The sequence below is a fragment of the Gossypium arboreum genome, chromosome 2 (assembly GCF_025698485.1).
Source record: "Gossypium arboreum isolate Shixiya-1 chromosome 2, ASM2569848v2, whole genome shotgun sequence".
NCBI lineage: Eukaryota > Viridiplantae > Streptophyta > Magnoliopsida > Malvales > Malvaceae > Gossypium > Gossypium arboreum.
The window spans coordinates 24154153-24226241 of NC_069071.1; the positions used below are offsets into that span (position 1 = coordinate 24154153).

At 36.7% G+C, this 72089-nt stretch overlaps 1 non-coding gene across 1 annotated transcript; it reads right to left on the reverse strand.

Annotated features, from left to right (window-relative positions):
* Nucleotides 1-22366: 22366 nt before the first annotated feature.
* Nucleotides 22367-22472, reverse strand: LOC128289749 (small nucleolar RNA R71). The gene has a single exon (XR_008279393.1). It is a non-coding gene; the product is annotated as a small nucleolar RNA R71 (small nucleolar RNA).
* Between the last annotated feature and the right edge of the window lie 49617 nt (nucleotides 22473-72089).

Genomic DNA, 72089 nt, shown 5'->3' on the forward strand with positions numbered 1-72089 from the left:
ATTCCTTTTATGCAATGGTGGGTTCTTCTTTCCTTGTTCATTGTAAACTCAAAATTGTTGTGCTTCCTTTGTGTGGGGTTCATACACAAAAAAACTTGGAACATCAAAATAAAACAAATATATAAAAATAAACTATTATTCCTACTCTTAAAAATAATAAAATTTATCCTAAAGTAATTACAATCCTCAAAATATGGATATTAGTAATTTTTTTAGAGAAAAAATAATTAAAAAGAGCTGCCTTGTTCATCTTCCTTCTGTAGTCCCCGTTTCTTATTTCTTCTCTTTGCTTTCTACAGAGTATTGTAAATTTTTTTTATACTCTGTCTCTTAATAGTTTCTTTGGAGGATTCATCTCTCTTTTTGTTGGGTCCATACGTACTCCTACTTCTTTACACAATGCTGTTATTAAATGTCCTTTTGATTGACCACGCACGCATTGAAGCATACTTTGATAAATCAATGTCCTGATGCATATATGTTTTTGTGTAAAATTGTGTATACTAGAATAACATGTAATGGACTGATGTTGGAGATATCTGCTATGGGCCAAATTCTTGTAAAGATGAACTTGATCGAGATTTTTGCTATTAGAGTCATTAGTGCTGGATTGAATGTTATTGGGAATTTGGTGCCTGGTTGATAGGTCCTATTCTTCTTTTCCTTCTGTTAAGAATTTTAAAATTTTCTCCATGTTTGTTTTTTTGAATTTTTTAAGATCTATTCTAAACAGGTAGTCATGATAATAATATGGAGCATCATAAAATTAATAAATATTATCTTCAGTTACTAAAACATTGACCTATCTAACTTTAACATGAGTGCACATCTCATAATATGGTCTTGTTGCTTCTTTTTCATTCAATGCAAGACAGAACTCTTGCACCACTGGTATGATTGTTGGTTCCTCGAGTGTTAAACAGAATGTAGTCCATTCACGTTTGGTTGTAGTTTCCCATGCTCTTTTGTAGTTCCTAATTAAGGGATCAAATTCTCTGTTCTTGAACGAATATATTGGGGTGCAATTTTTATAGATATTTGCCTATGTTGTCTGCTTGGACTTCAATAGATGTATTCATGATTCAAACAAGATTGATAATAGAATCTAACTTGAGCATGATGTAACTTCTTTTATTTTTGCTGATGCCTAAAAAGTTGCTACAAATTTTGGTTGTGATACCTGCAATTTCCACAAGTTTGGAAGAGGAGAAAGAATTTCTTTGTGGTTAACAAAATCCTAAAAAAGGATAATGATGAGGGTTAAGGATTAAAGTTGAGTTAAAGGTTTTATTTAAAAAAGAATACTAATTAATTAGTCCTAATTTAACTAAAACTCTACTACAACACGTCTTAAGTTAGTTAATCTAGAATAACAAGTTACGTATGGGTGAATTTGGATTTGGATCGATGTTGCGACATATATGTGTTACGACAGTGAAAAATTCCTTTTTTTAGATACATTTTCACCTCTTAATGCAAAATTTCCCCCATTGGTTCTTAACTCATCATCTATTTCCAGGTCCATTTCTGTTGTTTTTCCTTCTCCATGTTGAGTCCAAATAACTTTACATTATAACATCTATTTTTCAACTATTTCCTTGGTCGTCCCTCCAAAATAGTTTTTTACCCTTTGTTTTTATACATTTTCTATGGAAGGCAAACTTGTAACACCCCGAATTTGGGCCTAGAAGTATTGGGCCTTGAGTGTGGGTCCGTAAGGAGGTTTTATATAGGTATTTAATTGTGCAATGAAATGACACAATTAAATGTTTGCTTTAGTGGTTAATGGCTTTGAGAAGTGTTAGAGAAATCTTGGGTTCAAACTTGGGCTTTAGCAAAAATTTTGGTATTAAGTGAAAAAAACCTGGATGCTTGGATGAGGGTTTTTAAATTATTGTGTTAAATAAATGACACAAGGAAGCTTGTAGTCTAGTGGTTGTGGTGTCATTAAGGTTGTATGGGAGCTGGGTTCAAGCCTTGGCTCTTGCAATTTATTTTGTTTTTTTAAAGGAACCCGGACTTTGGCCTTTAGACCTTATAATTAATTGGGGATAAAATATGACACAAAAAGCCTTGTGGCTTAGTGGCAAGTAGCGTGTGGAGCATTTAAGGGAGGCATAGGTTGAATCCCATGGCAAGCAAAGAGCATTTATTTTGCTAACAGGGCGGCAAGAGTTGGTGTTGAATTTAAACTCGATGTTGGAGGGATCCCACATCGAAGCTAACATAAGAGTGGATACAAAGTGGCTTTAAATAGAGGAACCATGAGGAGAGTAAAGGCACCTTTCTTGGTGATCCCTTTCATTGTATGGCGTGCTCGTTTGGGTTGGGCGTCGGCTAAGAGTGCTCGGAGTGTGGATTAACTCCATCTCGTGTCGTGTGTATTTATCACTACTCTTGTTGTTGGATGGCTACTTGGTAGCGATGGGCGAAAGGGGCCATGTGGGCCCAATGGGCCTACGGGCCCAATTGGATAAGTTGTTTGATTGTGTAGTAAATATTGGACTAGGCTAGGTGAATCGCATATCTGTGGCTAGGTTTGGGCTAAAAGGGCCACACGAGCGTGTGGGCCCATTTGGGCCGAGAATAGGCTTTAGGCCCATTAGTATTGTTATCCATGTTTAGAATACTTTAGTTTACTAAAATTACCGAAATACCCTTAGTTTGTAAAAATACTGAAATACCCTCGATTTGTAAAATTACTGAAATACTTTCGACTTGTAAAATTACCAAAGTACCGATTTACGTAATTATCGTTTTACCCTCGATTTATATAATTACCGTTTTACCCTCGATTTACATAATTATCGTTTTACCTCGACTTACGTAATTACCGCTTTTACCCTCGATTTACGTAATTACTGCTTTACCTCGATTTATAGAATTACTATTTTACCCTTAATTTACGTAATTCTTGTTTTACCTCGATTTACAAAATTACTAAAATACCCTTAGTTTGTAAAATTACCAAAATACCCCTAGTTTTTTAAAATTACCAAAATACCCTTGGTTTGTGAAATTACCGAAATACCCTCAATTTGTAAAATTACCAAAATACCCCTGATTTACAAAGTTACAGAAATACCCTTAACTTTCTAAACATTATAGAAATACCATTGGTTTATAAAATTACTGAAATACCCTTAGTTTGTAGATTTACCAAAACACCCTTGTAGGATGAAATGACTAAAATACCCCTATTAGGTAAAAAGACCGTAAAGTCCCTGTAGGGTAAAGTGACCGTAATACCCCTGTATAGTAAAATGACGAATATGCCCTTATGTTCCGTATGACTGATGTGCTTAGGATTTACATATATTGATATTGGAATAGTTGAGTTTGAGTGACAGGTGGTGGTTATCGTAGGTGATTGATTATGGAAACGTTTCAACTTCAACCCGTAATGTGTATACTAACCTCTAAATAGCTTAGATTAATATTTTCAAAAGTCAAAGCTTCATATTTTAGTGATTCGGAATTAATATTTATATCTATTTTCTACGCACGTTTAAGTTGGATTCACAACGGATATGGGGGTAGGAAGGTATTTGGAACGTTCTTCAATGAGTAGATCTCTTGGTAAGTATTCGAACCTTCTTTCCATTTGTATCTTGTGGTTTAAGAAAAGCTAAAAACCCCTCTCTGTCGACTAAGGCTAAAAGGGTTTTTGGTGTTATTTGGTTTGTTGGTGCTAGTGAGGATTAAAGGCTACCGATCGAGGAGTGTGTGAAAAGCTTGGATCATCAGAGTGACTAAATCTAGTCATCAACTTCGGCAAAGGTATGAACCCAAGGGCCATTGTGGATGGTGGCCGAATGTGTAAGTGATGATAATAGGTAGTTTTCGATTTGGTTTAATAATAACATGGTCTAATCTATAAGTGGTTGATTATAGGAGAAATCGCATAGGAGATCTCGTCAAGGAATATCGCAAATCAGGTGTGTAACGAACCCTTTTCATAGCTTAAAGCGATAAATGCCGAAAAGCCGAAATGCCAAACTTTTGGCATTTCGAGGACTTGTGAGCAAGCGAACGCTCACTAGTTAGTTAGAATCGATGAGATGATGATCGGGAATAATGGAAACGGTAAGAACATGATTTTTTGCATTCACGGTAAGTTGGGCCTCGAGGGGCTGCAATAGGGCCCAACAGGCTTTCGGGCCCATTTGGGTAAAATTGGTAGAATATGAAAACTAGTTAAATTGCACATCGAGACTGATAAAAACATTATGGAATATAGGCTAAATGGGCCTAGATGACGAAATTGGCTAAGTAGGGCCCATTAGGGGTTTTTGGCCCAATAACTCGATTTCGCTAAAAACGGGCCAGAATCACTGTTTGCACCCATGAATTGTTTATAAATGTTAATGAACATGGAAACCCTAATTTTTTGTAAAATTACAAGATTACCCTTATAATATGAAAATGATCGTTTTGCCCTTAGGTAAAAATAACCATTATACCCCTAGGGTTTATATATGAACTTAATGCATGGGATTTTGATAAACATGATATGTATGATATGCACATGACATGTATGATATGCACATGATATGTATGATATGCACACGAGATGTTCATAAATGCATTGGGTTGGGTTTTTTATATGAATGGAGGAAGTGAAAAAGGGCTTATGCCCTAGTTATTAAAGGGCTTATGCCCCAGTTATTAAAGGGCTTATGCCCTAGTTATGATAAAGGGCTTATGCCCTAGTTATGATGAAGGGCTTATGCCCCAGTTGTGATGAAGGGCTTATGCCCCAGTTACTAAAAGAGGTTAAGCCTCCAGTTATATGATAAAGCAGCTATGCTGCCAGTGGAGAGTTATGGCGGGGTGGTCGAGTTAATCCCCACATGGTGTGTTGGTTGGTACGGGTGGAGAGTAGCGGATGGTGGGTTGAGTAGTCTCCCCAATTGGGCTTGTATTCTTTCATTGACATTATATGTGATATTGAAATGGGCCTATGGGCCATCTGTTTCTGATAAAGGCTTGACCCGAGAATATGAAATTTGAAAAGGCTTCAGCCCAGTGTTATGAAATATGAAATATGAAAAGGGCTATGGCCCAGTACATGTTTGAGATTGGATTTGGGCTTAGACCCAACAGGCTATCATTATTTTTGGCTCTGAAAAGGGCTTGTTGCACACTGAGTTTCCAAACTCACCCCCTTTCCTTAACCTTGCAGGTGAGCCTTGATGTGGGGACTTAGGCCGGAGGGGATTCAGAGTAGCCACGGTGATCGTCTTTTGGCTTTTAAACAAGTGTTGGTTTTCATTAAATTTCCTTTAATTATTATTTATTTTTGGGTTGTAATAAGGCCATTTTCACTTTGCTTTTATTTCTTTTCGGGATTATTTTAATTTTAATAACTTCAAACCTGGTTGATAATTATTCAAATGGGCTAGACTTAGGACGTGTTTTCAAAATGATACTTGTTTTCAAAAGAGTTCAACACCACGATTAATCGATTTATCAAAGTCGTTCACTTAAACAAATTTAAACTCGATATAACAAAGTGTGGCTATGGTTGTGAGCATGTCTAGGATTGGATCCAATCAAAGAGCTTGGTACTTAAGTAGCCTTCATAGCTCACCTCCTCTGTCTCGGATACCTACCTGGTGCCCAGCTTCTATACACTTTGTTAACTCAACAAAATATATGGTTTTAAAACACTAAAACGGAACGTGGGTTTTCAACTCCAATGTGGCACGTCAGATTCGGCCATAACGTCTAGGCTGGGTTTGGGGTGTTACAAAACTTATGGAAAGAACGCAGTATTGAGATCTCCTTGCTTCAACAAATTTGCTCGCGCTCTTTGTTCCAAAAACAAAATTCTTCCTTGTCAGCTTCTAAGTTTATAGCCAATCTAACATCCATAATTTCTACCAGAACATCTTCAGAAGGGAAAACATTATTTGTAACACCCTATACCCGATTCAGTTACCGGGTTTGAATACCAGGTGTCACAATTAACTTGGATAACCTAAAAAATCAATAACCTGTTACTTACAGATTTAATTTTATTTATCACTGTTAACAATCAACTCTTAATCAGTTCCATGGTTAATGATAGATTTAAAAAAAAATCATTTTTAATTAGATTCCACCCCTTACAGTACCAAGCATTTACAACCATTCGTTACTATTAACACAGATAATTATTTACAAATTTTAACTTAAGTCTTTACCATGACTACACTATATTAGTCCCAAGGTGTGGCCTTTAAGGGTGTCCCTTTATATACATGAAACAACTACCATGCCTAACACTTCCACTCAATCCCTGAGTCAACATTATCCTATATACAAGGCAGTAAATTTATAAGTTCAGATGAAGTAAATTTATAAGTTCAGATGAACTTAGAGAGATCTTGTACATTGGTATTCATAAAAGACTCTTTAATTAGGGAAAATGAGATTTTAGGCACATAATTAAAACTCCTCGTGTTTTGTAGGAGAATTTGTAGTTTCACTGGCGTAGCCAATGCCTAGTTTTCTCTAAGCTAACTATCAGCAGACATAACCACTAGTCTGGCCATAACTGTGTTATATCAAACAATAATTTATTATGGGTCTTGACCCTATTTATCCTCATTCTAGAGTTTCCTTATACCCTTCATGATATGACTTATCACTAATACTTGTATTCACAACACGGATTGACAACTACTATTGGCAGTTAACCGAGATTTAACTATAACTGCGGATCCTTACCTTGATCCCTTTAATCCATGCTAAACTCCATATGTATTTAACGTACTATTTCAAGGATTATCTGTTTTTTGACTTAGCCTATGGTTGATCCCTTTCCTGAATAAATACTCTTTCTAATATCCTCATTCGTGGACTTGAATATGATACTTGACTAACTGAATAAACACCCCTTTTTCCTGGAGGACTCGAACTCGTAATGTAGCCCCAAAGTACATTTTTACCTTAGTCTAATCTTCTAAGATACTCCAATTAATAGATAGTTCCTAGCAGACTATCCCTTACTTAGGTTTGTCTTGGCGGTTTCTACATTTTGTAGTTCCACGTGGTCTTTCCCACGCTATATAGTTCTGATGGACTTCTATTTCTTCCACTATTTTTTCAGTGGACTTTCCACCCAAGGTAGCCCTTGTCAGACTTCATCATTTGGTAGACCTTATGGACTTTCCTACACTACATTGCCCTTGGTGCACTTTACCGATCAAACCATTTGGGTAAACATCCCCTTAAAGTGATCCTTGGTGGGCTCCCACTTTTCTAGCAACCTCTTTATCAATTTCACTAGAAATTCAAATTCGATGAACCATTATGTACTCTTAGCCAATGATGATTTTGCAACAACTATGGCGAATGCTTGTTCACAAGTATCCCCGAAGGAATTACCCCTTCCTTCCACACATGTCACATTTAAGATGCTTTAATAAATTCTTTTATTTAATGTGCTTATCCTCACTTTCAAATGCACCCCGATAATTTTTTCAACCTACTTGCCACGCGAGTCATATAAAAATCTCCCATTTTTATACCTAGACAGGTTTCTTATTCGCCACCATGACGGACTCCGTTGTTGCCATGAGTTATATCTGTTTGCTAGTGGATCACACCATGGCTTAGCCATGGACTTTTAATATCGAAGAATTGATAAACCCCTTTTAAGGTGTTGCATCAAAAGACCTGTATGCCATTTGCACGGTGTTACACTGTACGACTTATATACCATTTACACGGTTTCAACCCAAATGACCTATATGCCATTTACACGGCATCACCTCGAAGGGCCAGTCGACAACTGTCGTCATGGTACCGCTCTATTGAGTCGATATACCAACGTGACAGTGTCACTCTAACAAGTGATATTCGAATTGTCCAAGTATACATGTTAAATCAAGTAATAAAGTGATAAGTGAGATCGTCTCTATAGGGATTAGAATGGTATAATTTGGTTGAATTATTATAATGAAATATGATTAATGTTATGAAGAAAATAATGATAAGAATGTAGTGGTAATTTGAAGGAATAATGATGTGTGCAATATGTGCAACTGATAAATAATGAAAATGCTATGAAAAGACAAGAGTAAGAATGCAATGGCAATTTTGAGAATAATTACGTGAATATTATGCAAACGAACAAGTAAACAACTAAAAATGTTATGGCGAAGATACTATGACAAAGGATAGAGGGTCTACGATGTTGATTTGGAAGGTTGGGATTACTAAGAATCTGCTCTTACTGACAGTAATGCCTTGGCAAAACCATACTCAATCTACTTCTTAGAAGAGCTCTAAAATTTTTGCTTTTTTTTTTTGAGAAGAAGACCTCAAGTTACATTGCCTTAAGCGATATAATTCTATAAGCCTTTAGCACGGTATCATGCACTATTTTTTTCTTTCCGTATGAATGTTGCTGCTACAAGTATTCGGTTGAACACTTGCTCATATCATTCAATTTCATCTCATTAACCTAACCTTGTTAATATTAGATTAATTTAATGAACATGTTGTACATCCATCTATATCTAGAGTTTGCAAACATGTATTTTGTAAAAACCATTGAATAAAACAATATATTAAAGCACATCTATGCTTCAGTTATTAAAGAAAATAAGAGTTTCATCAAGTAATCCCAACCTGATGAGATTTAACTCATGGGTTCATGGGTTGGCAATTAAAATTCAAATTCAAAATATCATTCAACATCATTTTCATCAAATTAATTTATGAAGAGAAATTAATAAATAATGGAAGAACTTCAGGAGGATAGCTTCCTCTTATCCAACCCACACTCTAGCGATACAGTGTGCTGTGGTGGCTGAGAGGGACTGCCCCTGTCTTCCTCTTCCCGAGTATGCTCAACCGCTACCCTCTATTTTTTTTGCCTAAGGATCTCCCTTATTTTTTTTTATTTTCCCCCTTAGGGTTTCCTCATTTGGCTTTTCATAATCTTTTTCCCTAGGGTAAATCCAACAACCCATGATCTTCTTCCCTCTTTTTTAGGCAGATTTTTCTAGTACAAGTACAATTGGGCTAAAACTGGTATGCGTTTAGTGTTGACTTGTCTTCTTCCTCGAATTGCCACGACATTTGAGTTGACAAACTGTCTAACCTCGTGCCACGAAAAACCTTCAATTCTCTACGCCCTTTTCCATATCCTATACCTGCCAATCATTACCAAACAAATCCTTCCTGCAGAAAATTAAAAGTAATAAATAATAAGTAATAAATAAGTAATAAATAATAAATTAAAATTAAAATCATTATGCAACGTTCTAAAAATGCTAAAATAATATCCTAAAATGCAACTAAGTTCACTGAAGTACAAACAATTGACCCAGTCTAAAGGCATGAATTATAACTCTTTTCAAGAGTTATCACACCTCCAAACCTGTCTTATTGCTTGTCCTTAAGCATGATATTCATGGAGGTATGAACATAAGAATTGCTATAGCAACATAATCACATTTGTATTGTTAGACCATTAAGAGATCATTCTGTACTCCAGTTCTCAACAATGTACTATATCTAAAAATTGGATCAAGTTTCATAAGCTTATTTAACAAAGGCAGTGCAAAACATATTGCCCTAAAAGAAAGAAAAATCCTAAGTATTCATGCAATTTTCATTATAGCAAGTATCTCCTAATTAACTTAGTTCATCTTTTAACTAACTTAATTTTCCTTTTTTTTTTTCATCTGGCTTTATACATACTCAAATATAGACATATCCATTTATTATGCTTATTTTTTTACTAGGGGATTCAACTCATCACATGATTCTTTGACTTGACAATTATAATAAAACATACACTAAATTTTCGAATACTCAATCATGTCACGATTTGAATACTCACTCATTAAGCTAAAACTTTTGACTAAAATGATGGATGTAGCGAACAACTACCTCCTTAACTAGTCAGCCTATTACTACAGTGTAGTGCCCCTAAATTACTATTTTTGTTTTTTAAACACACTTTTACTCAAACCTACTTTTCTAATCAGTAACACAATGGAGCAAACAAAATGTTGCTGACCTACTCAATTGTTCCAAGCATTGGAGTATTTGATGGCATTTTTTTCTTGAATTTTCTTAAACATTGCCACTTTATTCATTATTGAGTATTTCCATTGCACTGAGGTTAGCTTCAAGAGTCTCTAAGTTTATCAAAAGAAACTTACTATAGATCAATTGTAATTGGAATTAGGACATCCTAATTTTAGGAATCAATTTACAAGCAAACCATCATAAGCTAAAATCACCTAATTCACTGTCACAACTTTCTAAGTTTATGAAAGAATTAAACTCCTCATTGAGCATCACAGACAAAAACACACTCATCACAGTCTAAATAATTCCTCGCAGTCATGTGTGCCATGGCAAAATCAATGAAAAATGAACAAAAAAAATACTAAAACAACACGCTCAACTAAATATCTAATGCAGTCTAGTTGTACAATACACCCCCAAACCTAAAGGATGCATTGTCCTCAATGCATGTGCAGATATGAATCATGAATACAAGAACATGTATATATATAAAATGAAGTATTAAAGAAAGAAGAACTTATTGGGCTTGGAGCTGAAATTTTGGTACTTTATATGTGGTAGGTGGACTTCCGTGCACTATGCTTATAGCTAATTGGCCTCTTCAATAAATTGAGTGGTGCATCCTCCTCTTCAGTAAATACCTAAGTATTTGCGAAATAAATCAGGTGGGCCAATGGGCAGTGCCTGATTTATTTTGCAAATACTTAGGTATTTACTGTCATCAAGATGTTACAAAAAAAAACCTACAATACAAAAGAAATAAAGTTTATTAAACAAAGGAGATGAAATACTAAAAAAAAATTTTAACCAAAAAAATGAAATAAAAATAAAAATAATTATTAAGATGTTAAAGTTAAACATCTCAAAGATCAATGGATTGCTTGTCTCAAGTCACATGAGCACCCCAGTAATGCTTCAAGCATTGTCTATTGAATTTAAATGTAATCTCAGTCTTTTATATCTTTGACATCAACAACTCCATGAGGATATAGTGGGCTACTTCAAAAGGACCAGATATGTAACAACCTATTTTTAGTCAAATCAAAATAATGGTTTTTGGATCACAAATCCGAGATCGTAAAATTATTTTAATATTATTTTAAGTGTTTACTGCATGATAGTATGTATGTGTGAAAGTTTCGTGAAGAAATTTTATCGTTTGGATAATTAGTTTGGAAAGTTAATTTGATAAAAAGGACTAAATCGAGTAAATTGCAAAAATGTTGTTCTATTAGCTAAAGGTGTTTATTAGCTATGGTTTATTAAAGTTAAGGTTCTTATGTTGTAATTAGACTAATATTAGTATGAGTGGACTTATATGGACACATTATTAGGTGTTTAAATGGTTTATTAGTAAGGTCAATTTGGTAATTTGGTTATTATCATAATAATAAATAAATTAAAACCAAATTAATGGTGGATATCATCTTCTCCACCGAGTTTTGGAAGAGAATAAACACCATTTTAGGGCTACCATTCGGTAAGGCATTTTTGCTCATTAAGGTACGATATTTGTCCCGTTTTTAGTTATTTCTATGTTTTTGAGATCATTGCATCAAGTACTAACTAGCCCAGGGACTAATTTGCAAAACTGTTAAAAATTTTGAATGATACCATTGATGAATACATGAGTATTTTGATGTTTGATGATAGATTATGAATATTTGATGTTAGATAAACAAGTTTTGTAAAGTGATTTTTAGTTAAAATGTAAAATAGGGATTAAATTGAGAAATGCGCAAAGCTAGTGGGTAAAATGTGAAATAAATGAAAATTATGGGCTACTAGGGGCATTATGGTAATTCTATAGTATGGGTATAATTATAATTTCATTAATTTGTGATTTTATGTAATAAGGACTAAATTGTAAAAAAATGTGAAAGTTTAGGGGCAATTGTGTAAAATATCCCTAATGTATATTTTGGATTGAATTGAATAAATAGTTGATTAAATGAGTTAATTTTGAATATATTTAGATGAAGAAAAATGGAATTCGGATCAAGATCAGGAAAAAACAAAATTTATCGACTAATCGACTCGATTCGCCGTATTAATATCTAAGATAAGTTCGTATGTGATAAGCATTGTTACAATTATGCTTTAAATGCTTTGATATTGCATAGATTGTGTATATGAGATTATAGTCATGTTTAACGACGATTCGAATATATATATGGCACTTAGGGTTCGATTCGAGATAGCTTCGGCTATATGTGGCACTTAGTGTGTGATTCGGAATAGCTTCAGCTATATATGACACTTAGTGTGCGAGACCGAGATAGCTTCGGCTATGTAAGGCACTTAGTGTGCGAGATTATAATAGCTTCGACTATGTATTGGCACTTAGTGTGCAAGATATCGAGTATTTGACAGTATTCCGAAAAGGTATGAGTTCGTTATGAAATTGTACAGGTTTGTACATGTAAAGTATGAGATTTAAATAGAAGAAGTTATGAACTTGCATATAAGCATATGATTAAGCATATGGAAGGTTTGTTGTTATCATGAATTATATGTCATATAGTTCAAATTGATGATTTGTGTATTATGATTTGTTGAGTATATTTTATACAAGCTTACTAAGCTTTATAGCTTACTTTGTTTATTTTTCTCGTGCTTTGTAATGATTTCAAAGCTAGCTCAAATTCAGGGATCGTCGAAGACTATGTCACACTATCCAACCATTACTATGGTACTTTTGATCTCATGGTTTGGTCATATGACATGTATATGGCTATTAAGCATTTTGAGCTCAGGTTTGGCATGGCTAGCACACGACCTGGCACATGGGCGTGTGTGTCCTGGTTCAAATTGCCTTGAAAGAATTCTGTTATCATGCCAACACTTGGTCTTCTCCTTGTGCAGTCTAGCATTTTCATATGCTTGTGCCCGAAATTCTTCCATCTCATTTAGTTCTAACAACCTTTCATGGCCAGTAATGACCCAATCCATATTCAACTTCTTAATAGCCCAAAATGCTTTGTGCTCGAGCTCAAGAAGTAGGTGACATGACTTTCCATAAACAAGCTTAAAAGGTGACATCGCCAATTGTGTTTTAAAGATAGTCCGATAGGCCCACAAAGCTTCATCCAGACTGATGGACCAATCCTTACGAGTTGGATTCACCACTTTTTCTAAAATCTTTTTAATTTTTTTATTAGAAATATCAACTTGTCCATTTGTTTGGGGATGATATGCTGTGGCAATCTTATGTTTCATCCAATACTAATGCAAGGCATTGCCTACTAATTTGTAATCAAAATAAGATCCCTCGTCACTAATAATGGCTCTAGGTGTACCAAATCTTGTAAAAATGTTCTTGAACAAAAAACTTCAACACTAACTTGGCATAAAAACACTTCAACACTAACTTGGCATCATTAGTTGTGAGGGCTACAGCTTCAGACTGCTTAGAAACATAATCCACTACCAAAAGTATGTACAATTTGCCCACTGAAAGTGGAAATAGACCCACAAAGTCTATTCCGCATACATCAAATAACTCAATCTCCGGAATATTTTGCAACGATATATCATGTCTAGTTTATCCATTTTCTATAATTTTATAAAATTTTTTATCATTTATTTTCTTAAATTAAGTATTGATTTTGCTCCAAAAATGTCTCATTAGCACCTCTCATTCGCCCTATCCATTGGCACAAGTGAGATGCGTTACATTTAATGGTATCAGAGCTTAAATTTAACAGATTCTATGGTTGAATTGAGACATTGCATAGAATCTAAAAGTACATGTCACTTAGGAAAATTAAATGATATATTGTGATCTTGACCTAACCTAGTTTAAATGTGATTTTAGCATGTCTGTTGACTCTAGAGAACTGGTCAATGAAGAAGAAGCACAAAGTAATGCTCTAAACTTGGAGTAAGGGAGGAATAAACCACCTTAGGCATAAGAAGTGGCACTTTCAATTGAGAGACTCCAGAGAGAAGCCTTTTTCTAAATGATGAACAAATGGTATCATTAGTTCATCAGGCCTATTCCTCTAGCTCCTTCCTCTACCTAACTGGCATATTGATCTCTGTATGTGAAGCTCTGTAAGCATGGAGCTAAAGAGTTTAAAGGTGCTAAAGATGATTACCCCTTTCTAGTTGTGTATTGGCTAGAACACATTCAAAGAGTTCTTGAAGAACTGCAATGCACATTCGGTGATAGTTTGAGTTGTGCAATCTCCTTGCTCAAGGTGAAGGCATGTCGATGGTGGGTCATAGTGACTATAGTAACTCCTAAGGACCGAGTGGATTGGAATTCCTTTTTGATTGAGTTCAAGAAGAAGTACATTAGCCGCCTATACTTTGAGAAGAAAAAAAGAGTTTATTCAATTGAACCAAGGAGATTCTGTACGGTTGAGCAAGTATGCTACTAAACTAATAGCCACTGAAAAATACATGTGTATGGGCTCATCAAACTAGATTGTGGAACTCCAAGGAGATGCATAAGCTCAAACCCTATACATGTCATATCAAATATTAGTGTCTATATTAAAGAACAAGTTTAGTGTACCAAACTTACATAAAGGAAGTGGTTGCAGTCGGATTGTACACAAGTTTAGCTGGTGTGCAAAATCTAATCGATTTAACAAGTTTGCTCACTTAGCCATGCGCTTGCTAAAATTAATCATTAGTATGCGGTGTTCCTTAAGTTCAAAAGGATTTTTTTTCTTTCACATATAGACACGATTGATTGTCTAGCCTAAACCACTTTATATATGCCACTGACGTTTGGAAATTGTTATTTTGGATAAAGTCGCCATCAATGACATGTTGGTTATGATTGTACTAATAGACATTATACTTGTAATATCACTCACATGTCTCGACATATGACACCAAAGGGAGATGCTATTAGAGTATGTATAGAAAAAAAACCTCAGAGTTATTTAAAAATTTTGAACCTTAAACCATTTTTATAAAATCATAAAATTTAGTTTGGAACCATTTGAAGGAATAAGAAACATATTAAAACTATTTAGAATCATTTTATAGAGATTGGATATAGCTCCCTTTACACATCCCAATATACGGTATGAGTGAGAGTTTCTACCGAAGCATTTTCATACTTAAATCAAAATTTTTCTTTTAAAAAAATAAATTTACAACTTTATAAAATTCCTTAAAAAATCACAATATGTAAGAAATAATCAAACATGATTTGGAATCATTGTAGGTAATTAAATAGTTATGAGGGAACATCCAAATCAGAAAACAATTGTTGAATCTCATGAACTTAAAATGGGATGCTGGGAGAAGAAAAAATAGAAGTTTTATCAAGAGTTAAATCTTCAAACAATTTAAATAAACTGATAAAAATAATATTTAAAAAACAATTTTGTAGGTTTTTAAAATTAGCTTTAAACCATTTAGAAACATTTTTCTGGTGATCGAAAGTGCTTGGGGTTAAGTATGAGCCTTAGAGGGCTCAAAACAGCCAGAAAAATGGAGTGGCCTTGTCTAGGGGCCTATGTATCTGTACCTAGGGTCTAGGAATAATTACCTAGGTCCCTGTACTATATATTTTGGAATTCTACCAAGTTAAGGCGCAGTACCTTTGGCAGCGTATTGGACCTTGGGTCCATTAAACTGAAAATTAGTCCGGAAACACTTAAAATCATGCCTAAACATGTCCATAGATTTTTCGCATATTCCAATACATTAAAGTCAAATTCAAAAACTTATTTAAATAAAATAACAAAATAAAGCTTGAATAGTTACGTTAGAATGACTTGAATTTCAAATAAAAAAATTCAAATACCATATTCAAGTTAAGCCCCTCATGCACATGCTAGAGTCCTTATCCAATAAAACTAATATAAATATATTACAACCTCAATTGAAATGTGATGAAAAACTCCTAAGCTCGAACCTTAATCTTCTTGTTGAATCCATTACCTATGCATTTTGTAGCACTAACGCGTGAGCTTACAATGCTCAGTAAGTACTCAAGGATAACCCTACATATCCCATCATAATATACATGTTAATCCTCTTAGAACGCATTACTCAAAGTCTATTTTCATCATACTTAGCCATTGTCAACAAAATTAAATTCAATTACCAAATTTTGGAGCCGATTTCGTCAACCTATCAAACATAATCCAAACAACTTCTTTCTTCTTCGGAGTCAGAGGTAACCCCAATGCGAAATCCATCATAACTCTATCCCATTTCCACTCGGGTATAGTCACAGGTTGAAGTAAACCTGAAGGCACTTGATGTTCGACTTTCACTTGTTTACAAATCAAACATCTCGTTACAAACTTTGAAATATCTCGTTTCATGCCTAACTACCAATACAATTCCTTCAAATCATTATACATCTTTGTACTTCTAGGATGAACAGATAGACAACCATTATGTGCCTTATAAATAATTTTCTGAATCAGTTCATTATTTCTCAGTACACAAATCCTACCTCAAAACCTCAAACAATCATCTGATCCTAACTGATATTCTGAATCACTATTCGATTTGCACTAAACTCTTTTAGCTTTCAACTCATTATCACCTTACTGAGCTTCGTAAACTTAATGAAGAAATACCGGTCTAGCTTTCAACTAGGCCAAAAATCAATCCATCATCGGATAAGGTTAGCCGCATATTCATTGCTCTCAAAGTAAACAAGGACTTTCTATTTAAAGCATCCACGACTACGTTCGCTTTTCCTGGGTGATAGTCGATCACTAACTCATAATCTTTCAATAACTTGAGCCATCTTTGTTGTCACAAATTTAAATCTTTCTGGGTCATCAAATTCTTTAAACTCTTGTGATCAATAAAGATGTGACACTTCTCACCGAATAAATGGTGTCTCTAAATTTTTAAAGCGAACATAATAACAACCAATTCCAAGTCGTGCGTCAGATAATTCTTTTCATGTTGTTTCAACTGTCTCGAGGCATAAGCTATCACTTTACCATCTTGCATCAACACACAACCAAGACTATTTAATGACCTGTCGCTAAAAATCACAAACTCTTTTCCTGACTCAAGTTGCACTAACACCGGTGCCTCAGTCAACAATGCTTTCAACTGCTCAAAAATCTGTTGACATTTCTCAGACCACTCGAATTTCACATCTTTTTGTAACAATTCAGTCATAGGTGTAGCAATCATCAAGAATCCTTTAACAAAACACCAATAGTAACCAGCCAAACCCAAAAAACTTCTAACTTTGGATACATTTCTCTGTGATTTCCAATTGACAATTGCCGAAATCTTATTTGGATCAACCTGTATGCCTTTCGCTGAAATAATGTGTCCCAAAAATCTGACTTCTCGGAGCCAAAACTCATTGTTTCTGAATTTGGAAAACAATTTCTTATCTCTCAAAGTCTATAATACAATTCTTAAATGTTTGGCATGCTTAGACTCATTTTGGGAATAAATCAAAATGTCATCAATAAAAACAACCACAAATTAATCTATATACGGTCGGAAGATTCGATTCATCAAGTCCATAAAAACTAAAAAAGCATTTGTTAATCCAAAAGGCATAACAAGAAATTCATAATGCCCATACCTCATTCTGAACGCGGTTTTTGGCATATCTGAATCCTTAACTCTCAGCTGATAATAGCCTGATCTCAAGTCTAGCTTCGAGAACACTGTTGCCCCTTTCAATTGATCAAATAAATCATCAATTCTTGGTAAAGGATACTTGTTCTTTATCGTAACCTTGTTAAGCTAATGATAATTAACTAAATTCTCATGGATCCGTCTTTCTTCTTGACGAATAACACTTGTGCACTTCAGGGTAAAAAACTCAGTCTGGCAAAACCCCTATCTGTCAACTCTTGTAACTAAGACTTCAATTCTTTTAACTTGGTCGAAGCCATTCTATACGGAGCTATCGATATCGATGAAGTTCCCAGTACTAAATCAATAGTAAACTCAACCTTTTTGATAGGTGGTAATCCAGGCAACTCTTCTGGAAACACATCTAGGTATTCACAAACTATCCCTACGAATTCGATTTTCAATTCAGACACTTTCATATTTAGTACATACGTAAGATAAGCTTTACAACCTTGTTTTACATACCTTTGAGCCGTTATCAACGAAATCACAATAGGCAACTCACTTAACTCATCCGGTTCAATCCGAAGAATTTCATTATTTTGACATTTCAATTCAATAATCTTTCGTCTACAATTCACTACGACATCATGTAGAGTCAACCAATCTATTCCAAGAATTACATCAAATTCATCAAACAGTAAAAGCATTAAGTCAACCAAAAAACAATGACCTGAATCATTAAAGGATGACTCTTGTAAACTTTATCAACTAAAACATATTTGCCTAAGAGGTTCGACACTTTAATCACATACTCAGTAGACTCAACAGGTAAATTTTTACTAGATACCAAATTCATGCAAATATAAGAATGGGTCGATCCAGGATCAATCAATGCAACTATATTAGTATCATGGAGAGAAGATGTACCAATAATAACATCAGAGGATGACGCATTTTCATGAGCAGGAATAGCGTAAGTTTTAGCAAGTGCTCCGACATCTGATCTCACAATTAAATCTTTCGTTGCACCTCTGCTACTGTTCCCATTTCCCTTATTCCTTGGTGGCCTCCCTCTAATGGTAGTGTTACTCAGCCTTGCATTCTGAAAATTATCTTTCTCAGGCATTTCAAGGCAATCTCAAATGAAGTGGTCTGGGGAGCCACATTTAAAGTAAGCCTGGTTATTCGTTCTGCATTCACCGGGATGTTGTCTACCATAGTGTTGACATTCAGGTCTCAAGTTTATTAGACCTAGCATTACCAACACTCGCTATTGACGTAGTTTGGGCATTAGAACCCGAATATTTCTTCCCACGATCTCTGTTAGGATACCCAGTTGAAACATTCGAACGAGTATACAAATTCTTCAATTTCTTTGACGAAGATTGAAATGACTTATTCATCCATTTTTTTCTAGAATCTCTAATCTCAAACTCAGCTTTTCTCTTTTCTTTGCTCAATTCTTCAGCTTTGCAAGCTCGGTTGACCAATACGATAAATTCTTTCAACTCTAAAATCCCAACTAACAGTCTGATATCCTCATTCAACACATTTTCGAATCTTTTACACATGATGGCCTCGGTGGAAACACATTCCTGAGCATACTTACTGAGCCTAACAAACTCTCACTCATATTCAGTCACAGACATACAGCCTTATTTTAGCTCTAAGAACTCTTTGCGTTTCTTATCAATGAACTGTTGACTAGTATATTTCTTTTTGAACTCATCTTGAAAGAATTCCCAGGTAACCCTTTCTTTCGGTACCATGGATACAAGAGTATTCCACCACTGATATGCTGAGTCCCTCAGAAATGATATAGCACATTTCAAGCACTCATCTGGTGTGCAAGAAAGCTCATCAAATACCCTGATAGAGTTCTCAAGCCAAAACTCTACTCTTTCAGGATCATCGTCAACATTGGCTCTAAATTTTTCAGCCCCTTGCTTTCGAATCTTATCAACTGGAGGCTTGTTCAGTCTTAACAATTCCACACCTTGGGGAGTTACGGGAACCAATTGGGGGTTAGGTGGGGTGGAAGATGTTGGGCAGCCAGATTTGTTCGAATAAACTCAACAAACCACTCATTCATCCTTTGGAAGAAGGCTTCCCTAGCCTCTCCTCCTTGACTAACCATTACCTGTCTACTTTAAGATGGCACTGCCTTGTGGGAGCCAATGCATTACTTTCAACATCATCAGTTACATCTCAGTCAAGATTCATTTATTATATGAAAGAACAATTTTTAGTTGTCAGGAGTCATCACACTATCTCAATTTATTTATGGCATGTATAGCTAGACTCTAACACAAGCACATTAGTCCAAGAATTGACCAAATCGTAGCTCTGATACCACTAAATGTAACACCCCTCACCAATATTTAACACTAGAACAGGGTTACAAGGCATTACCAGACTTACATCGTAAACAATCATACTCTTCTGAGTCATAAATTTTCATCCAAATTAAAATCATTTGTATTCAATCATAAAATACCTAATATGACCCTACGAGGCCCAAAACATGCTTTAGAAGTGGTTCGAGACTAAACCGATAACTCAGGGAATTTTTTTCAAAACTTAGAAAATTTTTGCTATAAACAGGGGTCATACACCCGTGTGGTTTGAGACACGCTCATGTGGGTAGGCCGTGTGGTCACATACGCCAGTGTCCCTAACCCATGTAACTCTCTGTTTTGCAAAGCACGAATGATAAACCGTAATTTATACATATTTTTATCCCATGCTTAACACATTTATAGATGATTTCTCCATAGATTTGGTGAATTCGATGCTCCTAATTCTGTAATTTCATGTTTTATACTTAGGTGAGCATAGGAGAGTAAAAAGAGCGAGAAACAGGCCGAAAACGGAGAAAATGGAGAAAATGGATCGACATGGGAAATCAACACGGCCTGGACTTCCTTACACGGGCGTATCACACGGTCGTGTCCCTTTGGAAGGATCGAAGCATGACTTACACGGGTAGACTACACGCCCGTGCCTATTCAATAACCTTGACCGTGGGTTGGAGTAATTACACACGGGTGTGTCCTTGCCGAGCCCAAGTATAACCCTATTCGAAAAAGGCTAATTTTGAGGTCTCTTAGGCATTCTACAGCCTATTAAACACCTTAGGAGGCACTTAGGAAGGGAGACGTAGAGTAGGAGGCAAGGAATTACTCAAGGGAGATTGGTCCAGCTCAGAAGCTAGATTCATCATCAAGACTGAAGATCTCCCTTCAATTTCCATTCAGGGGTTTTGGGTTTTCTTTATGTTTTGTATTCATTATTCTTATGAGATGTTTTCTTCTATAATTATAAACTAAACCCCCTAAATACCTAAGGGGAATGAAACCTAAGATGGATCTTGTTATTATTATCTGAATTGTATGATAAATATTTGACTTGTTCTTAATTATGTGTTCTTAATTCTTGTTTTAATATTCTAGGATATTGATTCGAGTTAATGCTCTTATTCAGAGGAGGAATAGACCCTATCTAAGAGTAAATTTGTCACAGTTAAGCAGAGTTGATTGCACGCCTAGAGATAGGGTGATAAGATTTTACCGGATTAGGGTGAAACCTAATAAGGGGATCCATAGATCGAGTTAATGCAATATTAGGTGTTAATTAGAAAGAGATTTCAATTAATCAACCTAGGGTTAGACATTATTAGTCTCGAGAGAGATAATAATATAACTTAGGGATTTTTACGAATCAAGTCAAATGAATAAATCGTCTGATTCAGATTCAAATAACAAGTGAAGTCTAGGTGGATTTTTCCTTGGGTATTGTCTTAATCAATCGAATTTTCTTAAAAGCTTTTCCCCAATTTCTCTCTGTGAATTCTTAGTTTAGTTAATTAATTTAGATAAACAACTCCCTTAAATTTTAGGCTAGATAATAAAAAGAAAGTAATTACTAGTACTCTCAGTTCCTTTGGGTTCGACAATCCGGTCTTGCTAAAGTTTAACTACTGTTCGATAGGTACACTTTCCTTCATCGTGATAATAGTTAGTTTCAAGAATGATTAATTATAAATATTTAAAACCTGTCGTGAATATCACGTACCAAGTTTTTGGTGCCATCTTCGGGGAACTAGGATATTAGGAACACTCGATTTTTATTACTTTAGCCATTTTACTTTTATTGCAATTTAAATTTTTATTTTCTTTTTTAATTCTTCATTTATTTTCTTCTGACAGGTTTTTCTAGTTTATGACCAGAAGAAACCTATCAGGACCATTACTGTTTGATAGTAAGATCGATCGAACAGTTCGCAGAAATCGAAGAGAAATAAGGCGAAGCTTACAATACTCAGAGGAAGAGTAAGAGGATGATACTTCAACCACAACCGAGGAAATGGCTGAAAACCAAAAAAATTTGCTACCTCCTACGATTGCTGTTAATCAGAATCCTGCTCCGCGCACTATGTATGATTATGCTAAACCTTCTTTAACAGGAACTAAATCAAACATAGTTAGACCTGCTGTAGTTGCAAATACTTTTGAACTGAAACCTAACACAATTCAAATGATACAACAGTTTGTTCAGTTTGATGGTTTGCAGGACGAAGATCCCAACGCTCACTTGGCAAACTTTTTAGAACTATGTGATACATTTAAAATTAATGGTGTTTCTGATGATGCCATTTGCCTTTGGTTATTCCCTTTTTCATTGAGAAACAAAGCTAAACAGTGGTTGAATTCGTTACCACGAGGGTCAATCACTACTTGGGAACAAATGACTGAAAAGTTTTTATTAAAATATTTTCTGCTGGCTAAAACAGCCAAATTACATAATGATATCTCTTCTTTTGTGCAAATGGATTTAGAAACACTCTACGATGCATGGGAGAGATACAAGGACCTTTTGAAAAGGTGCCCTCACCATGGGTTACCACTTTGGCTACAGGTTCAAACGTTTCATGATGGCCTGAATCCTTCGACTCGACAGATGATCGGCGCAGCCGCTAGCGGAACCATCAATAATAAGACACCTAAATATGCTTATGAATTTATAGAAGAGATGTCACTGAATAATTATTAGTGGCAAGTTATGAGGATAAAGCCAACAAAAATAGCCGGCGTTTATAACGTCAATTCGGTCACCATGCTCTCTAATAAGGTAGAATTCTTGAATAAGAAAATTGATGGTTTTCTTAGTTCTTCATAGGTTCACCCAGTAATACAGTGCGAAGCAAGTGGAGGTGGATCAAGCAATTTAGATTACCCACCCTATGGTCACAACATGGAGAACAAGCAGTTAAATTACATGTGTAATAATCCTCAATCTCAAAATAATCCTTATAGTAATACTTACAATACAGGTTGGAGGAACCACCCAAATTTCTCATGGGGAGGCCAAGGGAATCAGTGACCACCACCACCTCCAGGCTTCCAACAACCACCCTACCAACAAGAGAAAAAGTCAAACCTTGAGGAGATGCTAACAAAATTCATCTCAGTGTTAGAAACTCGTTTTTAGAATACCGATATAGCACTTAAAAATCAATAAGCGTCAATCCAAGGGCTCGAAACTCAGATAGGTCAGCTCGCTAAATTGATATCTGAAAAACCACAAGTTAGCCTGTCGAGTAACACTGAATCTAACCCAAGGGAGCAAATCAATGCAATTACCATTCAAGATGAAGAAGGGTTAGTTGCACCTGAACCAGAACAGAGGAAAGAAATTGTGGTTAGTAAAGGTAAGGGTGAGGTGGACCACAATGACCAGAAACCGGTAAGTAAAGAGTACAAACCTCGTGTGCCGTACCTAAACGCGACAAGGAAAGACCGCACAGAAGAACAATTCAGTAAATTCCTTAAATTATTAAAGAAGTTACATATTAACTTACCGTTTATTGAAGCTCTTTCGCAGATGCCAAACGCAGTCAAATTCTTAAAGGAGCTTTTAACAAATAAGCAGAAGTTGGATGAGGCGTCACATGTGAAGCTGAATGCGATTTGCTCATCCATACTACAGAATAAGCTAGCCAACAAATTAAAAGATCCAGGGAGTTTCACGATTCCCTGTCTAATTGGTAGCCTAGATGTTAATAATCTTTTGGCTAATTTAGGGGCTAGTATCAATGTTATGCCTTACAAAATGTTTAAACAACTAGGTCTTGGGAAACCCAAACAAACTAGGATGAGTATTCAATTGGCCGATAAAACAATCAGATTTCCCAGGGGGATTATTGAAGATGTACTCGTTAAAATTAACAAATTTATATTCCCAGTTGATTTCGTTGTTCTAGACATAGAAGAGGATAGTAACGTTCCTTTAATTTTAGGGAGGACCTTTTTAGCAACTGCTAGAACAATAATTGATGTTGGCACAAGTGAACTCACACTTCGTGTGGGAGACGAAACAATCACCCTTCAAGCTCGTAATTCGAGTAACATATCAAAAATTGAAGGTGGTTGTATAAATCATTCTACTAAAACTGACCATGTGGTGCAACCTACTTTACAGGAAATAAGTTCAAAGAACCTACACGAGTCATGTTCAAGCAACAACAAAGGACCTATCTATAAAGAATGAAGGCTACAAATCGAGAAACTAGATGAATGGCAGACACAAAAACTGAGAACACCAGATAAACCGAAAATGAGCCAGGACGAGCTCAATAGATCACCAAATCAACTTAAGGTTGGAGACAAAGTACTACTAGATGCAACAGATCCTTGCATTACCACTTCTGAACCTAATGAAGAAATTCCTCTCAAGGTACTCAGCATTTTCCCATATGGTAAAATCGAGGTAATTCACCCCAAATTCAAAACTTTTAAAGTAACCAATACTCGTCTTAAACCTTATATTGATAAAGTTAATAGCAGGGATGAGGAGTGTAAACTCCTCGAGCCATCATGATCACACACCAGAGAGGTAAGTTAAGCTTAGACTATAAATAAGCGTTTCTCGGGAGGCAACCCAAGCACTAACAGTAATGATTTATTTAAATTCTAGTTTTTCACATTTAACCTACTAACTGAGTCTTGAAACACAGGGTTTTCCCATCCACACGACCAGGAACACGGGCATGCCTTAGGCCGTGCTCACATCACAGGAGTAGACATGGTCGTGCGATACGGCCGTGTGAAAATAGGGTAAAATTTTTTCCTCAACACGAGATGCGATAAGTTTCCACGGCCGTGCGACATGGCCGTGGACGAAATTACCAAAATAGCACCAGCGTGAGACACGCTCGTGCCTTGAAACCGTGGTTGAAACTGAGAATTTAACACGGGCGTGCGACACACCCGTGCCATTCACCTGTGGTTGACACTGTTAAACTAAGGTCGACACTGTTAAACTAACACAGGCGTGGGATATCCTACATGGATGTGGGAGAAGTGAACGAAGCAAGACACGGTCGTGCGACACGGCCGTGTGCACCCACACGCCCAAAGAACACGGACGTGGGGCGAACGTCAGACGCGCTTAAATTTAAAAATTACGAAACATACAAGCAAAAATTAGGGCACACGGGCGTGCCTCACGGCCTTGTTCCCCAAAATCTATATAAACCCATCACTATTCATCATCTTTCTCCCAAAAAATCCTTAACCCTAGCTGCTGTAACTCTACACGCCCTACCTTCCACGTCCGTACACCGCCTACAACACTATTTTTGACGACCCAAGCTTCTCCCATTTGTGTATACAATGTCATCCTCACATGGTAAGAAAACCGCTGTCCCCACTTCGAAGAAAAGGAAAGGAGCAGCGTCATCCTCGGGTCCTATCGTAGAGATTAGGCACCCTTTCCTCGAGTTCCCTTTAGGACCCCAAGAGGAGTTATTTCAGATATTACGGGCCCGACCCCTAGGTGTGGGCTACTGCATTGAATTGGCCGCACTTGAACAAATTCAATTGGCTGACGTGGTCTGAGCCCTCTTGACGACTGACCTGTGGGGGCTCTTATTTGAGATCGTTAAGCCGATGTATCTCGAATTCACATTAGAACTCTGCTCGATGTTCCATCTTCAGACCGTCATGACCAACTTCGACGATCCTGGAATGGTCCAGTTCCGCCTTGGTGGTTTAGTGTGCCAGTTGAGCGTACCCGAGTTCTGGATTGCACAAGGGTTGTACACGGAAGAGTTTATGGACGACAATGTATTGACACCCTCCATCGCCACATCCACTACTCTCCCTCAAAGTGTTGGAAGAACCTCGTCCCTGCCTCGTCCTCCTATGATCCTAGCCGCTCTAAGGCATCGGCCCTCGCCCCATCCCTACGATACTTACACGCCATCTTAGCCCACACTCTGACGGGACGACGAGAGAGCACCGATGTCATCAACACTTACGACGCCTATTTCCTATGGAGCATGGCGAACGGGCACGTTTTCAACCTTGCCTACTTTATCACCCTCGCCATTCGCCATCAGACGGAGTGACATAGGAGAGGGGTCATCTCTATCGAGCCCTATGTGACTTGATTGGCACGACACTTCGGGCTCCTCAACACAACAACAAAATCATCCTCCTTCACTCTCATTAGCTAGATGTCCCCACAGGGCATCTCAAGCATGCTAAACATGAGGATGATCAAGAAACGACGTGGCACCTACCCTCCTCAGTACCGCCTCGTCCAGTCCATCGAGGAGGAGGACCCAGAGGACATTACTGATGATGTCCCTCCATGTCATGATGACCCGCCGTCTCAACCACCACCCATCCATCGTCCAGTTCATGCAGCGGCTTCATACTCTGACATCTCTGAACGTCGTACACGATTTGAGCAGCAATATTTTCAGCGTTTGATCACATTGATGGGACTCTACATCAGATTTGTCAGCACTTCCACATCTCATCTCCACCACCATCTCGCTAACCATCCGGCGATGACAATGTTTAAAAACTTTTTATTTATTATTTTCACTTTTATCTTTGTTTATCTTATTTAAGTACTTTTTATTTCATTTTCCTTTATTATTATTTTAATTTTAGTTTTTATAAATTTTATTAAATAATTTATAGTTTCGGCTATTTCATTACGAGTAATTATGCTTCCTTATATTTCCTAAAAAGTTCCTGATTCTATCATAGTTATAAAGAGATCCAAAGCTCATCATCGCATAGGAACTAAAAACTCCATTGGCAAAGGTTCTCCATGACTGCCATGTCCTGCTCGACCACGACCATAATTACCACCAGATATAATATTCTTTTGGCGCAGGACTTATGGACTAATGAACCTCTACCACCACCGGAGTATCCTCCTCCACTCTCATCATTGCCTTGGCTGATTATTCTCCATAACTCCAAACCAAGGATTTCATTCATCATTCAGGAAGTTTCACTTCTCTCCCTAACTTATGATTATTTATCTATATTTTTCAATATCTCTATCTTTGTACATTGAGGGCAATGTACATCTTAAATGTTGGGGGTCTTTCATATCATCATTAGAAATCCCTAATTTTTTTCTTATTCTCACGTAAATCACTCATATCACTATTAGAATGAATTTTAATTAATTTATTATTTTTATTGATATGTCTTGAATTAAAACATAGGCATTTATGCATTGATTGTTTAAACTTTAAGACATTAGGGAATCAAGCATGATAAGTTGATTTTTGAAGAACAATAAACTTTTAGGTTGTTTCCCTAAGTTTAGGTATTATCGTGAGTTGAAATTCACAAGTTTAAACATCAAAAAGCCATAATTTTTTTGAGATCTTGAGCCTTTAGAGCATATTTTATTTCTTTCATGCTCACTTTTATTATGAGTGCGTCAGTATTGATTTGTTATTCTAGAACTTACTTGATTATGCATGTCAAGACCACACCATTTGATTTGATATGTCAAGATGATAAAGGCACTACTTAGGTTTAACCCATTCACTCCACAAAAACCTACCTTCATAATTGACCCTTAGTGAACCCCTTTGAGCCTAACAAGTCATTAATTGATTTACCCTCAATATTAACCCATAACTCATTATTGTTGAAATCCCCTAATTTGATCCCTATTTTTTTCGAGATTTGATTTGAACTAATTGCTTAGCTATGTTTTGCTCTTCTATGTATTTGCCTTGTTCTTAAAAAAAAAAAACTTCAAAACATATTAGTAGTAATTCGTCATTTTTGAGTTTGAGTGTTAATTCCATATTCTGAGAAGAAGCTCACTTGTATTCAATTGATGACTGGATGTTTTTCTAGCTAGGTAATTTTTCAATTCAATCTCGATTCTAACCTTTTCTTTCAGCTTGTGACCACACCCCCTAACCAAAGCCATATTACAACCCTCTAAAAAACCTTTTTGATTGACGTATTAGCTCAATTTATAGTGGTGGAGATCTGATTTTCAAGAAAGCCTATGACAATAGCTTTTCACATTGACTAATGAGTGCTTTAATTGATGTCCTTAAACACATTGAGTGATTTGAGTGAATCTTTAGTTAGGATGTTAAACTCTGTGACATTCTGATCAAAGGAAATCACTTAGATAAGGGGAGACACCTATGTTTTCGTGATAAAATACTCAACTTGGAATGTTTGAAACTTTTATGTGCTTTTAGTTGAATTTTCAATGTATGAATACTTATGGATTATTTTGAGATATTATTGATAGGGATTGTAAATTGAGAAGAATTTATTTTGATTGTGAGTTGAGGATTTTGCTTAAGGACAAGCAAACGCTTAAGTGTGGGGGTATTTGATAAACCGTAATTTATACATATTTTTATCCAATGCTTAACATATTTATCGATGATTTCTCCATAGATTTGGTGAATTCGATGCTCCTAATTCTTTAATTTCATGTTTTATACTTAGGTGAGCATAGGAGAGTAAAAAGAGCGAGAAACAGGCTGAAAACGGAGAAAATGGATCCACATGGGAAATCAACACGGCCTGAACTTCCTCACACCGGCGTGTCACACTACCGTGTCCCTTTGGCAAGATCGGAGCATAATTTAAATGGGTAGACCACACACCCGTGCCTATTCAACAACCTTGACCACTGGCTGGAGTAATCGTACACGGGTGTGTCACAAGGGCGTGTCCCTGCCGAGCCTAAGTATAACCCTATTAGGAAAATGCCAATTTTGAGGGCTCTTAGGCATTCTAAAGCCTATTTAAACACCTGAGGAGGCACTTAGGAAGGGAGAGGTAGAGTAGGAGGCAAGGAATTACTCAAGGGAAGCCGATTGGTCGATCTCAGAAGCCAGATTCATCATCAAGACTGAAGATGTCCCTTCAATTTCCATTCAGGGGTCTTAAGTTTTCTATATGTTTTATATTCATTATTCTTCTGTGATATTTTCTTCTATAATTATTTACTAAACCCCCTAAATACCTAAGGGGAATGAAACATAAGACGGATCTTGTTATTATTATCTGAATTATATGATAAATATTTGACTTGTTCTTAATTATGTGTTCTTAATTCTTGTTTTAATATTCCAAGTTATTGATTCAAGTTAATGCTCTTATTTAGAGGAGGAATAGACCCTGTCTAAGAGTAAATTTGTCATAATTAAGCGGAGTTGATTGCACGCCTAGAGATAGGGTGATAAGATTTTGCCAGATTAGGGTGAAACCTAATAAGGGGATCCATATATTGAGTTAATGCAACACTAGGTGTTAATTAGAAAGAGATTTCAATTAATCAACCTAGGGTTAGACGTTATTAGTCTCAAGAGAGATAATAATATAACTTAGGGATTTTACAGATCAAGTCAAATGAATAAATCGTCTGATTTAGAGTCAAATAACAAGTGAAGTCTAGGTGGATTTTTCCTTGGGTATTGTCTTAATCAATCGAATTTTCCCAAAATCTTTTCCCCAATTTCTCTCTGTGCATTCTTAGTTTAGTTAATTAATTTGGATAAACAACTCCCTTAAATTTTAGGCTAGATAATAAAAAGAAAGTAATTACTTGTACTCTTGGTTCCTTTGGGTTCGACAATCCAGTCTTGCTAAAGCTATACTACTGTTCGATAGGTACACTTGCCTTCATCGTGATAATAGTTAGTTTCGAGAACGATTAATTATAAATATTTAAAACCTGTCATGAATATCACGTATCAACGAACAAGTTGAAGTCACATGGCCAAGTCACACGTTCGTGTGCTAGGCCATGTGATTAATTTAATTTTCATAAAATAGGTGAAGACTTCGCACGGTCAGGACACACGCCCGTACTTGAGGCCGTGTCCCTCACACAATTGAGACACACACCCATGTCTCTGTCTATGTGTTCAATTTGAGCATTCTGTTTATCAAAATTTAGATGCAGGGGACACACGGCCAAAACTCATGCCCATGGGACAGGCCGTGTGTCTACCCGTGTGGACAAAATAAAGGCTATTTACCAAGCCATTTGCCACCCTTATTTACACATACACATACATAAGTTCAATGGCATAAAACATGGTATACTTAGGCAACCAAAACATCTACAATTATGGCCAACACATGTCAATGCAATGCCAACATCTATCATGTTCATGACATTCCATTATGCCAAATCAAACATACTAATTTCACATTCAAAACACAACAAAGACTTCTTTCAATTTTCATTAACTTATCAAGTTAATCCATCATACCGATAAAACAAACTCATCCATTTCACAACAAGTCAATAAACCACAATCAACATTTAGCAAATCAATATAAACCAAATCATCAAGGGCATCGGCACATGCCAATACATTTAACCAAAATGAGCCAATTTACATGGCCAAATACCAAATCAAGCCTTTAACTATTACAAGCCAATACATTTGGCCAGAATCATGATGACACATATAACAAAATGACTAAGTCCCTATACATGCCATATACTCAAAATGTTTGAGATCATCGATACCCAAAATGAGAATTTGATAGTGTGATGCAATCTCCGATGATTTCCAATCCGAGCTAGCTTGGTGACACTATAAAACATGGAAAGTAAAACAAATTAAGTTATATAGCTTAGTAAGCTCGTATGAAAGAAATAAGCAAATCTTACCATACATTTAACATTCAAGTAATATAATATAAGACGATGAAATTTACCATAATCTCATAACCATAATTCCTTCCATCACAAACTTACCTTAAATTCATCATTTTGCGAATTAGTGACATAACATAAAAGCCTAGTGACATAAAAGCTTAGTGACATGTCACTTGTATCCTAATCTATTTCTAAGGTTCGTTGGGATTTCTCGCTTGCCAAAACATCGTCGAATGTGTCCTTAGAGTCGTTTACACAATTCATGCATAAATTAAAGCATTTAAAATAAAATTTTAAGAAAGTTTATTAACATACGAACTTACCTTGGTTCCAAAAATGACACAAGGATCTATTCGTCAATTATTTTGTTTTTCCCTCGATCTAGATCTGAACTTCATTTTTCTTGATCTATAATGTCAAGTTTAACTTACTTAATCATCATTCAATATAGCCTAAAAACACATTATAAAAAAATTACATTTTTTTGTCCCTAACATTTTAAGATTTTACAATTTAGTCCCGAGGCTCATAAAATGAATTTCTTTCAATTTCATCACAACCCAAGCCTATCAGAATATTACAAGTACTCATATCAGCCCACAATTTTCATTTATTCACACTTTACAAATGTTGTTTAACTAACAACAAACATGCATTTTCTACCATCTAACATCAAAATATAAACATATTCAACATGGGTAAAATTTTAGACTTTAACTTTCTTTCAAATTAGTCTTTGGAATAGCTAAATCAAGTTACAACGATCTTAAAAATATAAAAATAATTAAAAACGAGACAAGAACGGGCTTACAATCGAACTTGAAAGCTTGGCCAAAAACCCTAGCTTTGGCTTCTTGAGAATTTCGGCTATGGGGGACTAAATTGAAAAATATGGACACTTTTATTTAGTTAATTTGTCTTTATTTACCAATTTACTAAAATACCCTTAATGCATAACTTGAAAATTTTACCTAACCATGTCCATTTTTGTCCATCCTAGAGTATAATGGTCTAATTACCATTTAAGGACCTCCAATTAAAAATTTCATAGCAATTAGACACCTTTATCTTATAGAACTAAAATTTTGCACTTATTGCAATTTAGTCCTTCTAGGCAAATTGAGCACTCAATTGATAAAATTTCTTAACGAAATTTCTTTTAGGCAAATTGAGCACTCAATCGATAAAACTTCTTAACAAAATTTTCACACAATTATTTTATCATGTTGTAGTCATTAAAGAAATAATAAAATAAATATTTCTACTTCAAATTTGTGGTCCCGAAACCACTGTTCCCTTTTGACCCAAAAACGGGCTATTACAGGCTTTACCACAAAACAATATTTGGCTACGGGAGGTTGGTAATTTTTCTGGTCAATCTTCTGGCATTGTCTCGAATCCCACTGTTTATGCTCTTGGAATTAATTCAACTTCTAACTTTGTAAAGATGATTGGCAAGCGCATGGGGTCAAATTTAGGTGAGGTTGCTGACAGGTTGAAGGAAGATGCTACGGATAATTTAGTACAAGACCGTAAGGGTATGGAGGTTATGGGAATTTTTCATGGGAATCACCGATGGAGGTGGTGGATAAGAATAAAAAGGAAAAGGTTCTATCTTTGGCCTCTATTGTTTCTATAAATGTTGATTCAATAAAGACTTCTTCTTATTCTGAAGTGGCTGGCTCTGTTAGATAGAGGAGCCAATCATTATGAATTTTCTGAATTGAAACGTTCATAGACTAGAGAATCCATGGAATGTTCAACTGGTTCAGCATACGCTAAAGAAATATAACCTAAGTTGTTTTCTCTTATTGAAACAAAGGTTAATGGTAGATGAATAGAGAAAATTTGACGTAAATTAGGCTTTCTTTTTGGCATTGATGTTCTTGCTTTAAGTTCTCGAGGTGAATTTTTGATGGGTTAGATGAAATATTTTAATGTTCAGTTTTGAAGCTTTTCGAGCTCTCATTTTTATGTGGTTATTAGAGATGATTCGGGTGATTCTGGTTGGCAGTTCATAGGATTTTATGGTGCTCTTGATGAACATACTTAGCGAGATTCGTGGGATCTACTTCAGCAATTAGGTTTTGATCAATCTTTACCATGGCTTGTTGTAGTGGATTCCAATAAGATTGCCTTCTCTTTTGAGAAAAAAAGGGTGAACGAGTGCGACATGATTGTCAGATAAGGAGTTTCACTCTGTTTTGTCTTATTGTAATTTATTTTATTTAGGTTATTCTGGTCAATGGTTCACATGGGAGAAAGGTCAGCTTCAAGGAAAGAATATTCGGGAATGGTTGGATTAATATGTTGTTAATCCAAGTTAGAGGGAACATTTCTACAATTACAATGTTCTTAATTCCCCTTACTCAGTTTCAATTTATTGTCCAGTTGTTCTAACTCTTTATAGTACATTAATTTGTGTTTTCAGAAGTTACACTAATAAATCATACTAGTTTGAAGTGCGCTGGATTCATGAGGCTTTCTGTGAAGTCAAAATTGGATAGGTTTGGAGCTCTTGTAAGGGAGATGTCTTACCCGACTAGCAGCTTTGGGGGATACTTTATTAAATTGGAGTAAGCTGATGATTCGGAATAACATCAGATTAAAGTTTTCACATATCGGTTAATTGAATTGAATACTGTCACAGCTAAAATTCTTTGAGGTCCCAAATTTAAAAGAGTGTTGGGAGTTAATTGGATAAAATAGTTGTTTGCAGGCTCTACTAGCAATTTTTGAAATTTTGTGGCTATTGGACAATTAGTTGAGTTTCAATTCTAGTTTGGTTAATATGGAATCGACTGGTTCCATAGTGGGAGACATAATGATTGTCGATAGATGGCTAATTGAGATTTGGAGACTGTGCAAGAGGAGTTATATATTTAGGTGAGAAGGGATATTCTTACTAAAGGAATTTTTTTCAATTTTGTTGGAAAATTTCTACTCAACTACATCGTTTTCTTCGATTGTTCCGAATAAGAGGAAAATTTAGGAGAGTTTTGCATGAGGTAGAAGTTGTGAGATTTGAAGCCTGGAAGTAAAGAATTTGATAAACTGCTAAGTTTTCTTTTTTTTTTGTGCTCATGGATTAGAAGAAGAGTGAGAGTGTGGATTCCTAATAAATTTTTGTACAATGGATTCCAGGTTTAATAGTTGAATTCCTTCGATTTAACTGATATATAATTGTCATGTTTAATTTCCACGGCGATGGAGGCTTTGGCAATTGGTACAGCTAAGCTGACAAGGATGAAGGATTTAAGGTGAGTTTCTTTACTCTTCTCTTGTATGATTAATGGATAAGTGTTGCTTAAATGATTTGTGTTTATGTCTGCTCTGAGTTTTGTTTGAAACCTATGGTAGTATATGATTTTGGTGGATAAGCATGACATGCGTGTTTAAGGTAATCTGAATTCATGAAAGTCTGCAAGTATGTTTTGTATGATAGAACTATGTATGGATGTGTTATAGTGTGGTGTACTCATTATGGTAATATTATTTGGAGTGTTAAGCATGAAATGCATGATTATATCATATGCGAAGTACGAAGGGAATTGTAACACCCCGTTTTCAGTGAAATTGGAACAATGGTTTCGAAACCACAAATCTGATAAGTAAATTAATATTTTTATTATTATTTTAATGTCTATGGAATGTTAGTAGAGATGTATAAACATTTTGTTAAAAAATTTTGACGTTTCCATGCTCAATTTCATGAAAAGGACTAAATCGTAAAAGGTACAAAAGTAGAGTTCTAGTAGCTAAAGGTATGAAATAGCTTTGAAACTTTGATATAAGAGGACTTGGATGGTAAATAGACCATCTATATAGTTGGTGGATATTCATGGATTGGTTTTGTTGAAATTAAGAATATTTTTAAAGGTTAAAAATGTAATTAAGTAAATAAAGGCTAAAATAATAAAAACAAAAGAAAGAAATGAGATATCATCTTCCTATCTTCATCTTCAACTGATTCTTCAAGGGAAAGAATAGCTAGGGTTCGGCTACTTCATTTTTACTGGCATGGAATGTGTTTTGATTCTGTTTTTGATGATTTTTATGTTTTCGAGATCGTTGTAGCTTAATTTAGCTATCCCAAGAACTAATTTGTAAAATTGTTAAAGGTTTAGGGTTTTTCCATGAACATGTTTAATGGTTTTTGAAGTTTAATGAAAGATTATGAGTCATTGATGTTGAATAAACAAGTTTTGTAAAGAAATTTTTGATGAAATTTTCATTTAGGAACTTATTTGTAAAAGTAATGAAATACCATGGTAAAATTTTGAAATATTGATTTGTATAGATTGCTAGAAGTCCTTAACGAGTTCGAATAGTATGAAATGTGGGTGAAATTGCTTAAATCTTATTTTATGAGCTTAAAGACTAAATTGTAAAAGGTTAAAATATTAGGGGAAAATTATAATTATGCATAAATGTGAATTATGGATTGAATTGAATGTGTGAGATTGATTGAAACACTTAATTGAATATAATTATTTATTTAGATCAAGATAAATCTCAATCAGATTTAAACCGAGGAAAGGCAAAAATCATGGATTAGCTCGATCGTACTTCTACGCTCTAGTTGTCAATGTAAGTTCATAGTATTTTTGTACATAATTGAATTTCTACTTGTATGTTTACAGTATAATTATGTAATTAATTGCTTATACTTAATTATTCCCTGAATTGCACATACGTGCCCCTATTTGTACTTCGATACCCCTGAATTGCATATTCGTGCTCCTAGTTGTACTTCGGTACCCTTAAATAGCACCTACGTGCCCCTATTTACACTCTGGTAACCTTGAATCGAGTAAAATATGACTTGTATTCAATTGTTGTTAAGTCTGATAATAAACTATGCTCTTACTAAGCTCTATAAGCTTATTCGTTTTTTTTTTGTGAATTGTTTTGTAGATCGTTGTTGCTGACATTTGGATGGATCAAATCTATGGCTCACACTATCCTTTGATGTTGGTATTTTTTGTGTCCCTTAGGGTTGTGGCATGTATATGTTGCTGTATAGGTTGTTTTGGTACAATATGTCAATATACTAACCGAGTTGATATGTATCTTTTTGTATAGTTAGAATGGTATGAAATTGCACACTTGTGAATTGTTTTGGTTTGTGAGTGAATTAAGTGTTATGATAGAAATGGATCAAGGCTTATATGTTTTAGATGTCAATGTTGAATTTAATTGTGATGTCTATGAAGGCACATTGGTTGGTTGTTTTTAGGTCATTAAAATGGTATGTTATGTTAAGTTTCTTGTGATCTCAATTGTGGTATGCTTTAATATGATATTGAATTAGTAGTGTATGTTTTTAGTGTAGTAATGTATAGGTTTAGGTAAGGTTTAGATTGTTATTGAGGTACCATACATGGCATATTAGTTGAATGGATATTGGTCATTTGAACTAGTCATTTTAGGCATGTTTTGGTATGTTTATGATGCATTGGTCATAGGGGTAAATTGGTTGTAGGCATACTTTTAGCTTGGAGATGGAAATGGCTTGATTTTGGAAATTTCTTATCCACATAGCCTAAGACATGGGCGTGTGTCTCAGCCATGTGTGACACACGGCCATGTGACACGGTCGTGTGTCCCCTGTAGGTTTTAAAGGTTGCAAGTCATGCAGTTACACGGCCTGGCACATGAGCGTGTTGCTTGGCTGTGTGACCCAACTTAGAGAGTTACACGGGCATAGAGACGGGCTGAGACACGGTCATGTGTCCCTATTTTGATTGTTATACAGCTTGAGAAACGGAAGTGTGTCTCAGCTGTGTAAGGCACACGGCCGTATGACCCCTGCAGTTTAAATTTTTCTAACTTTTTCCTCAATGTTTCAAATGTTTTTGATTTAGTCCCGATTCATTTTTAAATTGTTTCTAAGGCCTCGAGGTCCTGATTAGGGGATGATATGCATGTATATGAATGGATTATGTTATGTTTTTTTATTAATGTTTGGAAATGTATGGTTTTATGTTTCATTTATATCGTAATTCTCTGTAACCCTATTTCGATGATGGATACGGGTTAAGGGTGTTACAGGAATCACCTTAACAGGGTAAATGAAGATAGGAAAATTTGGCGTAATGGGAAAATGGGTGGATTGTTATGGGACCCAGAGGAGTTTGGTGGTATCATGGAAAGGTTATCTACTAGCTCGCTAAGAAATCTTGAAAAGAGTTATAATTCATGCCTTTAGACTAGGTCAATTGTCTGTACTAAAGTGAACTTAGTTGCATTTTAGGATATTTTTTTATCATTTTTAAAACATTGCATAAGGAGCTTGAGCTGTACTAAAATTTTATTATTTCTTACTTTTAATTGTCTATAGGAAAGATTTGTGTGGTAGTAATTGGCAGCTACAAAATATGGAAAAGGGAGTAGACGAGTGAAGGTTTTTCATGGCACGAGGTTGGACAGTTTGTCACTACAGATGTCGTGGCAATTCTAGGAAGAAGACCGAGTCAACACTTAATGCACACTAGTTTCAGCCCAAATGTACTTGTACCAAAAAAATCTGCCTGAAAAAGAGGGAAGAAGATCATGGGTTGTTAGATTTAGCCTAGGGAAAAAGATTATAAAAAGTTAAAGGAGGAAACCCTAAAGGGGGGCATACAACAAAAAAGGGATATACTTAGGAAAAAAAGACAAAAGGTAGTGGCTGAGCAAAGTCGGGAAGAGAAAGAAAAAGGCAATCCCTGTCAACCGCCACAGCACACTGTATCGTTGGAGTGTGGGTTGTATAAGCAAAAGCTATCCTCCTGAAGTTCTTCCATTTTTCTTAATTTCTCTTTGTAAATTAATTTGATGAAAACAATGTTGAACGACATTCTAGATTTGAATTTTAATTGCCAACCCATGAGCCCATGAGGTAAATCTCATCAGGATGGGATTACTTGATGAAACTCTTATTTTCTTTAATGACTGAAGTGTAGATATGCTTATATATTGTTTCATTCGATGGTTTTTACAAAATTGCATGTTCGAAAACTCTAGACATAGATGGATGTACAACATGTTCATTAAATTAATTGAATACTGATGAGGTTAGGTTAAGATATTTAACTTGAATGATATGAGCAAGTGTTCGAACAAATACTTGTAGTAGCCTCTAGACATAGAGCAGCGTTCATACGGAAAGAAAAAAAAATAGTGCAGGGTACTGTGCCAAAGGCCTATAGACATATATTGCTTAAGGTAAGGTAACTTGAGGTCTTATTCTCGAATGAAGTAGACCCTTTTAGAGCTCTTTTGAGCAGTAGATTGAGTATGGTTTTGTCAAGACAATACTGTTAGTAAGAATAGATTCTTAGTAATCTCGACCATCCAAATCAACATCGTAAACCCTCTATCATTTTCCGTAGTACCTTCACCATAGCATTTTTAGTTGTTTACTTGTTCGTTTGCATATTATTCACAGAATTATTCTTGATTTGCCATTAATCATACATCATTATAATAACTCAATGAAATTATATCGTTCTATTACCTGTGGAGATGATCTCACTTATCACTTTATTACTTGATTCAAGATGTATACTTGCACAATTTGCATATCATTTCACATGCGACAAGTTTTAAGCGTCGTTGCTAGGGATTGGCAATCGGTGAAATTTAGTTTTGTTATTTTCTTTTGTTTTCTTAGTTTTAGCTAACTTAGTTGTATTTAATTACTACAGGTTTGTCATCAGTGTATGAAAAGAGGCATTCATGCTAACGAAGAATATACTTTTGACCTAGAGATTAAGAGAACTTTGTGGAGGGGGCCAAAAGAGTCACAAAATATGGCTAGGGAAACGGATGATCTTGGTTTGAATGATCATGGTCTCAATAATAATCCAAATGGCCAGGATGTTAATTCTCTTATTCCTCATGTGCTAGATGATCGAGACAGACCAATTCGGAAACATATTGTTCCAATTTTGGATGATTTGAATTTGGGAATAATAAAAACACACATACAAGCTCAATAATTCAAGCTAAAACCGATAATGTTTCTGATGTTGCAAACAGTAGGGCAGTTTGGTGGGTTACCCACTGAATATCTAAGACTGCATTTAAGAATTTTTCTAGAAGTCTATGACTTGTTTAGACAATAGAGTGTTCTTGAAAACACCTTGAGACTTAAATTATTTCCATATTCCTTGAGAGACCGAGCAAGAGCATGGTTGAATGCTTTTCCATCGGGGAAAGTGGCATCATGGAATGCTCTTTGCAAGAGGTTTTTGCTATGGTATAATCTGCCAAACATGAATGCCAAGTGTATAAATGACATCATGTCCTTTTGACAATCAGAGGATAAAACGTTGTATGAAGCTTGGAAACGATATAAAGAGCTAGTTTGGAAATGTCCAATGCATAGGTTTTAGCACTAGACACAAATGGGGATGTTTTATAATGGGTTGAATACACATATGAGAATGGTAGTTGATGCTTCTGCCAATGTTACCTTGTTGGATAAATCTTATAATAAAGCATATGAGAGTTTAGAATAGATTTCCAATATGATTATTAATATCCTACCACGCAAGTCGGGATTGGCAAGAGAGCTGGTGGCACCATGGAACTTGATGTAATCACTTCATTGATTGCCCATGTATCATCCTTAACTAATATATTCAAAACAATGAAGAGACCAACTGCAGTTCAGGAGATGAAAGCAGTCGAGCCAGTATTTGTTTATTGTGGTGAAGACCATGAATTTGATGAATACCCAACAGGTCCAGCATCCGTGTGCTATATGGGTAATTTCAACTGAAACAATAACCTCTATTCCAACACGTATAATCTAGGGCGGAAGCAACATCTGAACTTTAGTTTGGATTAATCAAGGTGAGAGGAATTTTAACAATGCGACAAGACAAAACGCCATCAGTACAGTGCTTGGTTATACCCAACCTATGACAAGGGAAAATGTCCAACAAGGTCAGGTATCAGCTTCATCATCATCATCATTTATTGAAGCCTTTTTGAAAGAATATATGGCCAAGAATGATACCGTAATTCAGAGTCAAATTGTATCCTTTTGAACTCTTGAGAATCAAGTGGAGCAGAGAGCAAATGCTTTGAGTTCGAGACTACAAGGAGCTCTACCAAGTGATAAGAGAATTTGAGATCACAAGGGAAAGAGCATTGTAAGGCAATTACTCTCAGAAGTGGGACATGGCTAAATGAAATTTTTAAAGATGCCATGGCAGAAGAGGGCAAATAAGATTGCAACAATACAAAGATTTCAGAAACATCAGAAAATCACACTGCGTCTAGAAAGGCTAAACAAAAGAATGTTGCAGAAGAATTAGATCATTTTGCCAATGGAAATGCTACAGCAAAATAGCATCAGCAACTTGAAGGATTACCACCTTCACCTTTTTGTCAGTGATTTTACAATTGTAAACAAGAGGCCCATTTCAAAAGATTTCTAGATGTCCTTAACCAAATCCATATCAGCATACCATTAGTAGAAGCGTTGGAGAAGATGCCCAATTATGTGAAGTTTATGAAAGACATACTGCCAAAGAAGCACAGATTCGAAGAATTTGAGATTGTTACTCTCACTGAAGGGTGCACAACAATGTTGATGAATAAATTACATCCAAATTTGAAAGATTTAAGGAGTTTCACTATCTCATGTTCAATTCGAAATCAATATGTTGGTAAGACATTATGTGATTTAGGAGCAAGTATAAATATAATACTTCTGTATATTTTTAGGAAGTTTGGGATTGGGAAAGCAAGACCTACAATGGTTACATTGCAACTGGCTGGTCAATCCTACGCATATCTGAAAGGTAAAATTGAGGACATATTGGTAAGAGTAGATAAGTTTATTTTTCAGTAGATTTCCTTATCTTAAAATGTGAAGTTGACCATGTTGTGCCAATTATTCTTGGAAAACCTTTTCTTGCTACAATTAGGACTTTAATTGATGTGCAAAAAGGTGAACTAACCATGAGGGTAAATGAATGTCAAATTACATTCAAAACATTCGATGCCTTGAAATGCACTGATGAAAATGAAGAATGTCATGCCGACCTGATAGGGGCAGCAGTAGAGGAAGAGTTCACAAGATTTTTCCATAGCAATTCTGGCAGTGATGGAAACTCACTTGAGTGGAGTGATGCAATAAATTTTGAGGACCTTAGTGAACTTGCAGAAGCCAAGCGGTTTGTGGATAGACTAGGGAAAAGTTTGAATCCTTAGATTTATCAAATAGCTCTTTCAAGCCTCCTAAACCATCTACAGAGAAACCTCTCACATTGGACTTGAAGCCTTTATAGCAGCATTTAAAATATGCTAATTTGGGAGAAAAAAAATTTTCTAGTAGTTACTTTTGTCGAGTTGACACCCGATTAAGAGGTGAGGTTGTTGGAGGTACTCTGGCTATTTAAGAAGGCATTAGGATAAACAATTACCGACATCAAGGGAACTAGCCCTGCTATCTATATGCATAAAATTTTGCTAGAGGATTGTCATAGAAATTCTATTTAACAGCAGAGGAGGGTGAATCCAAGCATGAAGGAAGTTGTTAAGAAAGAGATTATTAAGTGGCTCGACGTTGGCATTATTTACCCAATCTTCGATAGCTCATAGGTGAGTCCTATACAATGTGTACGTAAGAAATGAGGTGTCACAGTAGTGAGTAATGATAACAACGAGCTCATTCTGACTCATACTTTCACGGGACGGAGAGTATGTAATAGCCTGATTTAGCTAAATCAGAACAGTGGTTTCGGAACCACAGATCTAAGGTCATAAAATTATTTTAATATTATTTTTGGTGTTTACAGTACGTGATTTTATATGTGTGAAAGTTTCAAGTGATAATTTTATCGTTTACATAGTTAATTTAACTAAAGGACTTAATTGCGTAAAATGCAAAAGTTGCATTCTATAAGTTAAAAGTGTCTATTTGCTATGAGGCATTAAATGGAAGGTCCTTATGTTGATATTAGACCATTAAAAGGGTGAGTGGACAAAGATGATCATTCATTATGTGTTTAATAATGTTTATAACCAAGGGTATTGTGACAGCCCGAAAGTGACCCTAGTCGGAAAGCGGTTTCGGGACCGCTAAACCGAGTCACTAAATTATTTGAGTATGATAGTTACTGTCTAAATATGTGAATATGCATGTGTGAAAATTTCTTAATTGAATTTTTTTGCTTAATTATAGGTGAATTTTAGTGATTAGGACTTATGTGAGAAAATTTAGAAATGTGCTAAGCAAATGTAAGGTGGCCTATTAATACATGTGGGGAAATGGTTGTCCTTGCATGTCAAATAACCCCTTTCCTAAGGTGAGTGGCCGGCCATGACAAGGTGATGGGCAAGGAAAACATGTCCTAGACATGTTGGCCTAGTGCATGATGTAAGGGAGAATAAAGAAATGAAATTGGAAAAAAAAAAAGGGAATATGATGAAAACAAAAGAAAAAAAAAGTGTCCATTCTCTCATTTTTCTTTGCATGGCCGAATGTACTAAGAAGAAAGGGGGGGAAAGCTTGAGAAAATCAGCCATGGGAGCTTACTAGACTAAGGTGTTTTGATACAAGAAGGTATGTTTTATGCCACTCTTGAAAATGCATGCATAGTTTGGAGGATTGGTTCAAATTTTTCCTTGAATCTTGGATCGAAACTAAGTTGTTAGGTGAGTTAAATTTCGGCCAAGAATGTTGTATTTCCTAATTAGTGTTTTGATGTTGTTGTGATGAAAGCATGGAGATGAGTGAGTTCGAATGTTTAACAAAAAGGAGATTTTTGTGCCATTGAGTTCTTGTTGTTATGTGTGTATGTGCATGAGTATTCGGCCATGCTATAAAATTTATGTTGCAAAATGATTTAATGCTTAATGTGATATATAATAGTACTTGTGAATGAGCTTGAGAGCACCTAAATTATTAGTTGGAAGTGCCGAATGTAGTCTTGGATGAATTTTAAAGAACAAAGAAAATTTGGGTGACTAGAGGTCAAGGACATTCGGCCAAGGCTTGTCTGCTAGCAAAATTTGGCCTAGATGGGGTAAATGTTAAGTGTTAAATGCAATGGAAATGCTAGATTAATGTTGCACATTCGGCTATAGTTAGGCATGTTTATGATCTTATTTAGACGATTAGACATAAAAAGGGTGGTAATGAGGTTGAAAATTGTTGAATGGCTAGTTGGGTAATGAATGTAGCATTCGGCCATATGGGGTAAATGTAACACCCCAAACCCGTGACCGTCACCGGATTTGACCACGTGGTGTTACCGAGCTTACTTCCCTTATTTCTCTCTTGGAAATATTTAATTTCTGTTCCAGGCAGGCTAGCTAACTGCATCACTGTCCTCTTAAAAATCATATCTCAAGTTCCAGAACTCGAAAATAAGTTTCATAAATTTTCCCTGAAACTAGACTCATAATCCCATCTACACATTTTTTTCTAGAATTTTTGGTCGAGTCAATTAGTACAGTTTATTAGTTAAAGTCTCCCCTGTTTCAGGGTTCGACTACACTGACCTTTGTGCACTACGACTTGGATATCTTCCTGTACAGGGCTCCAACACTTATGCAGTTTATTTCTAGAGAAACTAGACTCACAAGGGAATCTGTACATATAGACTATGACTTCTAATTATCTCTGGTTAATTTATAGTAAATTTTCAAAGTCGGAGCAGGGGATCCAGAAACCGTTCTGGCCCTGTTTCGCGAAAACCTGATTATACCTTAAAACACAGCTCATATGGTCGTTTCGTTTCGTCCATATGAAAATAGATTCATCATGGTTCAATTTCATAATTTATTCACTATTTAATTCTACTTCTACTATTTTTAGTGATTTTTCCATCTCACCTCACTGCTGCTGGCAGCATCTGTTACTAAAGCAAACAATGACTATTTCATAATTCTTCCATGGCCAACTATTTCATCATACATAATACAAACTATGGCCACCTTATCAAAATTAAGGTTTCTAAGGCTCGTGCCTATAGGTTTTAGATTCACACTCAACCGACCACATAGGCCATTTTCGCATGGCTTAAAGTTTACAACCGAAATTCAACAAAACAAAATAGCCTATACATGCCAAATGTTCTCCTAGTTCAACTACGAAGACAATACCAAAAGATTTCCAGCGGTGTGATGACTTCAACGACGGTTCCAAGCACGCAAAACAATACGAGTCCAAGAGACCTAAAATGGGTGACAAGAAAACACCGAGTGAGTTTATAACTCAGTAAGTCATAAGCATTTCACAACCATCCGTTACTAAAATTATCATAAAATGAAATAATGAAACAAGGCCCAGCGTTCCACCATACCGAACTACCATAGTTCCTTAGACCTTCGGATCAATGTCATACCAAGTCATACATTTACATTTCATATACTATTCAATAGGATATTTGAAGCAATTTCCATTCATCATTTCATTTCCGCAACAATCATGCAATTGAAATCATCACATAGATTTAAAACTTACCGACTCAACCCCGAGCATGAACATAGTATCTATTAGCCACGAACTCAAGGTACTTACTCTTTCCGCTGTCCATACTCCACTCGATGAAGACACACCTCCATATAATTGTTCGATCGGAGATATATATATAGAATGCACACACGATTGCTTAATACTCGATTTCGCACACTTAGTGCCATGTGATTTAAGCCCGCACACATAGTGCCATACCCTTGAGCTCGCACACCCAGGTCAGTATATTTCCAGCATGCACACTTAGTGCCATATATTTCCAGCATGCACACTTAGTGCCATATATTTCCAGCATGCACACTTAGTGCCATATATTTCCAGCATGCACACTTAGTGCCAATCTCGTCACCGTACACACGTATTGCCCGCACACTTAGTGCCGAAAGCAAACTTTCTACACATTTCACTATTTCTTTTACATTCAACAATGTCATCATTCCATACACATACATTTTCATTTACATATCATCTCATTAAACACAATTGCATAGATATTATGATCATTTAAAACAATACCAAATATATGCTTAATGACTTACCTTATATTGGATGAAACGATTTCCAATCGACTACTCGATTATCTTTGCTTTGCCTTTGTTTGATTCTCCCCTTTTGATGTCTTGATCTCCTAGTATAAATACATTTAGTAGTTAAATTTCTTGCTGGATACTTATGTGTATAATTTAATGGTTTTCACTCCATTCACAACTATCATTGTTCAAAATATCAAAACCTTAGCCAACATTCAATTTATGCATCAAGGCCGAATGTATTATCACTATTAAGGTAACCTAGTCTCAAGTATTTTCAATTCTAATGTACAACATCTCAAATTCCCATGACCGATCACACCTATTCTTACTTTCCAATATTCGAAATAATCAAAATCACCTCCTAAACACAATAGTCATGGACAATGCCAAATCCTCAAGTGTTTGAACATAAATTATTTTACTAATATAAACATTCACGAATCATATTCATAGGAAGACCGATTTCTTTCCATAGCACATTCATCATCCATACTTAGATGAAACAACCAAAATCCCTTCCTTTATACCCTAGCCGAATGCTCCAATCATCCATACAAATTACAAATTTTTGCATGGCTAAGTAGGAGCCATTTAACATGCAAGAAAAATAATCATAGGAGAAGAATTTATCATTCTAAGTAAGCTCCTATCTCCAACACTAAATCATTCGGCATTTTGCCTAGACACACACAAAAATCTCAACTTCCTTGACCTTACCAAGAGTGCATCCACCATTCAACTTAGCATATTACAAAACCAAATCAACAAACTCAAAGCTTACCTCCTAGTAGCCAAAGGTACTTGCCGAATTGACTTGAGTAAATCTCCTTCTTTTCACCCTTTGTTTGGCTATAGCAAAAGAAAGAAAACAAGAACACTTTTTTTCTTCTTCTCAAGCCATGGCAATTGTAACAAAATGAGAAAGGATGAACAACAAAATTTTTTTTCCTTTCTTTTCCTCAACTCACGGCAACAAGGGGGCATCCACACTCTTTTTTTTTGTTCATCATTTCCCTTTTTCTCCATTTCTTTATTGTTTCTAACATGATCCATTAACTAGACATGTTTGAAACATGTTCCCTTTGCCCATGCTCTTTATTTTATTATTTCTAACATCCACCATTAGCAAAACATGTTCAAGACATGTTTTCTTTTGCCCATCTTCATTACCATGGCGGCCACTTCCTATAGTTGGCTAAATTGACATGCAAATCCCTCATGTCTTTACTTCATGCATTATTTGGCCACTTAAAATTCACCTATCACATTTTCAAGTCCTAACACATGGGTCCTTTCTTATGAATTAGCACCTAATTAATAAAATCAAGGCACGAAATATTTACGCATACAAATTCCACATACAATAAGCACGAATATAACACCTAATTATTCTTGTGACTCGATTTTGTGGTCCCAAACCACTCTCCGACTAGGGTCACATTAGGGTGTCACAACTCTCCCCACTTAAGAGATTTTCGTCCCGAAAATCTTACCGTAAATAGGTTTGGGTATCGTTCTTTCACGAGTTCTCGGGTTCCCATGTAGCTTCTTCTATCCGTGTTTGAGCCATAACACTTTTACTAACGGAACTTTCTTGTTTCAGTAACTCTTTCACTTCACGCATCAAAATGCGAACCGGCTCTTCTTCATAGCTCAAGTTAGGCTGAATCTCAATCTCGGATGGAGTGATTACGTCGACGGTCGACCTATATCGTTGAAGCATCGAGACATGAAAAGCGTTGTGAATCTTTTCGAGCTCGGGGCAAAATTAATCGATATGCGGCTGGCCCAACTCGTTTGGATACTTCATATGGCCCGATGAATCTCGGACTCAACTTGCCCTTACGACCAAATCTAAGCACCTTCTTCCAAGGTGAAACTTTGAGAAAGACCTTGTCTCCAACCTGATATTCAATGTCTTTTCTTTTCAAATCCGCATCGACTTTTGGCGATCCGAGCGACTTTCAAACTTTCACGAATTACTCGAACTTTTTGCTCGGCATCCTTAACCAAATCAACCTCAAGATTTTTCCTTCACTAAGTTCAGTCCAGAATAATGGGATCGGCATTTACGATCGTATAAAGCCTCGTAAGGCGCCATCTTAATACTTGATTGAAAGCTATTGTTGTAAGCGAATTCAACCAAAGGTAAATACCGTTCCCATGAACCACTAAACTCAAGGATGCAACATCTCAACATATCCTCGAGTATTTGAATTATCCGTTCGGATTGACCATCGGTTTGGGGGTGAAAAGCAGTGCTAAAATGCAGCTTGGTACCCAAAGCCTCTTGCAATTTCTTCCAAAATCGCGATGTAAATCTTGGGTCTCTATCCGACACGATAGAAATAGGTACCCCATGCAATCGAACAATTTGGGAGACGTATAATTCTGCCAATTTATCAAGCGAAAAATCCGTGCGGACAAGAATAAAATGAGCCAGACTTGGTCAGTCTATCAACAATGACCCGATCGAAGTCTTTCTTATTCTAAGTCAATGGTAACCCGGACACAAAGTCCATTGTTACTCGATCCCATTTCCATTCGGGTATCATGATTGGTGAAGTAATCCCGATGGTACTTGATGTTCCGCTTTCACTTGTTGACATGTCAAACACTTGAAACAAATTAAAATGTCTCGTTTCATATCGGGCCACCAAAATTGGCGTTTGGATCATTGTACATTTTAGTACTACCCGGGTGGTGACATTCGACTCTTGTGAGCCTCGTTCAAAATCATCGAAACAAGTTTGAATCCTTGGAATACATAATCGACCCTTGAACGTCTAGCAATCATTGTCGTCAATCTAAAATTCGATTCCTCATTCAAACACATTCGACTCGTTTAGCGACCAATTTAGCGTCGACCTTACGAGATTCAAGTATTTGATGAATCAATAACGGTTTGGCCTCTAATTCGACTACTAGCACCTCCTCGGGTGAAACGGATAGATGAGCATCCATCGCTCTCAAAGCAGACAGTGCCTTACGACTTAAAGCATCGGCCACCACGTTGGCCTTTCCTGGGTGATAATCAATGACAAGTTCATAGTCCTTCAACAACTCAAGCCAATGTCTTTGTCGCAAGTTTAGATCTCCTTGAGTCATCAGATATTTAAGACTCTTATGGTCCGAATAAATATGACACCTTTCTCCAAACAAGTAATGCCGCCATATCTTCAAGGCGAACACTATGGTCGCTAGTTCAAGGTCATGGGTCGGATAGTTTCTCTCATGCGGCTTTAGTTATCTCGACGCGTAAGCCACAACTCGACCTTCTTTCATCAACACACAACCTAACCCAAGCAAGGATGCGTCATCAGATATGACAAACTCTTTACAGGACTCCACTGTACTAGCACTTGGGCCTCGGTTAAGCAGGTTTTAGTCGATCGAAACTTTCTTGACAAATACCCACCACTCGAACTTAACATCTTTTTGGAGTAGTTTCGTCATCGGTGCAGCTATCATCGAAAAACCTTTCACAAATCGTCGATAGTATCCGGCAAGCCCCAAAAGCTCCTAACTTCGGCAACATTCCTTGGAGGTTTCCAATCGACTATGGCGAAATTTTGTTCGTCCACCACGACACCGTCACGGACACCACATGCCCCAAAAGCTAACCTCTTTCAACCAAAATTCACATTTCTTGAACTTTGCGTATAATCGCTTATCTCATAAGATTTGCAACACTAGCCTCGGTGTTCAAGCATGTTCGATTTCATCTCTCGAATAGACCAAAATGTCATCGATAAATACAACTACGAACCGATCCAAGTATGGCTGAAAATTCTATTCATTAAATCCATAAATACCGTGAGGGCATTAGTGAGCCTAAACGACATCACTAAGAATTAGTAGTGACCGTACCTCGTTCTAAAAGCGTTTTGGGTATGTCCGATTCTCGGACCCTCAACCGATAGTACCCGACCTTAAATCTATCTTTGAAAACACCGAGGCTCCCTTTAATTGATCAAACAAATCGTCAATTAAGTGGCAGCGGATATTTATTCTTTATCGTCACTTTATTCAACGGCGATAGTCGATGCACAATCTCATAATTCCATCCTTCTTCTTCACAAACAATCTTTAGTGCGCCCATGGAGAAAAACTTCGATCGGCGAAACCTCTATCCGTCAATTCTTGCAATTGAACCTTCAATTCCTTTAATTAGTTAATGCCATACGATACAGGGCTATTGAAATCGGCGTAGTACCCGGTACAACCGATGCCGAATTCCACTTCTCAAACCGGTGGCAATCCCGGTAACTCCTCAGGAAAAACATCTGAATACTCACAAACCACTGGTACCGATTCGAGTTTCCTTTCCGTCTCTTTACTTTCAAACACATACACAAGGTATGTTTCACACCCCTTTTTCACATACCTCCGAGCGGTCATAGAAGATATTATCGCTGGCGCTCCTTTTAAATCGATGAGACTCGACTCGGACTACCTCATTATTTGCACTCCTCAAATCAATAGTTTTCCTTTTGCGTCCACCATTGCATCATGTACGATCGACCAATCCATACCAAGAATAACATCGAATTCATCAAATGGTAGAAGCATCGGATCGGTAGGAAAAGAGATTCTCGAATTATTAGGGGTATCTCTTGCACACTTTATCAACGAGTGCGTATTGACCCAAAGGGTTTGACACTGAATTACGAACTCGATAGACTCAGCGGTAGAGTCTTCTTGGATGCTAAGGTTTCACATACATATGAGTGAGTAGAGCGGGGTCAATCAATGCAATCACACTAGTATCAAAGAGAGTAAAAGTACCAGTGATAACGTCAGGGGAGGATGCCTCCTCTCGTGCGCGAATGGCATATGCTCTAACAGAGCACGGGTCTCGGATCGGACAGCCAGTATTAGAGGCTCCTCTCGATTACCACCCCTACCTCCAGAGATTCTCGGGGGCCTACCTCCAGCCGTCGTTCCACTAGGTCTTGCACCTTGCGTCTTATTCCTCTCATCTAGCTCCGTGCAATCTCTAATGAAATGGTCCTTCGAACCGCATCCATAACAAGCCTTATTAACAGACTTACCCCAACATTCACCTAGGTGCCGTCTTCCACATTGGGGGCATTCAGGTCTCTCTTGACGATTATTGCCCACACTAGCTACCGAAGTAGCTCGGGAGTCCGTCAATGGTCGGGCTCTAATGGAAATTCCCGATCGTCCTCGACTTCTTGGTGTCCTCCACGAACCTCTTTACAGAGAACGGAGCTTTACTCGTCGATCTTTTACGGTAATCTCTTGCTTCAAATTCAGCCTTCTTCTTCTCCTTCCCAAGTTCTTTCGCCTTGCGGCTCGTTCGACTAGTGTCACGAACTCCTTTATCTCCAAAATTCCCACTAGTAACTTTAACTCTTCATTCAATCCTTCTTCAAGTCTTTTGCACATCGCAACCTCATCAGCCACACACTCCGAGCATACCGACTAAGTCTTACGAACTCATGTTCGTATTCGAATCTGATCATCCGGCCTTGCTTGAGTTCCAAGAATTCCTTACGCTTCGATCGATGAACTGTTGACTAATGTATTTCTTTCAAATTCGAGTGAAAGAAATCCCAAGTAACTCGTTCGTTTGGGACTATGGAAATTAAAGTCCTCCACCAATAGTAAGTGAGTCTCGCAACAAGGATATAGCACACTTAAGACATTCATCGGGTGTGCATGAGTTCATCTAACACTCGAATGGTGTTATCGAGCGAACTTCGGCCTTTTCGGCATCATCGAGAACTATGGCCTTGAACTCCTCAGCCCGCTTCCTAATCAGGTCTGGTGGTTTACTCAGCCTCACGGGATCGAATCTGGAGGCATTGCGGGCTCTTGGGGTGCGATATTTAAATTCGGTAATGGTTGGACAGCCGGATTGGTTCGGGCATATTATGCGACCCACTCATTCATCATGGTGAAGAAGGCTTGTTTCGCCTTCATTTTGATTATTCGCGGATGACCGAGGCTCAACAGTGGCGTCCCTTGTGCGGGAGCAGCCACTACACTTTCAACGTCATCCGCCAAGGGTCTCTCTACCGGGTTCCATTTGTTAATCAAAACAAAAACTTCAACCGTCAAGTCATCACCTTTTAAGCACTAACAATTTGGCATGTATAGCTAGACTACTTGCAGCTATGGTAGTCCTAGAACCGACTAAACCTGGCTCTGATACCAATAAAATGTAACACCCCAAACCCGTGACCGTCACCGGATTTGACCACGTGGTGTTACCGGGCTTACTTCCCTTATTTCTCTCTTGGAAATATTTAATTTCTGTTCCAGGCAGGCTAGCTAACTGCGTCACTGTCCTCTTAAAAATCATATCTCAAGTTCCAGAACTCGAAAATCAGTTTCGTAAATTTTCCCTAAAACTAGACTCATAATCCCATCTACAAATTTTTTTCTAGAATTTTTGGTAGACCCAATTAGTACAGTTTATTAGTTAAAGTCTCCCCTGTTTCAGGGTTCGACTACACTGACCTTTGTGCACTACGACTTGGATATCTTCCTGTACAGGGCTCCAACACTTATGCAGTTTGTTTCTAGAGAAACTAGACTCATAAGGGAATCTGTACATATAGAGCATGACTTCTAATTATCTCTGGTTAATTTATAGTAAATTTTCAAAGTCGGAGCAGGGGATCCAGAAACCGTTCTGGCCCTGTTTCGCGAAAACATGATTATCCCTTAAAATACAGCTCATATGGTCGTTTCGTTTCGTCCATATGAAAATAGATTCATCATGGTTCCATTTCATAATTTATTCACTATTTAATTCTACTTCTACTATTTTTAGTGATTTTTCCATCTCACCTCACTGCTGCTGGCAGCATCTGTTACTAAAGCAAACAATGACTATTTCATAATTCTTCCATGGCCAACTATTTCATCATACATAATACAAACTATGGCCACCTTATCAAAATTAAGGTTTCTAAGGCTCGTGCCTATAGGTTTTAGATTCACACTCAACCTGTAACACCCCGAACCCAAGACCATCGCCGGTGTCGGACACGAGGAGTTAACAAGCCAAGTCCACATATTTTGCCCACCAATTTGACATTTCCAGTCAGGCTGGAAAACTGCGTCACCGTCGTCTTAAAAATCATATCTCGAGTTCCAAAACTCGGAAACTGGTTTCGTAAATTTTCCCTGAATTTAGACTCATATATCCATCCATGGATTTATTTCTAGAATTTTTGGTCGGGCCAATTGGTACAGTTTATTAGTTAAAGTTACCCATGTTACAGGGATCGACTGCTTTGACCTTCGCGTGTTACAACTTGAATATCTCTTGGTACAGGGCTTTAATACTGGTGCCGTTTGTTTCTAATGAAACTAGACTCAAAATGGAATCTGCACATATAAGGTATGACTCCTAATTCTTTCTGGATAATTTATAGTAAATTTTTAAAGTTGCGACAATGGACCCAGAAACCGTTCTGGCCCTGTCTCACAATAGCTTTAATATCTCTTAACATGTAACTCCTATGACTGTTTCGTTTCTTCCATATGAAAATAGACTCATCAAGGTTCATTTACATAGCTTATTCACTATTTAATACCATTCCTACAAATTTTGGTGATTTTTCACATTCACGTCACTGCAGCTGGCAGCATCTGTTTTTAAGGTAGGTCTTACCTATTTTGTAGTCTCCATGAACCAACTAGTCTTGCCATACATAGGTTCACATATGATCATTTTAACCATACCAATGGCTGATCATGTGACCAACACTCCCATTTCCAATCCATAATCACATCATGACACCATATATATATATACAAACCGCAAATAGTCTAAGTTCAGTACTTCACTTTTACGAGCCATTTTCGCATGGCCGTACACATATACATCACCACATATTTAAACCAACAAGGGTAGTCCTATACATGCCATTTCAAAGTTCAACCAAAATTTATACCAAAATGGAGGCGTTGATAGTGTGGATGACTTCGACTTTAATGATCCCAAATCCGATTGCTATCGAGCAAAATCTATAAAACAGAGAGCCAAAGCAGCGGGTAAGCATTTTTATGCTTAGTAAGTCTCAAGGAATAAAATCAGCTTTAATTAAAGCAATACATTCACATAGCCAAATGCATCATTTCATTAATACACATTCACATAATCATTCTTACTTCCCACTTCATCATTATATACTTTCACAAGGTATCAACCTATTCAATAGCTGAAATTTGTTAGTCGATTGAGCGAATGTTGCTCAAACATGTCGACTTTCCAATGCACATATAAACATACCTTATTCTTTGGGCCTTTCGAGCGTACTAATTGAATTTATTACAGCAACCAACACTCACCTCCAGCCCAAGCTTCTTCGGAATACAACCGGATATAACCACGTGCACGAATGCCTTGGTCTTAGCCGGATAGAATGACTCGCACGAATGCCTTGGTCTTAGCCGGATGTAGCCACTAGCACAATTGCCTTGGTCTTAACCGGATATAATTTCCAGCATAAATGTCTTGGGACTTAGCCGGATATCATTCAATTGCTCATGCACACATGCATCAATAATCATTAGACATTCATATTTCATTTTCGTTACTAAGGCTCAAACGCAAATATAATCACAAGCATAATCGCCTTGGGACTTAGCCCGGTATCATTCAAATACTCATACACACATAAATCAATAATCAATATACATCCATATTTCATTTCACATAATTCAAGTAGGGTCACTTCTTGAGGACTTACCTCGGATATTGTCGAACGGCTTTTACGGCTATTCGATCACTTTTTCCTTCCCCTTGTCCAATTGTGGCCCTCTAAGCTCTTGAGCTAATTCAAACAAATTCAATTTATTAAAACCTCATTGTGCTAGCTTATGGCGAATATGACAAGGAGTTTAAATGGTCATATGGCCACCCTTTAGCTTGAATACACAATGGTCATGCACATTTTATACTACATCAAGCAATTCAATACAATTCATTCGAGCATCAAGGAAAAGCTAAGGCCATCAATAGGCTCCCTAAGGCCGAATATACATGTCCATGTTGAGGCCAATTATGCACTTAATACCACACAAAAACAGCATGCATTTTACTAGTTAATGCTTTGCATATTGTAGCTCAAAACTTATAATATAGCATCAAGCACTCATATGTGTGCTAGGCAATGTGCTTGCAATTTCACAAACATTCTTCAACATCTTCTTCTTTAAACAAACATATTCATCACTTACTTCATAACCAAAACATCATGTGCAAACATATATATACATATATGAGCATGGCGAATTTCAAGGTGTCCATATAGCCATCCAAAACACAAATTTTAACTAACATGCAAGAAGCATGAACCATGCTCATGAATGCATCATGGCCGAATACATCACAATCATGCCCCTTTCATCTTCAATCATGGTTAAACAAAAAGAAAACTCAAAGTCTTACTCAAGATGGCTACAAAGAAATTTCAAGAGTAGACAATCCATCATTGCATGCATCATCATCAAGCTTCACACTTAACATGCAATGGCTTTATCACAATACCAACCTTGACCAAATACCACTTCCATGGCATAACAAGGATTTGAACCATGGCTAACATGAACATCAAGTTGGCAACTAAAACATGCATGAATCTCATGACACAACCTCATACATACCTCAATCTTGATGCAAGTTTAGCCAAATATCCTTCTAGATCTCTTCTAAACAAAGGAAATGAAGCAAAAATCTCTTCTCCCTCTTAGTATTTTCGGCCAAAAAGGAGAGAACAAGGATGAACAAAATTTTTTTTTTTTCTCTTCTTGGTTGCACGGCAATGGGGGAATGCTACTCTCTCACACACATTTTTTTTCATTCTTTTCTTACCCATGCTTATTTGTTTATTATTTCTCCCTAATGCCCAACAAAACATGTTTCATGACATGTTTAGCCCATATCTCTTTGTCATGGCGGCCATCACTTGTAAAAGGGAATTTGACATGCAAGTCCATTATTTTGCATGCATGCTTTAATTAGTCATCACACATTTCCTATCGTACTTTCAAAGTTCACTATTAAGTCCTTTCTAGTGGAATTCACCTTTATAACACTAAATCAATCATCATAAAATGTCATACATGAGCACACACATATTATAGGCATCAAAATAAATTTTTAATTATTTTTATGCCTCGGTTTTGTGGTCCCGAAACCACATTCCGACTAGGGTCAATTTTGGGCTGTCACAACTCTCCCCCACTTAAGAAATTTTCGTCCCCGAAAATCTTACCGGTAAATAGGTTTGGATATCGCTCTTTCATAGAGTTCTCGGTCTCCCAAGTAGCTTCTTCTATCCCGTGCTTGAGCCATAACACTTTCACTAGCGGAACCCGCTTGTTTCGCAACTCTTTCACTTCCCGTGATAGGATACGAATCGGTTCTTCCTCATAACTCATATTGGCTTGAATTTCAATTTCTGATGGACTAATCACGTGCGATGGATCGGATCTATAGCGTCGAAGCATCGAAACATGAAAGACATCGTGAACCTTTTCGAGTTCGGGGCAAAATCAAACGATATGTCATTTGGACCGACTCGCCGGATATCTCATATGGCCCAATGAACCTCGAGCTCAACTTGCCCTTACGGCCAAATCGAGTATCTTTTTCCAAGGCGATACCTTGAGAAACACTTTATCTCCCACCGATACTCGATATCCTTACGCTTCAGATCCGCGTCGTCGACTTCGACGATCGGAGGCTATCTTCAGACTTTCACGGATTACTTTCACTTTCATTCAGCATCTCTAATCAAATCCACCCGAAAATCTTACTTTCACCAAGCTCGGTCCAAAACAATGGTGTACGGCATTTACGACCGTACAAAGCCTCGTAGGGTGCCATCTTAATACTTGATTGAAAGTGTTGTTGTGCGAATTCAATCAACGGCAAATACCGTTCCCATGAACCATTAAACTCAAGGACGCAACATCTCAACATATCCTCAAGTATCTGAATTATCCGCTTCGGATTGACCATCGGTTTGGGGGTGAAAGGGTCTGAAATGCAACTTGGTACCCAAAGCTTCTTGCAACTTTTTCCAAAATCGCGAGGTAAATCTCGGATCTCTATCCCACACGATGGAAATAGGCACCCGTGTAATCTCACAATCGAGAACGTACAATTCGGCTAATTTGTCCATTGAAAAATCCGTGCGTCACGGGACAAAGTGAGCCGACTTAGTCAATCTATCTACCACGACCCAAACCGCATCCTTCTTACTTGCTGACAATGGCAGTCCGGATACAAAGTCCATTGTGACTCGATCCCATTTCCACTTGGGTATCGTGATTGGCTGAAGTAATCCTGAAGGCACTTGATGTTCCGCTTTCACTTGTTGACATATTATACATCTCAAACAAAGTCGAGATGTCTCGTTTCATACCATGCCACCAAAATCGACGTTTCAAATCGTTGTACATCTTCGTACTCCCGGGTGGATTGCCATTCGGCTACAATGGGCTTCATTCTGAATTATCGAAATGAGTTTCGAATTCTTTGGAACACACAGACGACTTTTGAACCTCAAACAATCGTCATCATCGATTTGAAACTCCGAGTCCTTGTTCGGAACACACTCAGCCCGTTTTGCAGCCAACTCGTCGTCGACTTTCTGAGCTTCTCGAATTTGATGTGTCAATAATGGTTTGGCTTTCAATTCAGCCACTAACGCCTTTGTCGGATCGAACAGACAAGTGCACATTCATCGCTCGTAAAGTGAATAATGATTTACGACTCAAGGCATCCGCAACCACATTCGCCTTTCCGGGGTGATAGTCAATGACTAGCTCATAATCCTTTAACAGTTCGAGCCAACGTCTTTGTCGCAGATTTAAGTCTCTTTGGGTCATCAAATATCTGAGACTTTTGTGATCCGAGTACACATGGCACTTCTCACCAAATAAGTAATGTCGCCAAATCTTTAAGGCGAATACGATGGCAGCTAATTCGAGATCATGGGTCGGATAATTTTTCTCGTGTGGCTTTAATTGCCTCGACGCATAGGCCACAACTCGACCTTCTTGCATCAATACGCAACCTAACCCAAGGAGGAGGCGTCACTATAGATGACAAACTCTTTGCGGATTCGGTTGCACTAGAATTGGGGCTTCATCAAATAAGTTCTCGATTGATCGAAACTTTTACGACATTTCCCGTCCATTCAACTTAACATCCTTTTGGAGTAGCCGTCATCGGCGTGGCTATCGTTGAAAAACCTTTACAAATCGTCGGTAATAACCGGCAAGCCCCAAAAACTCCGAACCTCGGTAATATTTCTGAGGCTTCCAATTAAGTATGGCTGAAATTTTATTCGGTTAACTCGAATACCGTCTGAGATACCACATGACCCAAGAAGCTAACCTCTCTTAACGAACTCACACTTGCTGAACTTAGCATATAATTGCTTATCCCGTAAAATTTGCGGCACTAACCGCAGGTGCTCAAAGATGTTCGGTCTCATTTCTTGAATAGACCAAGATGTCATCAATGAACACGACTACTTAATCGATCCAAATATGGTCCAAGATCCTATTCATTAAATCCATAAATACCGCAGGGCATTAGTGAGCCCAAGCGGCATCACTAGGAACTCATAGTGACCATATCTCGCTTACGAAGGCGCCTTGGGTACGTCCAATCTCGGATTCGCAATTGATAATAGCCCGATCTCAAATCTATTTTCGAGAACACCGAGGCTCCTTCAGGTTGATCGAACAAGTCATCGATACGTGGTAACGGATATTTGTTCTTTATCGTCGCGTTATTAAGCTGACAATAGTCGATGCACAACCGCATGGTTCCATCCTTCTTTTTCACGAACAACACTGGCGCACCCCAAGGCAAAAAACTCGGGCGAGCAAAACCTCTATCCACCAATTCTTGCAATCGAGCTTTCAACTTCTTTAATTCCGTTGGTGCCATACGATGCGGAGCTATCGAAATTGGAGTGGTACCGGTACCAATTCGATGCCAAATTCTATTTCCGAACAGTGGTAAACCCTAAATTCTTCGTGGAAAACATCCGGGTATTCACAAACCACGCACAGATTCGAGTTTCTTTTCGATTCTTTGTCATCGAGCACGTCGCAAGGTACGCTTGCGCACCTTTTCTTACATATTTTCGGGCCAACATTGCGATATTACGGTGGCAACCCTTTAAGTCCGTAGACTCAACCCGAATTATCTCATTATTTGCGCACCTCAAATCGATAGTCTTGCTTTTGCAATTTACAACCGCATCGTGCATGGTCAACCAATCCAAACCAAGAATAACATCGAATTCATCGAGCGGCAAAAGCATTAAGTCCACCGGAAAACAAGAACCTCGGAACACTAGGGACTTTTCTTGCACACTTTGTTGACAAGCACGTAATGACCCAAGGGTTTGACACCGAATTACAAACTCAAGAGACTCAATAGGCAAAGTCTTCTTGGATGCTAAGGTTTCACATATATAAGAATGAGTAGAACCGGGGTCAATCAAAGCAATCACATTAGTATTGAAAAGAGTGAAAGTACCGTAATGACATCCGGAGGCAAGATCCTCACGTGCGCGTATGGCATAAGTCCTAGCAGGAGCCCGAGCCTTGGATCGATGGTAGCATCTCTAGATCCTCTCGACCGCCACTAACATTGCCCATATTTCTAGGTGGCCTACCTCGAGCAAAGGTAGCACCGGGTTTCCACTCGACTTACATTCTTCAAGCATCCTCGGGCAATCCTTCATAAAGTGGTCGGCCGATCCACACTTATAGCAGGAGCGATCACGAAACCAACAGCTCCCGAATGCCATTTGCCACAATGTAGACAATCCGCCTCTCTCGGCGATCATTTCCACCATCAGCGATCAAGTGACTCGTGTGGTCACAGGGTCAATCGCGTCCTCGTCTAGAAAAGCCCAAACGCCTCTAGACCGGCTCACATCCTCTCGAAATCTCTTGATGCTGTTGAAGAGACTTTCCGAGGACCTCTTTCGAATTCTCCGGTTCGACATCAACTTTTGTTTCTCCTTTCTAAGCTCTTGACTTTACAAGCTCGCTCAACAAGTACTACGAACTCTCGTATTTCGAGAATGCCAACGAACATCCTTATATCATCATTCAGCCCATCCTCGAAGCGTTTACCATAATAGCCTCGGACGAAATGCATTCTCGCCGCGTATCGGCTAAGCCTCACAAATTTTCATTCATAGTCGGTAATTGACATAGAACCTTGCTTAAGATCAAAAATTCCCTTCGCTTTTGGTCGATGAATCTCTGACTGATATACTTTTTTCGGAACTCGGTTTGAAAGAATTCCCAAGTCACTTGCTCTCTAGGTACCACAGAAGTCAGAGTACTCCACCAATAGTAGGCGGACTCACGTAGCAAGGAGATGGTACACTTTAAGCACTCATCGGGTGTACAAGATAGCTCATCGAGCACCGGATCGTGTTATCCAACCAAAATTCGGCTCGCTTCGAGATCATCATCATCCGTAGCTTTAAATTCAGTGGCCCCATGTTTTCAATCCTATCGACCGGGGCTTACTTGACCTTATTTGGTCAGATCACCGGAGGTATTGTAGGTGCGGAGGTTGCATTTGTCGGGAATGGAGGTTGTGGAACAGTAGTGTTAGTTCGAATGTATTGGTTAAACCATTCGTTCATCACACTATAAAAGGCTTGCCTAGCCTCATCATTCGGATTGCTGGCCATAGGTTGAGAGTCCGCCGCGCTGTCCCTTTGCGCGGGAGCAGCGCCACACTCTCCACATCATCAGCTATCGCTTCGGTTGGGATCGGGATCCATTGCTATAAACAAACACAAAGTCAAATTGTCGAAATCACCACACTATCGATTCATCATTTAATGGCATGTATAGCTAGACCCCAAACACATCACGGTAGTCCTAGAATCGACTAAACCTGGCTCTGATACCAATAAAATTGTAACACCCCAAACCCGAGACCATCGCCAGTGTCGGACACGAGGAGTTAACAAGCCAAGTCCACATATTTTGCCCACCAATTTGACATTTCCAGTCAGGCTGGAAAACTGCATCACTGTCGCCTTAAAAATCATATCTCGAGTTCCAAAACTCGGAAACTGGTTTTGTAAATTTTCCCTGAATTTAGACTCATATATCCATCCATGGATTTATTTCTAGAATTTTTGGTCGGGCCAATTGGTACAGTTTATTAGTTAAAGTTACCCATGTTACAGGGATCGACTACTTTGACCTTCGCGCGTTACAACTTGAATATCTCTCTGTAAAGGGCTTTAATACTGGTGCCGTTTGTTTCTAATGAAACTAGACTCAAAATGGAATCTGTACATATAAGGTATGACTCCTAATTCTTTCTGGATAATTTATAGTAAATTTTTAAAGTTGTGACAGGGGACCTAGAAACCGTTCTGGCCCTGTCTCACAATAGCTTTAATATCTCTTAACATGTAACTCCTATGACCGTTTCGTTTCTTCCATATGAAAATAGACTCATCAAGGTTAATTTAAATAGCTTATTCACTATTTAATACCATTCCTACAAATTTTGGTGATTTTTCACATTCACGTCACTGCAGCTGGCAGCATCTGTTTTTAAGGTAGGTCTTACCTATTTTGTAGTCTCCATGAACCAACTAGTCTTGCCATACATAGGTTCACATATGATCATTTTAACCATACCAATGGCTGATCATGTGACCAACACTCCCATTTCCAATCCATAATCACATCATGACACCATATATATATATACAAACCGCAATAGTCTAAGTTCGTACTTCACTTTTACGAGCCATTTTCGCATGGTCGTACACATATACATCACCACATATTTAAACCAACAAGGGGTAGTCCTATACATGCCATTTCAAAGTTCAACCAAAAATTTATACCAAAATGGAGGCGTTGATAGTGTGGATGACTTCGACTTTAATGATCCCAAATCCGATTGCTATCGAGCAAAATCTATAAAACAGAGAGCCAAAGCAACGGGTAAGCATTTTTATGCTTAGTAAGTCTCAAGGAATAAAATCAGCTTTAATTAAAGCAATACATTCACATAGCCAAATGCATCATTTCATTAATACACATTCACATAATCATTCTTACTTCCCACTTCATCATTATATACTTTCACAAGGTATCAACCTATTCAATAGCTGAAATTGTTAGTCGATTGAGCGAATGTTGCTCAAACATGTCGACTTTCCAATGCACATATAAACATACCTTATTCTTTGGGCCTTTCGAGCGCATTTAATTGAATTTATTACAGCAACCAACACTCACCTCCAGCCCAAGCTTCTTGAATACAACCGGATATAACCACGTGCACGAATGCCTTGGTCTTAGCCGGATAGAATGACTCGCACGAATGCCTTCGGTCTTAGCCGGATGTAGCCACTAGCACAATTGCCTTGGTCTTAACCGGATATAATTTCCAGCATAAATGTCTTGGGACTTAGCCGGATATCATTCAATTGCTCATGCACACATGCATCAATAATCATTAGACATTCATATTTCATTTTCGTTACTAAGGCTCAAACGCAAATATAATCACAAGCATAATCGCCTTGGGACTTAGCCGGGTATCATTCAAATACTCATACACACATAAATCAATAATCAATATACATCCATATTTCATTTCACATAATTCAAGTAGGGTCACTTCTTGAGGACTTACCTCGGATATTGTCGAACGGCTTTTACGGCTATTCGATCACTTTTTCCTTCCCCTTGTCCAATTGTGGCCCTCTAAGCTCTTGAGCTAATTCAAACAAATTCAATTTATTAAAACCTCATTGTGCTAGCTTATGGCCGAATATGACAAGGAGTTTAAATGGTCATATGGCCACCCTTTAGCTTGAATACACAATGGTCATGCACATTTTATACTACATCAAGCAATTCAATACAATTCATTCGAGCATCAAGGAAAAGCTAAGGCCATCAATAGGCTCCCTAAGGCCGAATATACATGTCCATGTTGAGGCCAATTATGCACTTAATACCACACAAAACAGCATGCATTTTACTAGTTAATGCTTTGCATATTGTAGCTCAAAACTTATAATATAGCATCAAGCACTCATATGTGTGCTAGGCCGAATGTGCTTGCAATTTCACAAACATTCTTCAACATCTTCTTCTTTAAACAAACATATTCATCACTTACTTCATAACCAAAACATCATGTGCAAACATATATATACATATATGAGCATGGCAATTTCAAGGTGTCCATATAGCCATCCAAAACACAAATTTTAACTAACATGCAAGAAGCATGAACCATGCTCATGAATGCATCATGGCCGAATACATCACAATCATGCCCTTTCATCTTCAATCATGGTTAAACAAAAGAAAACTCAAAGTCTTACTCAAGATGGCTACAAAGAAATTTCAAGAGTAGACAATCCATCATTGCATGCATCATCATCAAGCTTCACACTTAACATGCAATGGCTTTATCACAATACCAACCTTGACCAAATACCACTTCCATGGCATAACAAGGATTTGAACCATGGCTAACATGAACATCAAGTTGGCAACTAAAACATGCATGAATCTCATGACACAACCTCATACATACCTCAATCTTGATGCAAGTTTAGCCAAATATCCTTCTAGATCTCTTCTAAACAAAGGAAATGAAGCAAAAATCTCTTCTCCTCTTAGTATTTTCGGCCAAAAGGAGAGAACAAGGATGAACAAATTTTTTTTTTCTCTTCTTGGTTGCACGGCAATGGGGGGAATGCTACTCTCACACACATTTTTTTTTTCATTCTTTTCTTACCCATGCTTATTTGTTTATTATTTCTCCTAATGCCCAACAAAACATGTTTCATGACATGTTTAGCCCATATCTCTTTGTCATGGCCGGCCATCACTTGTAAAAGGGAATTTGACATGCAAGTCCATTATTTTGCATGCATGCTTTAATTAGTCATCACACATTTCCTATCGTACTTTCAAAGTTCACTATTAAGTCCTTTCTAGTGGAATTCACCTTTATAACACTAAATCAATCATCATAAAATGTCATACATGAGCACACATATTATAGGCATCAAAATAATTTTTAATTATTTTTATGCCTCGATTTTGTGGTCCCGAAACCACATTCCGACTAGGGTCAATTTTGGGCTATCACACAACCGACCACATAGGCCATTTTCGCATGGCTTAAAGTTTACAACCGAAATTCAACAAAACAAAATAGCCTATACATGCCAAATGTTCTCCTAGTTCAACTACGAAGACAATACCAAAAGATTTCCAATGGTGTGATGACTTCAACGACGGTTTCGAAACACGCAAACAATACGAGTCCAAGAGACCTAAAATGGGTGACAAGAAAACACCGAGTGAGTTTATAACTCAAGAAGTCATAAGCATTTCACAACCATCCGTTACTAAAATTATCATAAAATGAAATAATGAAACAAGGCCCATTGTTCCACCCATACCGAACTACCATAGTTCCTTAGACCTTTCGGATCAATGTCATACCAAGTCATACATTTACATTTCATATACTATTCAATAGGATATTTGAAGCAATTTCCATTCATCATTTCATTTCCGCAACAATCATGCAATTGAAATCATCACATAGATTTAAAACTTACCGACTCAACCCCGAGCATGAACATAGTATCTATTAGCCACGAACTCAAGGTACTTACTCTTTCCGCTGTCCATACTCCACTCGATGAAGACACACCTCCATATAATTGTTCGATCGGAGATATATATATAGAATACGCACACACGATTGCTTAATACTCGATTTTGCACACTTAGTGCCATGTGATTTAAGCCCGCACACATAGTGCCATACCCTTCGAGCTCGCACACCCAAAGGTCAGATATTTCAACATGCACACTTAGTGCCATATATTTCCAACATGCACACTTAGTGCCATATATTTCCAGCATGCACACTTAGTGCCAATCTCACACCGTACACACATATTGCCAAGACACTTAGTGCCGAAAGCAAACTTTCTACACATTTCACTATTTCTTTTACATTCAACAATGTCATCATTCCATACACATACATTTTCATTTACATATCATCTCATTAAACACAATTGCATAGATATTATGATCATTTAAAACAATACCAAATATATGCTTAATGACTTACCTTATATTGGATGAAACGATTTCCAATCGACTACTCGATTATCTTTGCTTTGCCTTTGTTTGATTCTCCCCTTTTGATGTCTTGATCTCCTAGTATAAATACATTTAGTAGTTAAATTTCTTGCTGGATACTTATGTGTATAATTTAATGGTTTTCACTCCATTCACAACTATCATTGTTCAAAATATCAAAACCTTAGCCAACATTCAATTTATGCATCAAGGCGAATGTATTATCACTATTAAGGTAACCTAGTCTCAAGTATTTTCAATTCTAATGTACAACATCTCAAATTCCCATGACCGATCACACCTATTCTTACTTTCCAATATTCAAATAATCAAAATCACCTCCTAAACACAATAGTCATGGACAATGCCGAATCCTCAAGTGTTTGAACATAAATTATTTTACTAATATAAACATTCACGAATCATATTCATAGGAAGACCGATTTCTTTCCATAGCACATTCATCATCCATACTTAGATGAAACAACCAAAATCCCTTCCTTTATACCCTAGCCGAATGCTCCAATCATCCATACAAATTACAAATTTTGCATGGCTAAGTAGGAGCCATTTAACATGCAAGAAAAATAATCATAGGAGAAGAATTTATCATTCTAAGTAAGCTCCTATCTCCAACACTAAATCATTCGGCATTTTGCCTAGACACACACAAGAAATCTCAACTTCCTTGACCTTACCAAGAGTGCATCCACCATTCAACTTAGCATATTACAAAACCAAATCAACAAACTCAAAGCTTACCTCCTAGTAGCCAAAGGTATTTGCCGAATTGACTTGAGTAAATCTCCTTCTTTTCACCCTTTGTTTGGCTATAGCAAAAGAAAGAAAACATGAACACTTTTTTTTTCTTCTTCAAGCCATGGCAATTGTAACAAAATGAGAAAGGATGAACAACAAAATTTTTTTTCCTTTCTTTTCCTCAACTCACGGCAACAAGGGGGCATCCACACTCTTTTTTTTGTTCATCATTTCCCTTTTTCTCCATTTCTTTATTCTTTCTAACATGATCCATTAACTAGACATGTTTGAAACATGTTCCCTTGCCCATGCTCTTTATTTTATTATTTCTAACATCCACCATTAGCAAAACATGTTCAAGACATGTTTTCTTTTGCCCATCTTCATTACCATGGCGGCCACTTCCTATAGGTGGCTAAATTGACATGCAAATCCTCATGTCTTTACTTCATGCATTATTTGGCCACTTAAAATTCACCTATCACATTTTCAAGTCCTAACACATGGGTCCTTTCTTATGAATTAGCACCTAATTAATAAAATCAAGGCACGAAATATTTACGCATACAAATTCCACATACAATAAGCACAGAATATAACACCTAATTATTCTTGTGACTCGGTTTTGTGGTCCCGAAACCACTCTCCGACTAGGGTCACATTAGGGGTGTCACAGTAAAAATGGGTCAAATGTTCGTGAAATAAAACTTTGTGAATTGATGAATCAATGATGATAGTATTGTTGATGTCATGTATATATGTATAAATATTTGGCAAGACGGTTAAACTAGTTAATTTATTGATTAGCTCAAGAAGCTAGAGGGGGAGAATCAAGCAAAAGAAAAGGAAAGAACATCGAATAGCGAGTTGGAACCATTTTACCCAACACAAGGTAAGTCATTAAGCATATATTTGGTATTGATTTAAATGATCATAATATATATGCAATTGTGTTTAATGAATTGATGTGTAAATGGAAATGTATGTGTATGGAATGATGCCATCGTTGAATGTATAAAGGTGGTAAATTGCATAAAGTATTGGTCTCGGCACTAAGTGTGCGGGTATAAATGGACACGGTGACAAGATTGGCACTACGTGTGCGGGTTTAAAATTTGTACAGCACTAAGTGTGCGAATTTGATTATATAGCACTATGTGTGCGAGCTGATTTTATAGCACTAAGTGTGCGGATTCACTATATGCTCTTGCATTACAATTGGCACTGAGTGTGCGACATTATCGAGTTAATCCGGACAGCGGATCGGGTAAGTACCTTGAGCTCATGACGAATAGGCAATATGTTCATGCTCGGGGTTGAGCTTGGTAAGCTTTAAATCTATGTGATGATTGCAATTGTATGATTGTGGTGAAAATGAGTTGGTGTGAAAATGCCTCAAATATCTTATTGTATAGAATATGAAATGTGGATGTATGACTTGGTATGAGATTGAACCGAAAGGTCCGAGGAATTATGGTATAGTTTCGATATGGATGGAGTACCTAGCCTCGTTTATCGTTTCATGTTGTGATAATTTTATTGATGGATGGTTGATGAATGCTTATGACTTACGAGTTATAAACTCACTCGGTGTTTTCTTGTCACCCATTTTAGGTCTCTTGGACTTGTATCGTTTGCGTGCTCGGAACCGTCGTTGAAGTCATCACACCGGCTGGAAATCTTTTGGTATTGTCTTCGTAGTTGAACTAGGAGAACATTTGGCATGTATAGACTATTTTGTTTTGTTGAATTGTGGGTTGTAAACTTTAAGCCATGCGAAAATGGCCTATGTGGTCGGTTGAGTGTGATTCTAAAACCTATGGTCACGAGCCTTAGATACCTTAATTTTGATAAGGTGGCCATAGTTGCATTATGTATGATGAAATAGTTGGCCATGGAAGAATTATGAAATAGTCATTGTTTGCTTTAGTAACAGATGCTGCCAGCAGCAGTGAGGTGAGATGGAAAAATCACTAAAAATAGTAGAAGTAGAATTAAATAGTGAATAAATAATTAAATTGAACCTTGATGAATCTATTTTCATATGGATGAAACGAAACGACCATATGAGCCGTATTTTAAGAGATATTCTAGATTTCGTGAGACAGGGCCAGAACGGTTTCTGGATCCTCTGTTTCGACTTTGAAAATTTACCATAAATTATCCAGAAACAATTAGGAGTCATGCCTTATATGCATAGATTCCCCTTTGAGTCTAGTTTCATTAGAAACAAACGGCATGAGCATTGGAGCTCTGTACGAGATGATATCCAGGTCGTAATGCACAAAGGTCAGTGTAGTCGAACTCTGAAACAGGGGTTACTTTAACTAATAAACTGTACTAATTTGCTTGACCAAAAATTCTAGAAAAAAATTTGTAGATTGGATTATGACTCTAGTTTCAGGGAAAATTGACGGAACTGATTTTCGAGTTCTGGAACTTGAGATATGACTTTTAAGGTGACAGTGACGCAGTTAGCTAGCCTGCCTGGAACAAAATTTAAACATTTCAAAGAGAGGAATAAGGGAAGTAAGCCCGGTAACACCACGTGGTCAAATCCGGTGACGGTCATGGGTTTGGGGCGTTACAGGTATTTTAGTAAAATAGTTAATAATGGTTAATAAATAAAAACAAATTGAAGTTTGTCCATCTTATTATCATCTTGGCCGAATATTAAGAAGGAAAAGAAACCATTGAAGTTTCTAGGGTTCAGCATTTGTGAGCTTTAATTGGTAAGTGTTTTGAGATCGATTTTTGATGATTTTTACATTTTGGTATGTTTTTGGTTGTGGAATTTAGTAGTGGAAATGGTTGTGAATAGATGGTATGATATGTGTTTGAATTGGTAGGTTTTTTGGTCACTTAAAGATGTATTGAAATGGTGCAATTTGGTTGTTATGTATGATTGTGGATAGGGTGGCAAGTTGGCTTTCCAAATAGCCTATTTTTGTCCACACGGGTAGAAACACAGGTGTGTGTCTCCACCGTGTGCAACACATGGTCATGTTGCACAGCCGTGTGTCCCTTGGAGTACCCTTCGAATTAAAGTCAGCATACCCTACAATTTTGACACGGCCTAGACACACGGGCGTGTCTATTGGTTGTGTGTGGCACATGAGCTGGCACATGGGTGTGTGGTCAGCCGTATGACCCAAGTCAGTAACCTCTCTAATTTTCCCACGACCTGGCACACGGCGTGTCCTCGGCCATGTGGTGCAAGTTAGTATGTATGCCTTGTTTTCACAACGTCTGTGACACGGGCGTGTCTGGTGGCCGTGTGAGACACACAGCTAGTTCACACGGGCGTGTGACCATTATATCTTTGGAAATTTTCTATTTTTCCCAAAAGTTGTGAATGTTATCGGTTTAGTCCCGAACCACTTCTAAGCATGTTTTAAGGTCTTGTAAGACCTTACAAGGGACAATGTGATTAATATGAATAGACTTTGATTACGAATATATGAATGAATGTGAATTGTGTGTGATTTTTGGTAATACCTCGTAACCCTATTCCGACGACAGATACGGGTTAGGGGTGTTACATTTAATTGGTACCAGAGCCACGGTTTAGTCGATTCTAGGACTAATGTAGCGTGTGAGAGTCTAGCTATACATGCCATATATATATAAACTGTGATAGTGTGATGATTCCAAACAGTTAAAATGTGTTTATCGTATAGTAAACGGATCCTAGTCGAGTCGTAGCTAATGATGTGGAAAATAATGCGCCCACTCTTGCTCAAGGGGCAGTGCCGACTGATTCTAGGCCGATTACAAGTAGCCACGAGGGAGAGGCTAAGCAAGGCTTCTTCAAGATGATGAATGAGTGGTTCATTCAGTATATTAGAACTAATCCGGCTGCTCCACAACCTTCACCCCCGTATAATCTTCCACAAGTTCCTGTTATGCCACAAACTGTGAATCTGATTCAATTGAGTAAGCCTTCAGTTGATAAAATTAGAAAGAATGGAGTTGAAGAGTTTCGTGCTACTATTGATGATGATGCGGAGAAAGCTGAGTTTTGGATCGAGAATACGATACGAATGTTTGATGAAATGTCATGTACTCCTGATGAATGTCTTAAGTGTGCTGTTTCACTTCTGAGAGATACGGTGTACCATTGGTGCAAAACGTTGATATCAGTGGCTCCGAAAGAACGAGTCACTTGGGAGTTCTTTTAGACTGAGTTTAGAAAGAAGTACATCAGTTAGAGATTCGTAGATCAGAAATGCAAAGAGTTTCTTGAACTAAAACAAGACCGTATGTCTGTTACGGAATATGAAGGAGAATTTGTGAGATTAAGTCAATATGAACGAGAATGTGTCTCAACTGAAGCAATAATGTGTAAAAGATTTGAAGGCGGTAGGAATGAAGACATCAAGTTGTTAGTAGGGATTCTAGAAATAAAAGAGTTTGTTGTGCTTATTGAACGAGCATGTAAAGCTGAGGAACTGTAACACCTCAAACCCTGCACGGACATTATGGACGAATCTGGTGTGTCACATTGAAGTGTTCTAGCGAAAACTTTGTTTTCATTAAAAACCCTTCTTAAAATGAGAAACCTTAATTAACTAAAAAAAAACCTTTTAGTTACGAAAGCCTTGTTTAAAACATTTTATTTTTTAAAAAAAAACTTAGTTGCGGAAACGTAGGAAACATACTATAATTTAAGAAATCCATGTTCAACTTCTCGTAAAAAATAATTGTAACACCCCTAACCCCAAACCGTCTTTGGAACAGGGTTACAGAGTATTACCGAACCTATCAGACATATACAATTAATATACACATAAATACCAACACAACCAGATACACTCATAATTTGCCCGATTTAAACATTTACATATTATCCAATATTTAATTGTATTTAAATATCAAATATCATCAAATAAATCAATTACATGCTAAATTAACCAAATTCTATCATATATCATAACCAAACCTAAATCTAATTATTACATCCTTACATTTACAATTTCAAAATGACACATACATAAGACACCCTAGGTACATGCCATTACCAATAATTAACATACTTTTACCTTAATGAATTCGGGATCAGCCTGGGATGCTGATTCAACGTTCTATCTTTACTTAACCTGCGCATAGAAACAAGCCGTATGCTGAGTATAGGTATACTCAATGGTATTTCTATAATCCGAACATTTAATAATATAACAAATACTTAAGATCATAATAACAATTAAGATTATTCGATTATTTATTTCATAGATACATTTCAACTACTTACCATATAAATTTTATACAAATCATATAATAAACACAATAACATAATTGTTCATTTCTTAAATAAATCTATTATTATTTACTCCATTCTTCTCTTACTATTCGGTATAGCTTTCCTTAATTTATTCACAATTCAATATCAATAAACTATATTCAACTATGCATTTATCAATTATATTTCATTTTAATTCATTTCAATAACAATCAATTTCATTTATATCATATCAACTTACTATCTCGATAGCTTTCACTATATACATATGATTCATATATCTCAAATCACATTTCAATTCATCAAGTGGCATCATATATCATCAATTCGAACTCCAATTATTTCATGAACCTTTGGTTCATATTTTCAATCTCATATTTAAATTTTCAATTCTCAATTCAATTTCTCGTTTCATTTCAATATCTTGATCAATCAAATTTATTCGATTTATCATTTCACTTATTTACCCCTATTAACAAACCCGGACTTTGACGGATACACGGATTCCAACCCAAACACACCAGTATGGCACATTGTGCCTAAAACGGTACATAGTACCTAATCAGTATACGACACATAAAGTGCCTAAAACGATACACGAGGTGCCTGATACAACACACGAGGTGCCTGAAATACGACACATAAAGTGCCTGATCAGTAAAGCCGGCAAATCCCATACAGTTCCAGATCCTATGGAATGCCAATTATATCCGACTCAGCCCGACTAGTTAATAGGGTATTTCATTCACTTTCTCAATTTAATAATTCTTTCATCAATATACCATTCTGATAATCACATATATTCACACATTTTCACAATTTCATACATTTTCATTCAATTCAACAAATATATTTCAATTATTCACATTAATTCATAATTCAATATAATTCAATAAAATTCAGTTTACTTTTCAATATCAAATATTCAAATATCACAAATCTCATATATTCATATTAGTTTCCTCATATTTCCAATCAATATATTTTTCAATTTAACATTCATTCAACATCCAAATTTTACATAAATCATATATATTTTATAATTCAATCAAAATAATTTCAATCAATAAGTTCAATAAATTCATCGCATACTAAATCAATCCATTTCAATTGTAAAACATCATAATTCAATCACTAACAATTGTCATATGTATATAAATTTAACAAATAATGACTAAGTTCGGATTATAGAAATACAAACTGTATTTTCTTGAGCTAACTCCTTAACGATCTTTTCTTTTCCTTTAGATGCCGATGCCTCATTTTCCTTATTAGCTAAAAATAATAACAATTTACATTATTAATTACAGCATTAATTTAAATAATTAATAAAATTTCTACTCAATTTATTATTAATTACAGCATTAATTTAAATAATTAATTAAATTTCTACTCAATTTATGCCTAATGTCCGTTTGGTTGCAACTCCCAAATTTTCTTCATGCTTCATCCGGAATTATTACTTTGTTATTCTGGCTTTAACAAGAACTTCATATTTCATCCGGATATATTACTTTATTGCTCTAGTTTCAACAAGAGCTTCATATTTCATCCGGATAACTTAGTTCTGTTTTTGTTTTTTGTTTTTGTCCAAACTCATCTTAATTATTAAATTTCCAGTTTATTTTCCTAATTTTGAAATTTCATCAATTTAGTCCCTACAACATAAAACTTATGAATTACTTTACAATTCAATCCTTCTTTCATTTCTAACTTGAATTCCTATCAATCTAACCCCTAATTCCCCTTTTTATTCAACATGAACAATATTTAGAAATCTAATAACTTTTAAAATATCAACTTAATTTCATCAAAATTAAGTAAAAAGGGCTAAATTGACTTACCTATTAAACTTCCAAACTTCATACCTTAAATTTTCCATTTTCTTCTTTCTTTTCTCTTTTTCTCCTTCTTTCTCCCCTGTTTCACGTTTGCCTATTCTGTTTCTTTCTTCTTTTTTTATTTCTTTCCTTACTTTGTTTTGTTATATATATATATATATATAATATATATATATTATAATAAGTTAATAAATATCTATTTAATAATCAATATTTATTTTACATTTGTATACATTTTATTATTACACATGTAACAAATTTTACCATACATTTGTCATAATTTAATATATTTATTACATAAAAATCTCATAATATAATCATTTAATTAGTAAATATATTTTATAAATAATAAATATCTATTAATGATTAAATACATGTATTACGAATGTATATATTTTCATTTATACACTTGTATCAAATCATATCCACACATTTGTCTTTATTGAATTTATTCATCATACAATATTAATTTAATGATAATAAATACATTAATTATTTAC